This window comes from Perna viridis, chromosome 14 (assembly GCF_037379345.1).
Source record: "Perna viridis isolate PV_CMFRI_1.1 ecotype Kerala chromosome 14, ASM3737934v1, whole genome shotgun sequence".
Classification (NCBI taxonomy): Eukaryota; Metazoa; Mollusca; class Bivalvia; order Mytilida; family Mytilidae; genus Perna; species Perna viridis.
In genome coordinates, this window is record NC_142458.1 from 29,436,983 (window position 1) to 29,493,711 (window position 56,729).

Consider the following 56,729-nt stretch of genomic DNA (forward strand, 5'->3'; position numbering starts at 1 on the left):
CAGCAATCTGAATAAATTGCTTACATGTTTTTTTTCATTTAGGCTATCAATGGTCTGTTGTTGAGTGTTTACATTTCTCGTAGTGTTATCTCACTGTCTACATGTGTTTTAACACTGGATTTAGCAATTTCTGTGAGCGACTCAGTGATTTTTTCACATAAAAGTGGAACTATTGCGTTTAAAACATCCGGACTGCTTAGAGCTTTCATTACATGTTCTGTGATATGCTTAAGACTTAGATTTTAAAATTCAAGCGAATTCTATATTCAAATCAGCGCTATGCTTTCTTTTAAAATTGTTCCATTTTTTTATGGGTATGAGTCGACTTTCTTCCTAGTGATTTTGCCATAGACCCTTTTGTGGTAAGTTTACGAGGAAGCCCAATATACACTTCTGCGAGGTAGGGCTTTGGTAGAACAAAAGAATTTTCCTCACGGAAGTGTATATGGAACATGCTCCACCCATGCTCATCCACTATGCCCACAAATGGCATGAAAAGGTTTATTTGATTCTCCAAATTACACATTTATGTAATTAAACGGGCAGCATTTTGAATAACCAGCAAGCAATGAACATATATTACAGTAGTAGCCTAAAATAGATTTTGTAGTCGTTAAACTGGCAAGTGTATTTCCTATAACCTTGGTTCCCTTGATTACTCTCTCAAAGGTGTGTCTATTTTTTTTAAACAACTGATCTTAAAAAAGATTACAAATTCAATTTTGATTACTCTTTCAAATTGTGAAAAAGAATACTGAGTGGTATAATATCTTGATATTATTTATAATATTTTTATTCAATATTCTACCCTTTTTATTTAATACCTTAAGTGACACTTACGTAATATGAAAAAGAAGTGGAAACAAATCCCATGGGAAATGTAAAGATATAAGCAGGTAAAACCAAGTTATTGCAAAATCATGTTTAAAGCCTTATTTGTCCTTAATTTCTGAATTAATGTGGACAAGATAAATAAATACAATCTTTCATTTTGTGACAAGAAATCGCCTGTTTAAAGTTTGAAATTTGTTGTATTCTCTAGAGCTACAGCATGGACTGAAATTAAGTGTTTAGCAATGATAAGATGGCAACATAATATATGTACCATTCTATAACTTAAAAACTTTACAAGTGCATGTCAGTGGCAGATCCAGAGTTTTAGGTAAAGGGAGGGGACCAAAAATAATTTCTTGACAGGATCACCAGTGAGGTTGATGAAGTGATCCAGAATTGCTAGAGGGGTTTGGAGGCATGCTCCCCCCAAGAAAATTTTGAAATATTAAACCTCAAATCCTGCACTCTGAGGGTATCTTGAACAATTTTTCAACAATTTTTGAAAATTGCAATTTTTTAAAAAGAGGCCCATGCTCCCAGGGCCCTCCTGGATCCGCCATTGCATGTAATTGGAGTTATTAAATCCATTTACAGTCATGCAAGGTCAATACAAAAATACAAATACAAATTTACTAATTTTAGTATGCAGTATGCCTGTTTCAAGGAGTAACCTCTCATTAGCAGTATTAGAACCAAATACTTCAGAAATTGAAGATTCATAAATGAATTATATAGACGAAGAAACAATCTTGCTTTAAAACAAAACAAAACATTTATTTCAAACACATTTTATTTCATCTGTTTAGGTCTTTAAAGGTTAAATAGTTTTTGCATACTTCACATATTGCAGTTAGAAATAAAAGATTTCTAACAAAACAAAGACAACCAATCTAAAAGACAGTAAATGAGTAATGGTTGTATTTATATATCTAACAATTTGTTTTCTACTGTTTATAAAACACTCAAATTCACTAAACTTCACAACTACAGCAACCATCTGGAACAGAGGGAGATAATCAAGTTTAATCATCATCGATGTCTTAAGTACTATTACAGTATGATGGTAGTGAGTTTGATAAGGAATGTAGTTAACATGGACAATTCAAAATTAAAAACAACAGAACTCAATAAAATGTTCAACAAATACGAGGCAATTCATGGTAACAATTGGAAAACAATTAACAACTTCCATCCAATGATTATAATCAGATAACACTGTTTCATTAATTGCCTTAATGCTCCATAATGACTATCTCCATATTTACAATGATAAATTATCAAAATAATTTCAGGAGTACAATTACTTATGATATCAAGCAAAATCATGAGGAAGCCAAATATAGGTGCTAGGTAGAACAAGAATGCTACACGTAGCCATATGTCCCCCTCCGCTGTAGAAAGAATTGAATTACAAATGTTTGACAAATTCCATTCAGCCGTTTCTGAGGAGTTGCGTCCACAAGCTTCGGACGCATGGACGGACACCAGCATTTCTATGTCTCCGCTCCGCGTTGTGGCGGGGACAAAAATGGATATCATAATATAATCTCCAGCAGACAAGATGGAATAACAACTCAAGTATATGAACACCACAACTTAGGGGTAAAAAAAAACCTGAAGGATATTTTTTGTCATGTTTAATTTTTCTACCATGTGCAAAATGGATAAAATGTAAGGCATGAAATGATGTACTGCGTAGACAACATCACCTTGAATGACTGAAGCTTTTATACACCTACTTGTAATTATTTCAATTTTTTAATGCAAAAATATAAAAGTCTGAAACCAAGTATTTATTGTATTAAAATACTAAGTTCTGAATTAAAGTTATGGTTTAAAGATGAAAAAAACTTTCTTCAAAACATCTTTACAATTGTAATGGTGAGGTAATTTGTACAAGATAGGATCATTTTGCAGTGACATAAGTCAAAATAGACATTTTCCATGATCTTTCTTAAATGAAAAAAAAATCACATTCATCAAATTTTGAGCACACATATAAATCTCAAAATATCTTGGCTTTGTTGATACTTTTGTAATGAAACAAATGACTAAAACATTATCAAGGTCATTATACTCAGTCAAAATAAAAAGTCACAGTTCAGGATTCAAGTGTTAAATTGTTCCACTATTTCCATATGATGCAAATAGCATGTAAAAAAAATACTCAATACTTTTATACATGTTCTATAAATATAAACATAAGTTTGAAAGTAACTTTAATGTGTAAATGGTTAAAAAGAAAAATATTGAGATTTAAATACTACATGTACCTTAATAAAATACTACATGTACCTAAATAAAGATAGTCTAAACCAGATGTACACTGATTTAAAGGAAATCACAGACTAATTAATCATTTTGTGTTGAGACCTTTAATGGAGGAAATTTGCAACCTGGCAAAAAATAATATACAAGAAATTTGGAATCTGTATTTCTAAACAACACAGCTCTATTTAGATCCCATTCCTTTGATTTTTGACATAAGTCCATCTTTTTTACTATCATCTGAGCTGGCAGGAGCAAAGATTTTCTTTATTGCTGCAAAGACTTCTAAAGGAGGTTTGGCTGCATCAATGGCAGTATGGATGCCCTTCTTAGAGTAATAATCCACCAGTGGTTTAGTCTGTTTGTGATAGGATTCAAGACGTTTCTTCAAGGCCTCCTCATTGTCATCTGATCTTCTTATCAGTGGTTCTCCGGTTACCTAGAAAATAACAATAGCACATTTAAAGTATTTTGTACAGGACTTTGGAGACACAAGAATACAGTGCTTGTAATACCTGTTCAAAATTTTGCCTGTTTGTAGATACAATTTTATGAAGCCATCAAAAAAGCTATGTAGAGCTATGGATAATGAAATGATAATTTTTGCATTTTTCATAACATACAGTATAAGGAAAATAATATCTGAAAAATGACATTACTGAAAGCATCAACAGACCAGTAAAGCATCAACAGGCCAGTAAAGCATCAACAGGCCAGTAAAGCATCAACAGGCCAGTAAAGCATCAACAGACCAGTAAAGTATCAACAGACCAGTAAAGCATCAACAGGCCAGTAAAGCATCAACAGGCCAGTAAAGATCCCAAAACATGATTAGTCAAGACCTAAAATGTTTTTAGTTCATCATATACAAGAGGAAGCCATAACCTGATAACAACAGTCTGCAAAGGACGCTGTCAAATATTGTAAAATTTGTGGAAGTAAAAGTAATCAAGGGAACCAAGGTTATAGCAGTAATCAAAAGAATGTAATCCAGGGACAAAGACCAGACATGAAAAACAGACATACACAACAAAGAACATAAACTAACTAAAAACATACATACAAAGTAACAAAAGCAAATGAGCAACTAGGACTCCACTAAAAACTAGGAGCATGGACCAAGTGCACCAGTAGGGTAAGTGTCCTCTGAATTTCTAGAAACACTCATCCAGTTGCTCGTAAAAATCAAGTCCAGGTTAGACAATAGAGGAAAAGAAAACTATGCCACATTGAACAAATCAGTTTTCATGGCACAGATGGATAGACTGTAACGATCCACGAGTTCATGATGATGACCATAAAACTTTTGTAGTGATGACTTCAATCTTGTAGCAACATAACCCTGCTCCAGAAGCCTATTTGTTAGAATTCTAGTGCAATACAAAAAGTCTGGGTAGTCTCGGCTAATACTGTAAATCTAACAAAAATAAACACTTAATAGTGATGGTATTACTAAATAAAATAAATATGTGTTTACGGTACCCCGACCGACCCTAATTTCCAACACAGACCTTAAGCATTTTTTTTGGAAAAATCAGCAGAAAATTAGAAATCTGAAAATTTTGTTCCACCGGCATCCGGTTTTGTCTATTACCAATTCAAAGAAACATGGTGACCTCAGGGTGTACGCCCAGTCAAATGTCTCGTCTCATACTTCCAAAGAATGCACCCATGGAAAGGAAAAGACTAATGTAATAGCCCAGTTATGTGACAATACAAAGTTTGTGGATACATTTCATGGACACCATGATTTTAATTTGAAATTCAAGGAGTGTTCTATCAAAGCTAAGAATGAAACCATGATTACTTCGACCCTCTGGATGTAGAAGTTAAAAAGATATTTAAGACTGTTCTATCATTATGTGACACATGCAAAGCTGAAGGCAAACAAACAGTGGTGGCAAGACCATTCTAAATAAGATTTTAATTAGCATAAAACATCTGTTAAAATTTGACAGTCAAATTAAATTTTGTTTCAAGAATCACGAGACTGTATCCATCATTCTGCAAAAAGTATATATAGTTCTATTTGTTCCTTAAAATCTTCCACATGATAGTCATGATTTCTAGCTTGTCTGTAAACACCCAAAATAATTTGATTGCAGTGATATTAGACACAACAAAACAACTTGTAGATTTTATATGGACATTTGTACCTTTCTTTATATTTTCTGTTCATTGTTGAATACAATGAAGTTAATCTATAAAATTTAAATGATAAAACATCATCATGTTGACAGATATTTTTTGTTTCACTGATACAGAACAACACATGCCTCTACTAAATCTAGAACTACAGATTCACACTAGAAGTTAAAACTGAATCAATTCTAGAATAAATGAAGTCAACCTACCAACCCATTTTTTTTTCAGCAGGGTACAGTAAACACACATACATTTTTTGGCCTAAGATACAACACATCTAAAACAAAAATATCTAATAATTGTACTATGAATCCTAACAATATCTACCACATCAACTTATGACTGATTTTACTAAGTGTTGGGAGTGTTTTGACCCCTGACTTTCAAAGCAGAAACTGGATATTAGTTGTCCATATGGATCATTATACTTACATCATCTTTCATTGGAAACTTGGGAGGATTGAACTCAACATGATAAGATCTGCCACTCTTAGAATGGAACAGTCTACCAGTTATACGTCTCACTAAGAGGGAATCATCAATAGCAAATTCTACACAGGCATCCAGTTTGGTCTGCCTCTTTTCCAGCAGGCGGTCAAGCTGAAGAAAAAATTGATCAAAATAATCATGACTCAAACTAAATGTTTTTGTAAGCTGCATAAGCTTGTAAATGCTTTTTTTTTCAATTATATTCACAAAAATAAACCTTGCAGTCTTCAAATTAAAGATACAAGCCAGGCAATTAAGCCTTTCATTTGCAAAATTCACTCAAATCCAAGTTTTCTGAATAATCTGAATAAAAATTTGCTCTAAACTACAGAAAGATCCCTCCTACATTTTTCATTGTTCTAAGTCTCGTAACTCTGACATAAAAACAAAATAAGAAAACAATGAAAAAGATACAACTTACAGCTTCTGCCTGACCTACAGTCCTTGGGAAACCATCCAACAGAAAACCATTTCTACACATTGGTTTGTCTAGATTGTCATCAATCAGTTCTACAACCAGGTCATCACTAACCAACTGACCTTTGTCCATCACATCCTTACATCTTTTACCAAGTTCTGACCCAGATGCAACAACAGCTCTCAACATGTCACCTAAACAATACAACATTTTCCTATAAGAGCATGAACTCAATAACATAATAACATTATACCAAGTTTTCTCACCAAGCACAAAAATGAAACAAATTCTCTGACTTAGTACATACATTTGTATATATATTATTAACATTCGTAATTAAAGAACACTATACAATAAGGTGAAGATGAGCTTGCTATCATAACTGTATATGGTTAGTAATGTACATACAGCAGTTGGACCAGCCTGACTGAGGGTTTTATAATGTTTTTGACTACCCTTTTGGGTCTCTAAAGGACAGTAGCAGTGGTGGATCCAGAGAATCACCTAAAGTGGTGGGGCACAAAAAATCCTAGATAAACATATTTTGATGCATGCATGTACACAAAAATAAGCTATTTTCATAAATTTTGCAATTGATAAGGGGGCCCTCGGATCTGCTCTGGGTAGTGTACCAGTATTCTACATGTATCATTTATTAAAAGCTTATTTCAAAATTTTGGACCGACAAGACTTAACATGCAAGTAGATATTTTTTTTTGCTTCTTTTCACATTGTCTTGAATAAATATATTTCTTTGTACTAGTTTATAGCAAACCTTATCATACATACCTGTGGACAGATGACAAACACAATACTTCTCTGCCATCCATGGTGCCTAAAAAAAAATAAAAACATACATTGTATCTTGGCTCTCTAGACTACTCATTGATACACTGAACACACATAATCCTTACTTGCAAGGGCAGTCAGGCAAGGAATTTCATTGTAAAAGTCTCATAATGACCATTTCTGCTCAACTACCCCAGGAAGCATACCTTTAACATTAGACATTGTGGTTACGTCAGGGTAGGAAACTCTCAAAAACTAGCCAGTCCTGAATACAATTTTTTCAATATATTTACTATATGGTTAAATATTGGTATATAGATTTTTGCTAAAATTAGCCAGCCTTGCCAAAAAATAGTCTTGGGCTGGTGGGCAGGCTACTATTTCTAACTGTGGGTTACATGACATTTTATATCTGAACATTCACTTTGTATATTCTTATACAGGAAATAAACTTGTCCTAAGTGTATACTTGACAGGAGCCACCAGGAAATTTCATGTCAAGTACATTTTGTATTTCATACTCAAATTGACTATGATGTTTATAAAACTTATTACTGTACTGGTGATAAAAGAATATACAAAAACTGTACATATGTGTTAAAAAAAGTATCTAAATATTCACCTGCTACTGACTACATTAAAACATCTTAATTATTACATTACAGAAGTAGCCTTTCACTTCCAAAAAAGAAAATTTGTTAACATATGTTCATGTATGAGGAATTATTAATGTCAGTTGAGTCAATTCAATATCATGGAACATTAATATCTGAATACATGTTTGGTATCAAAACTGGCACCAAAGAAAGGATGAATAAAATCAGTGTTAATTTTTAATTTACAATACTCAAAATTAAATTCCACTTAGTGAGGACAAAAAGTAACTGTTAAAACCTGACAACCAAACTTCACTCTGCAACCTCGCTTTTGTTTCACACAATATACAGGATAATGTTTGAATCGACGTCTTTCAACTTGTCAGGTGAAATGATGCATTGATGAAGACATCCGTGATCATTCTACTTAAAATATTAATTCAATACAAGTTGGTAAAGTATAATTTAAGCTTTCAACAGTTGTACATAGATTTGTACAACAGTAATTTTAGAATAAAGCTGACCCATTTGTAAAATGACATTTGAAAATGCTAGACAAAACTGCTTCCTGTATAAGATTTGATGTGACCAAAAAGTCTTGGGTCATAGGAATATGCAAGAAGTGTTTGATGTTGATTTGCATGCCACCAAGGCAGAACTGACTGAAGTTTCTCATAATTACAGAGATCAACAATATACAGACTCATGTAATTTGCTGGCTGTAGCCTTTCCATGTCAGCTTACATGTAGCTCGAAATATTTCCTATTTTGTACAAATGCTATGCCTGATCAGAATCGTGTTTCTATTTACTATTGTTATTTCACATAGTTAAACATTACTTCATTTTGGCAGAATATACATGTACATGTATACGGATTTAGCCAAGAGTTTTTTACTATTTTTTGGACACACTATAGAACAACATCAATACATCATACAATTTTACAAGTATACTTTATGGGACAATTGGTATATGGTTGCCTTGGGTTATAATAAACATATACATATAATATTTTAAACACATATCATTTATTTCATTCTTCAGCACTACAAAGAACAATGTAAAGATAATAAAAAAATACAGAATAAACCTTCAACCTAAGAAACTGGTCTTGATCAAATTATACCTACTAAATCCTCTCTCATAATCAACAAAGAACAGAGCAGACAGAAGACAGAGGCCTGGAAACATTTGGATAGTCACAAAAAAGGAATCCTTTGAGAGTAATGAAGACAGAGAAGCATGTATCTGAACACCTTTGAACCCAATTAGGATATTCTTAAACATCAGCAAACTCCTCCCTGTTCAAAGTCTTGTGACCATGCTCATCCTGCCAGACCAAAATGCCTACATAAGAAAGTAACCTGGTCTTTACCATAGGACACAAGTTTCTCCTCCTTACTTGGGATCAACTGGGGATCAAAAATTGAAAAGCTCATAATGTAACATGATCTACACATGCACTTGTTTCTACAGTCATAGAAGATCATTGTTGGGAATTCATGGGTCCAAAAGATTATTTTCGAAGCTATTTTGTTATGTTACATGTTATAATTTCATAACATTGAATAAACTTTTGGCACAGCAAGTCATCAACTATTTGGGAATTGAATTTAGGAACTGTTGCCACTTAAGTTATATTAAGCAAGTACTAATAATTAACACTTGCTATATCTCAGTATCTTGGGTTATATTTAACCTGAACCATATACATGTACAATGTAGAATTCCACCAGCAAATTTTAGCAAACAGAAATAATTTCTACTAGCAAAATTGAATTTTACATGTACATTGTAACTTGCATTTAGCAAGTATTTATCCATAAATTTGATCTTTGCTTATACTGGACCAAATAAAGTTTTACTGGATTTTTTTTTATATGGGATGGCCTTTGGAATGACTGGTTTCTATCAATGGGCTGATACTGTATGAAGCCATCTCATTAATACTTAATAGTAAGGGCAAAAAAATAGTATGACTGTTCCCTGCTTCCCTGTCTACTTAAGTTGTTTGTGCCTACCCTTAACATTTAATGGCCATTTTGGCTCAAGCACTGTTTTAGTCTATATTGTTACCCCATTATCTCAGTGTAAAATTTAAAAAAAAAAAAAAATAATTTCTCTACCTACCTGAACTATTTTTTTCTTGCCAGTAGCAGGAAACAAGACTATTATTTTCTTTGGCCTAACTATACATAGATAGAAACAAATACCTTTCTTTTATGAACAGCTGTGATTGATAAATCTTGCTGTGGTGCATACATGTAAGTCAGAGAATTATGCCTCATGTTGTAATTCACTCAGAATTTTATGATGCATCAGTATTTTATGCAGTACACATAATTCTGTTGTCTTGTGGGGGGGGGGCTAATTTTCTCTAGCTTAGTGGCCAGTCTATATTGTACATAGACTTTAATCTATTATTGGCAGATATTTATGAAGATATAGAAAACAATGTCCCCAAGGTACATGTATCAAATAACAAAATTTGAACATTTGAACATTTTTGTGATTATTGGGTGGTACTTTAACATACCTGTTACCTTTCCCTCATTAGGAGGAGACTCAAACTAAACCAATAAAAATTTCAACCTTTCACATAAAAATATAATATTTATGTGTGGTTTTTGGTTTAATTTACTATAAATCTGTGAAAAAAAAACTTAATTTTTATATAAAAATTTGCTTTTATATAAAAATATCCCATGTGAGACAGTGTCAGTGAGAAAACCTGCTATATCAACTGTTCCAGAGGTTAACAGTAAGATTTTAACTTAAACTGAGATTGCAAGTGTATATATAGTAAAGCTACATGTACTAGAGGTCAAAATCTATGTGACACAGGTCATCCACGTGTATAATATCAAATTCAGCCTTTAAGTTCACCTGTGTTCCTTTTCCTGCACCGGGTGGGCCAAGGAGAACTGCATTTATTCCTTTTTCATTTAAATCAGATGATACTGGAGGCATAATACTTGATTTTGTTGTTGATATCACAAAACAACGGCACCAGTTGTGTTGTAAATTGATCGAAGGGACAATCCAGAAACAAACCGAAAGAAAATCAAAATATTCCGAAAGCAAAAAGAAGGTTGGGAAAGTGTTTGTATTGAAGAGCAATTTATGAAAGCGTCTGAATGATTTAAACTTCCCAGAAAAATGTCAGAGGGGAGGATTCTTATTTTTGCGAAGGATACTTTAGCTGATTTATCACACACCTAAGTACAATTCAGTTTCCAAAATGCACTTTTCAATACCTGATACATCGGCTTTGAAAGATGAAAGTGGCACTTCGTACACGGTAATGTATAGTTTTAGTTTTACAAGAAGACCAGACTGGTAGTGGTAATACTTATAGTAGTAATTTATACAGTAAAAGCTGTGTTTCCGAAACCTTCTGTAATGAATACTTACATTTTTAGATATTGATTTAGTACATGAAACACTATCTGCCTGTCAATTTCTTTAAAAAAGTTTTGTTGGATTTTCATCATACATACTATAGTAGGAACATGTGTATCTTATGAAACGGGTAAAACATCTGAAACAATATGCTTTTGAAGTTGAACTGAACTTCTGAAGAAACATAAGTTCTTACCCTTTTTAGTTTTAGAACAGCTTCAGCTTCTTTATCAAACTTCTAATATGTTTGCCATTGTGACTTAATGATATGACTGAAGTTGGAGTAAATTCACATACAGGAAACCCCTTTTCCAAGATATTTTTGGACTTTGATACACATGGTACACACAATGTACCTGCCAACTTTTGAACATTCCAATTGGGGCTTTTGCAATGTAGGTGGGATATGTCAGAACAGAAAATTTTTTACAACAAATTTGAAAAAAAATGGGTACTGTATTCATGTATGGATGATACCCCTCATGCATTTAAGAGCCTGCATTGATTTTTCAAAATGATTTTGAACATTAAAATGGCATAACATGGGCAACTGTTATTTACATTTTCTGCATACCACGAGGTACAATGTTTCAGGAAATGTAACTAATATTCAAGATTTCCAAAACCATTGCTAGTTTAATTATAGGAATGGTATTTCCTATGAATATTACAAACACAACTTTTGGCAAGTGCACTGTTGGAAATGCAGGAAACGTGAAAAGAGATTGAAACTTGTAAGAGTGATAACTGACTTTTTGAATAACTTTAGCAGTGTAATTTGATTGTAAGACTAAACTGTTTTCCAGAATTAATTGATGTGTAAAATCAAACCATTCACTCTCAAAACATGACAGGTTTGTGAGTACATTGTAAATGGTCCATTTATGTATGTTCATAAATTCTGGAAAAAAAAACGTGTTTAATCCTTATACATTATAATTAAAGTCCCAAACTATCTGAAATATATTTAAAGTCTTTTTATTTCTTGTACACTCTCATTCAGTGTCAATTACAAATATAGACTCTCGCTTAACGAAATTCACGTTGCAAACCTCAATATTCGAGCAACAACTTGACATGGTTGTCAATTTCAATATTCGATGTACAAAATGTAAATACAGGCTTAACTGATTGATACAGTGAAACGTCTCCAAACTGGCCAGCACTGGGACAAGAAAAAATGGCTGGTTTTGTGAAAAACAGCAATGCGTTCTAAGAGCTGTTTCCATTAATGTGTTCTATAACCCTACACCTTGTCAGTTTGTTGGTCAAAACATGTTTAAAGCCAATTCAAACTTTTGACCTTTTATTACATTTCAAAGCTTGCATCATTTGTAAATGATTTGACTTTACAAACGGTACTGCCGGCAAAATAATGTTCATGGTTTTGAAAGAATGAGTATTAAAGATCAAAGAGCTATTGATTGTAATTGTATTGTTTTTGTATATTACCTATCAACTAATAATTTCACCCCTATGTTGTTTTCACTTGGGTTCAGGTCACATTAATTGACAATTACAAGTTTGTAAAGATCATACTATTAAATGACCCCAGTTGTAACTAAAACTGTGAAAAACCGGCCGGTGTACGGTTTTAAGGGGTGGCCGAACTATTCAAGACAAAACACACAGGTTTTAAGGTATATTGGCTCGAAATTTTGAAAATAGACGGTTTGATGGGAAGACCGGTTTTCTGAGGGTCCGGTTTGGAGAAGTTTCACTGTATATTCTTTCAAAATTCTGTTTTAAATATAGATGATGCCAAAATTATGAATGGATTTAAGCAGATACATGTACCGGTAATGCTATTTCAAGCTTTAAATCAGTGATATATTATGTTAAAGTGATGGTAGCCATGTTGTTTACAATATCTAAATGTACATGGAATTTACACTGTTGTAAAAACTATCATTGCTGAGGTCGTAGAAGGTGATCAACCAATCCTATTGCATGAAAAAACATATGCTAATTAGATTGAAATTATAATTATATACACATGTACAAGTAGTTCTACACAATTTGGACCTACATATATTACATTTGTAAATTGGCATTGATAGTCAAATTAATTGTGCAGTAGAAATTAAATATACAACTGATTGGCTGGCCACAAGTTGGAATAGATCTAATTGGGATCCATTTTACACAAATGTACATATCAGTCATTATCAGATTACCCTGATCAGCTGATTGCTTCTGTATTCCTATAACATATGTAAGAGCTTATAACATGTAAAATGTAAGAGCTTACCAGACAACCTCTAGTATTGCTGGGGCAATTGCTTCTCGATGGCTATTTACCTGTCACAAATCTTTCCCTTACCAGTGTATAAACATGAATTTTAAGGTTTGAATTCAGGGTTTTCTAGATCACTTTTTTACCTTAAAATTCATATTAGCAGTACAAGAGGTCAAAATTATGTAATACATGCTTAAATAGTAGTATACACCTGTACTCTTGATCCTTAAATTTTAATATTTCCATTTTGCAGAATATATTTTATTCAGTTAGAATGCAGAAAAAATGGGCTGTATATCCAAACTGATTAAAATATGTTTAATCAACTTCACGTTATATAGATATATGTGTACATTATACACATGTTCTACATGTATAATGTTCAATTCTGATACTGACTTGTTATGTTGCATGTATGTACTTAGCAATCTATTTTAAAGCACATGTAATAATAATAGATATGAGAGTCACTAAAGAATTTAACATTACATTCACTTCCGTAAGATGTATGTTAAAAAATATAGTTAAATCGAAGTAGACATTTTTCATTCCTGTGTGGTTCAAGCAGTGTTCTCCTCAGGCCATTATAGTGCTGTACTTTGCAGCACCATGATTTCTTAGCACAGTGCTATTAGTAAATAATTTTTGTTATAATGCACAATGGGCATTGTGCTGTAATTTTTTAGGAAGGCCATAAGAGTTGTGCTATGCCAGTAAGCACTCTGCTATTTTAAAATTATGGGAAGAACATTGCAGTTGTCTCTTCACCATATCCATTCTCCTTATAAATATATTGCATCTGTAGTATGCTAATTTGCAGGTCTTGTAACACATACAACTTGTTAATATTTATTTCCTATCCATTGCAGAGTTTTAATGTTCACATTAATGGTGTCTTCCATTGCTCAGTGAGGTACAGTTTGTTATATTCTTTCAATGAAGAGGTAAGTAGATTTAAGTTAGTCATCTGTATTCAAGGAATAGAATAGACATGTACACATATTTAAAAACCAGTATATTGTTAGTCTATTTTGTCTCTTATCACATGTAGTAATACTTACACTGTAAAATTCGACCTCTTCGGCGGAACAATTGGAAAGGTCCATCTGTCTAATCAGCAGTTATATTTGATGACACATAAAAATAATTGGGCTGTTGCACTTGTAAAATTAAAGATAAAAAAATGTATTTTTTAGACTCTAACAACAAAATGATACTGTATAGCCTTCCAGATTATATAGGATTTGCAATAACCAGCAACACGGAGGCACTATTTAGCCTTCAACATGCAGTTGGATCACACGACTTGGCAACAATACTTGTCTAAAATTGGTACTCAATGCAATGATACATAACTTTATTCATGGTAATTTCCTTTTTCAGCTGAAGAAGGAGTTCGGGTCAACAATACTTCCCCCATTCCCACCTAAAAGGTTGTTTGGTTTGACTCCTGAGAAATTGGAGGAACGTAGGCTCATGTTGGAGCGTTTTGTACAAATAAGTAAGTACATGTACATGTATGTGTATCATACATTTGTACATCAAGTCATTAACGATTATTCCTTATTCAGCATTAGAAAGGGAACAGATATGGTAAAACATAACAAATGCATTATCACATAATCCCTCAAAAAATAGTATGCAGAGATCACTAAAAGGTCAACACACCTTCAAGTAAGCTCTGAAAGGTGCCAACTACAAAAGTAATAAAATCCGTGATAACAGAACGATGACACTCCTCCACAAAATAAACTAAAAAGTCAAATAATAGACACATTAATGACCAACATTATAGGCAAAATCATTCATTTCTAATTAAATATCATGCTCCAAGCACAGCAGAAAACTTGGAAATAGTCGACAAAACATCCGAAATTGATACAGAAAGAGCAGAAAGTCAAAATTCAAAGTAGTGAGTCCACATGCTTTCATTGTTATTTGAAAAGTAAAACCACTTACTTTCAAATTCATGTACAAATCAGTATTCTGCTTCAGTTGCATGCTTCTTTAGTTTGAAATATTCATTTTGCATACTTCTTATTATCAACGAAAGACATAAATTAAGTATATTTTTTATTTCAGTAAGCCAAGAACCAAATATAGCAAATTCTGATATCTTCAATGGCTTTCTCCTTAAAGCTCAGCAGGTAATATTTTTAATTGTAATTTATAGAATTAGCCGTCTGTCTCCACTGCGAAAGTTTTTGTTGTAAATACTATATTAACAGTAAACCTTGTTAGATAGACAATTTTTGTGCTTGAATGGTGGTACATATACACGTACATTGTATATCAAGTTCGGGGGTAAAAAACGGAGTGAAAGTGTTAAATCTATAATCAAAGTTTTTGTTGTAAATACTACATTAACAGTAAACCTTGTTAGATAGACAATTTTTGTGCTTGAATGGTGGTACATATACATGTACATTGTGTATCAAGTTCGGGGGTAAAAAACGGGGTGAAAGTGTTATATCTATGATCAATGTTAATCACATGTTGGAAAAAGAGTTATATTAAATGCATTAGGAGAATGAATATGGTAAATATGTCAGAGAGATAACAACCCTACTAGGAGGACAATTGTTTGTTCATGGCCACCTAGGCTGCAGTTGGCCCAAAAACAACATATCTTGTAAAGAAAAATGCATTGAATGTTGTGAAGGAGTTATCTGATTTTCAAAAACATTTTAATTGAATTAAATCCTCAAATTTCAGAAGGTCTTCAGTGTTTAGTAAAAGAGGAAATGTCACCTTGAACTTGAATGATCTCTGTCAGCGTTGACAAAATTGGAAATAGTTATTTGCAACTCAGGATCAACTTCTAGGTCATAAAACTAATTATATCATTAATTACACATTTGTTTTTGTTTAGCTTAACTAAAATCTAATTACTAATATATCATATTTACAGGAAACCCAGAAAGAAACGTCAGAAGCTGTTTCAATGGATGTGTTTCTGATGAATGGGTATAAAATTACTGTCAAAATCATGTCAACGGACCAAACTGAAGAGGTGTTGGAGGTGTGTAAAATCTGTAGACGTTTAATTCAAGGCATAGTCTAGACATTAATGAGAAAGAGAAGTTTTAGTAAATTTTTTTTGAAAAATTACAGTTTTGACATTTTTGTCTATGTAATCAAAAGTACTATTACCGAAATGTCTCCCTGTCAAAGAAAAATGGGAGAAGTGAGCACAAACAAGGAGAACATTTTGTTTGTTTCTTCCTGTCAATTGCTTGCTGTGAAAGTGTCAATTTTTGTTGGTTTTTTATTTTGTTTTTGTTTAGTAAACCACAATATTTGGTTTCCAACAAATGAGAAATTTCTCCTTTATTTACTTGATGGTTGTCAAATTAACAAATTCAAGAATCTACAACATGTACAAAATTGATGCCTCATCTGTAAATCACAATAATTTAGACCATAAATTCACATGTTGTACATAACGTACAAATGCTAAAAACAAGGTAGCTATTAATTCTGAATTTGTTTTTTTAGAATATGAATTTGAAAATTTTTTTAACACACAAATAACTTCATATTTTGATTTATTTTTAAACAAGGAAGTAAAAAAAACAGATTCAGAGTTATTACCCCATCAGAAATACTTCAGAACAGCTTTTAAAAATAGAAATTGACATTGCTTGAATTTTTTACTTCCAGTAAAAAAATCATTCTGGAATAAAACTGGCAACAAATAGCATTTTCTTGCGAACTGCAATTTCTTAGTGTTATTTGTTGCATATACCTGTTTTGATGAATTTCAAAACATAAAAATATCTTGATTGACGGAACATTATATTTGGACATTTCATATACCAAATGCTTGAGACAGCAACTTCAAGGTAAAGCACATTTTCTAAGGATTATCTGTTGTAGACTAGTATAAATGACAAGCATTCTGAAGCTGAAGTATATGCTTAGCATGTTAAGCCTTCTATGCTTTATTTGTTCAGGCTGTAGCTTCCCAGTTAGAATTACCAGAGGAGTATACATATTACTTTGCTCTGTTCCTGGTACGGAAAGAAGGAGATGGGGATAACTCTAGTAAGTTATATATAATGGTAGGTCAACAGGTTCTCAAAGAGTAATCAAGGGAATATGGATAACAGACACACACAACAAAGAACATGAAATAACCAAAATGACACGTGCAAAGAAACAAAATAAATGAGCAACCTAGACTCAACTAAAACTGGGAGCACAGGGTTTAATTTTCAATGGGAGAGGGCATCAGGCAAATTTCTCCACTTCAATAAAATCACTTGTTAAAATTTTAATTTCTGAAACAGAAAAAAATCTGATTCACCTGTTCAAATCATCTGAAATTTTTCCTGTTGAAATAAAAGTTGATATCCCTTGGAACATGAACAAGGTGCACTGATAGGGTAAGCATCCTAAATGTCTTAAGAAGCCTTTATTCTAGAATCACAAGCCAAGAGGTTCTTTGTATGTATTTTGTTATTAAAACACTTGTGTTACTAATTTTTTTTAATTAAGTTAGCCAGTGTGCTTATTTGTGGTTATTAATGTTTTGAGGTTTACAAAGAATTACAGATTTAATAAAAAAATGTTTTCATTGGTACAATTTTTTATTGGTTTGTAAAGTGGTAGGTAATATACTGTATGTTAATGTATTTGTCATACTTATATCTTGCATTAACTTAACATGCTTTCATTTTAATGCCTTGTCACACATACTTGAATTACTTATGTGGAAAGCAGATATACCTGTTTTAATTCAGGTACCTTTCCAATTTTTGTACTACTTATACTCAGTAACCTTGTTGGAATTTATACTTAAAGGCTGAGAAAAGGTTTATAAAAATTGTGAACTGGTCCAAAACAGGCTATTGAGTAACCAGTTCAAAACTTTATTTATTTGGGACTGTTGGAATCCCAGAATTAGGACCAATCAACATTAAGAAGGTCATAGTCCTAAGTCAGGTTACATAAAACAGCCTTGTTTGCTAAAAGTGAACCAACCAATCAGAAAGATTGTTACAAATCGAATTAGATTATTTATGTAAAATTACACATTCATAAAAAATTTATGTTTTTGAAAAGATTTGTTTCATTGGTATTCTAAAAGTTATATTTAGAATTTGTTTATTTGAGATTTGTTTGTAAATTTACAGTTGTTCGAAAACTACAAGAGTTTGAATCACCCTACATCTCACTGAAATATGCAAATAAGATTGGTTCTCACAGGATTGTACTACGCAAAGGGTAGGTACTGAAATATTATGAACGAAGATTGTCTACTTCATTTCAATAGGATACTACATAGAAACAACAATAAAAAAATTATGTGTAATTTTTTTCAAAGATGGCAGTATTTTTTGAATATACATGTACAATAAATGAAAAAAAAAGACAGAAAACTAGAAGTAAACCTTTTATAAATCAGTTCAACATGGATTAATTTGTGCTCTGTATAGGATAGCATGGAAACTGTATTAAGTGTTTATCTTGTTTAAAACTTTGTATCACTGATTGCCTGATGAATGACAGATATTATATTGCAATATCGAATTTCATTGGATAACATTGCACAGTTTTAGGGTATAGATTCTATGATTTTTTCCTCAAAATTATTAATTATAAGCACTTGCAGATCAATTGACAGTTACATTAGAAAGTACATTGTAACTTTAACTGAACTGTTTTGAAGGTTGTTATTTTCATTCTTGAATTGATGGTCACTATTTTCTGTTATCCATGAATGATATTTCAAAGTTTTAAATAAATGACAGTTATCGCCTTAATGATAAATATTCAACCCTGACATAAAAGCACAAGAATTGTGTCCAAAAATTATGGTGCGGTGAATTTAAGGAGGTAGACGTAGGGTAAGGGACTCAACTCTTACAAATCATTGGAATTTTTGTATTCATCATTTTTATATATATCTCATGTAAGCTGATAGGCTTTGGGGAAACTGAATATGATACAAACATATCACTGATTTCAAGAGTTATGTCCCTTACCCTAGATCTACCTCCATAATTGGATCAGATTTCACTCTATTTCCAATTATAATACTTTGATTACAGGTTTTGGGACCTGAGTTATGAGGATGATTTATTAGAGAATAAAGTAGCAATGAATTTACTATATGTTCAGGTTAGTTACTTTATTGACTTTCTCCCTTTAATTGATTTTAACCAGAAAAAAATCCAAATTTTAGAGGAATACTTGACGTGTGAATTAGGTGAAATTCATTGTTAAAACAAGGGAACAGTAGGCTGGGAAAAAGTCAACAGAGAGAAAAAAGACCAAAATATACACAACTCAAAAAAAGTATAAAAAAAAAAAAGTATACACAGAAAAACACACAGCATGATCCCCACTGATATTCTGTGATATTGTGTGATGAACTCGTGTTCTGGAGGTTGTGTAGTTACAACTGATATTCTGTGATATTGTGTGATGAACTCATGTGTTCTGGAGGTTGTGTAGTTACAAATGATATTCTGTGATGTTCTGTGATGAACTCGTGTGTTCTGGAGGTTGTGTAGTTACAACTTCTTTCCCAATGTGCTGCTGTTTGAAAAAAAACTGGTATAGATTTTGCCTATCAATAAAGCACATTGGAAATGGACAATTAATATGGTCATTCAGGTTATGTTGATGAACATTGAACTTTTAGAATGACAATTTAATCTGTGAGCAACCTACATGTGTACTTACTCCTATTCGTATTAGTCTAAAGGAAGCATTTTAAGATGGTAATGAATTTAAAAATAGGAGATTTGGCATGGTTGTCAATGAGGTAGTTATCCACCAAATGCCAAGCAATGAACAATTAAACTTCTAAAGGTTACAACTAGGTCTTCAATGATAGGCAAAACCCATACCATAAAGCAAGCTGAAATAAAACTATTCATCTCAGACAAAAATCAACCTAGTCTATAGAAAAAACGTAAAATGAATAACAATAAACATAAAAAACAATGGAAAGTCCCCGTCAAGAAAGTGAAAATTAGCAGTTGGAAATCTTGTGGTAATTTGCATTTTCAAGCCCTTTTATACATGAATAATTTTCATTTTTTGTAATTTTTAATTTACCTTTCAGGCTGTAAGTGATATTGAGAGACAATGGACTCTAGGAACAAAAGAACAGCTGAAACATTTAGCAACTCTACAGCAAAGAGGGTCAAAAAGGGAGGTAAGAAGTAATTGAGATATTGATAGTTTGCAATGGTTTAATTATTGCAAAAAATCCAGCAGAATTGTAATCACCAAACTTGAAACTTGCATTTTTAGAAATTTTTATATGAATGAAGAGATTTTTTCTTGGTACATGTATTGCAATAAATGATCAAAACTGTGACATTAAAATGCAATTAATAATTCTGTATTACACTAGTGTATTGTCTTTTACATTAAAACTGAAAAGACAAAAAAGACAAATTGTGCCTGCCTCATTAATAACATAGGTCAGTAAATACATGTAGTAAAAATGTTTAGGACTAACTGTGAAAAATACCAAACCATTGAAAAGTTGTTTCTTAGAAATATGCTTCAATATAATAAGAATGGATATGGTGAATATGTGACAGCGACAAGAACCCCACCAATATGAAAAATGTTAACTATTATATCATCAGTCAAAATTTTCCTCTTCAAAGACTTCAAAGTAGGAAATTCTTATTTTATATGCTGTCTTTTGGCATCCTCTCTCTAACTTTTTAAGTACAATGTTTGTACAGGAAAAAAGGGATGGCTTACCATGTACCACTGCCATTAATCAATTTGAATTTAACTCTGAGTCTCTGAAACAATAGGTCAAACAGAATGAGGTGAACATGTTTTCAATGTGAAATGAACACTGACGGAGCTCAGTTGATAAACTTACACATTTACTTCCAATATGCATTAAATATCAACTAATGGATAAAACAATAAAGTATTCAATGAAATATTTGGGTTTTTTTTCAGTACCTGAGGTTAGCCAAGACCCTTAAGTACTATGGATATATCCAGTTCAAGCCCTGTATAACAGATTATCCCCAGGGGAATTCACGGGTCCTTATCTGTACAGGAGCCAGAGAAATGAACTTCAGAATACAGACAGCAGCCGTAAGTTTGTTGTTAAGAAGTCTATAGTGAACAGGGTAGGTTTGATACTTTAAACTCTCAAGAACTGATTATCTTGGTTGGGATTTTTAAGTTCTCATACTGGTACAAGTAAAAAAAAGACATCCAAATACAAAACAGCTACTTTACATGTGGTAGTATAAGCAATCTAATTAAAGTAACACTTTTCAATTGTTCAAAGTCACTGTATGTAGGATCAGCCAGTCACATTTCATCTTTCACCATTTTGAATGCATTATTCAAAGGGAAAACCCCAGGATTCTTCAACGGTCATCTAAACAGAGAGTAGAAAGAAGTGTTCCTTCATACAGTGACGAAATGGAACAATTAATAGATCTAATTTAATTCAAATGGGTTTTAAGATTTAGTCTACATTGGACATAGTTATTTTTGAATCAGTAAATCTATAACATATATTATTTATAAATGTGTGTGTGTGTAAAACTGATATGGTATAATGAATCAAATGAGCCAGTGTATATCCTATTAAAATAGAAAATAGTAAATACTTTCAGAGATCAACAAAAAAAAAGCTTGATTTCAATTTGATTACAAACTGGGAAATGTTTGTACAGTCCTTAGAATGTTTGAGGTTTTGAATTTGATATTCTTTTTTTTTCAGTTTTTACCTTCAATGGAAATATAGACTAAACAAATTATCTGCCATACTTATTGATGATTTCTATTTCAGAATTCAGTAAAGGAAGGCAGCTTTAAAATAACGAGAATCAAATGCTGGAGAATAACAAGTTCTATGCCAAAGGTATAGTTAATATATAAACAAAGGCATAGTTATTATAAAAACATAGGTATAGTTAATATAAAAACAAAGGTATAGTTATTATAAAAACAAAGGTATAGTTAATATATAAACAAAGGTATAGTTATTATAAAAACATAGGTATAGTAAATATAAAAACAAAGGTAGAGTTAATATAATACAAAGGTATAGTTAATATAAAAACAAAGGTAGAGTTAATATAAAACAAAGGTATAGGTAACATAAAAACAGAGGTATAGTTTATATAAAAACAGAGGTATAGTTAATATTAAAACAAAGGTACAGTTAATATAAAAACATAGGTATAGTTAATATAAAATATAGGTATAGTTAACATAAAAACAAAGGTATAGTTAATATAAAAACAAAGGTATAGTTAATATAAAAACATGCATTATATCTACATTGTATATAATATACTCATTTTTACGTCACCTGCTCAGAGGCCATGTGAGCTATTGCCACCACTTGGCATTCATTGTCTTCATCTGTCGTTGTTAACAATTTTTCAACTCTTCTTCTCAGAAACGTCTGCACCAATATGAACCAAATTTGGTATGAATGTTCCTTGGGGCGTGCATGGAACTGGTGTGGGGATTTTTGATCTGTTAAAAGACTTGGTTGCAGTTACAAAAAATAGAACATAGAAAATGATGTTAGCAGTTTTCATCCAATATCTTGAAAACAATAATAGATAGAAAGAAACATTCTATTTATTTATTTTTTTTCATTTTTGAATGTTGAAAATTAATTCTTATTACTGTTGTCAGTGGCTTCATTTAGGTTCAAATCCTAAATAGGAATTGAATTTTTTTTTTAGTTTTTAGATTGAAATATACAGATTTTTAAAAATAATATTTTCCATCAGGTGATGCTTGCATGAAGCATTAACTGCCCTGAAAAAATGTTATGAAACTTGTTAAAAAATTAAAAACTATCATCAGTTAATCATGTTGATATGGATAAAAAATTAAATAGTATTTCTGATTTTTTTTTCTTTTTGTTTTTTTTTTGTTTTTTGTTGATTTCATTACAATTTTTTTTTTTATCTTTTTTTTCAGTTTGCGGAAAGAAATGGTGAGAGTAAACCAGTTCCCCAGATGGAGTTATCATTTGAATATTTAATGTCTAGAGATTGTTTACAATGGATCAATATCAAAACAGATCAGGTATTATTTTTCAGTTTTCTCTTGAAGTTAAATCCAAACCCTATATTTTATCTTGATTTACATTTTTAAGGTTTGAATTGCATCCAAGTGCTGTGCTTTTATAATTAGTAGATCAGCAATTTTTAAAACAAATAAATAAGCAATATTGTGCTCCTTTTGTAATAAAAATATTTTTTTTTTGTCTGTTGAAAGGTTTGATTCTATTAATGTCAAACAAATTTAGGTTAAAGAAAAGTTCCCTATATATGCATTAAAACTTAGCCTCTCATTTTCTTTCACTGTAGCACACACACTGCTATAGTGAAAGTAAGAGCTAATTCACTGTTAGTAATGTCACCACAATGAAATTTGAATTTTACCTGGATAAACAATAATGTAACACATTTAATCTCGTTGATTCCAAGTCTACTAGCGGCTTCACCAAGAGGATTTCACACATGCAAAACATTTCAAAATGAGTTCAGAAATAGAGGTCATTTTATGTAATTTGCTATACTGTCTAGGAAACATTATTTAAATGAATCATGGGAATCATTTTTCTTGGGAAAATACACAATGGATCAGTGTTATTCATTTCACTCAAGTTTTAAACAATACATTAAATTGGAAAGCACTAATATATTTTGCTTGATACACATATCACGGATTATATTGCTTGAAGGTGTTTTTTACTGTTTATAGAAGATGTTACTTGTATTTCAGGCCATTTTAATGAGTATGTGTTTACAGTCTATGGTTGATGAACTGATCTCTCAGAAACAGGGCAAAAAAATGAAAAGGGTGAGATTTTTTATTACTAGCTTATCAAAAATAAAGATGTAATAAAAAAGGCTGGGAAAATTTTTATACCTATGATGGAAAATGAAACATTAAAAATGTATTTGTATTTCAAACATTCACAGTGTATTTGTTTGTTCTCAGACCAATTTTATTAAAGACCAAAGACAGAGATGGGCTTTCTTTCTACATTTTGATAAAGTATTGAGAGTGCCTTTTGGAATGTACATAACACAGAAATAATTGATAAAGAGGTGCTTTCTGGTTTTTTTTGTGTGTATTTTATTGAAGATTGTGATCAAATTTAGCAATGCGGTACCTTCAAAAGAGACCAGAAAGTGCTTTGGAGAAATCTGGCTTGCCGCAAAAGTTATGGAAGGCGAAAGTTAGATATTAGTTATAATGAGAATAGGTATGGTGAATATGTCAGACAACTGCCCCACCTTGATGAAAATGTCAGCACAAGACCTCCCATATTAAGATTTAAATGTCAAGGTTACTGATAACATCATTTTAATATGATTCACTTATACAAGGTCAATTATATTTGGTATGCGGATGCATTAGCATCACTACGTCACAATTCCGTATTCTTTTCATACTTATGCCCCTGTAGTCATGGTCTGTTGACTTAGAAATTTGATGTTTATATTTTACTTAAACATCACTTCATCACATTTCCACCAGTAATGCATAAAATTACATGAACTAAAAATTTCTCTATCAAATTTTGACCCTATATTTTTCATACAATGTTAAAGGTTCATTTTAAAGATGAATACAATAATATTTTTTTTATATTTAATGATCTTCTTTATTTTTTGCAGCCTCAAGACCGAATTAAAGGTACATCCAAGAAAGTACAGCTGAAAAGAGACAGTAGTTATACCACTGGTTTAGTATCTTCTCCATTATCTAGTCCAGACGAGGTTAGTTGTTAACAAAATTAAAATAGAGCTTGTTAGTCTTATCAAGTGGCCCTGTGGACACATAAGAAATGGTACCAACTCCCATTCAAAAGCATGGGGAGTAGTTTTGTTATGTGTTTGTTAGTAAACATAGCAATTTTTCTAATTACAAAACTTGATGAAAAAAAGTTTACCATATCTATACTGTAAAACATGTTTATCTGGGGAAATAAAATCTGATAGCACAAAATAGTATAACATGTATTATGGTACCCAGAAGTAGGAAACTAAATGCAAATGTGTCTTTGGTTTGAATGCAATCAATTCTATAATTTCCAGATAATATTCATAATGAGACTTACAAGCTCCTTAGTAGTAAAGCAAACATTTGACAAAAAATTCTCCAAGAGAGATAACTCTTATGAACATGCAAGAAAAGAACAAGATCTAGATTTCTCCATGGAAACAGACTCACAATTGGAGCTTCCCCTTACTACTGGATAATTTGTACAAGTCATTAATCATAAAATTCTTGCAAACAATAAATGCAAAACACTCACCAAACAAATTCTTAATTTTTGGCAAGAATATTAAGTACAGTACTTTATGAGTCAGTGCCATCGGCAATTTTCTTAAACCAGAGTAATCATACAGAATTTACAATCGCAGGATGTAAATGATAAAATCTTTAAAAAAATCTTGGCATATTTTGGTAACCAGTTGTTATTTTTCTATACAGGAAGTGATGAATAGTGGGAAAAATGACAAGAAAGGTGTAGTAACAAACGATGCATTTAGTACGATCGGTGATGATGATTTGTAAACAACAAGCTTCCTCTGTAAAGTCTGTAAGTGCTTGGTGTCCTCAAGACTGGATTCATTATTTTACTGACCAGGTTACCTAGTTGCAACTCTTCTTTCATTAGGATACCAATAGAGAGGAAGATAAATAAGTGGTCCCATCAGTGGTATAACCTTAGTATTGAATTTCATTGATACATGTACTAATAGGGCTATATCCATTAAGCTGGTAAAGTATATGATAAACTATGTTAAAAACATTTAGAAGTGTTCCCATGTATATTTAATTTGTGTTCTCATATCTTTCATTCCATATCTCGATTAGTTGGGGTATATAGTGATATCCTGGTTTGTTCATCTGTCCATCACAATTTTGGTTTCTGCCTGGTATTCCGAACTCTGCCTGATCAAATCTTTTTTGCTCTATGTTCTTGACCTTGAAAGCCAGGTCATGAGTGCTTGCCCTTTTTGCTTAAACATTTTGGAAAGTAAGGGGATCTGTGATCAGCCTTTCAAATGTTCAGGTTTTTTTACATAGGTAAATAAATCCTATTCTTGATTGTTACTTATTTTTAAGATTATTTTTATAGATTTTTATGAACAATCAGTTTTCAATTGATGATAGGATATTGTTTACTGTTTCATTAAATCATTTTTTCCTAAAGAATTATAAGAAATTAAAATGTATTCATTAATTTTACTAAAAGTTTTCTTAGATTAAAATAATAAATATGTATATCTTTAAATATGTTAGGGTATTGTTTCCATTGAGCGAAAAAGTTATAAAAACATTTCGAAATTTCCTTTTCAACATTCTTTTTACATTTTTCAAATATTTTCCTTTATGGAGAAAACATTAGCAAGCTGAGAAATAATATAAGGCTTTATATCTGAATTATTGAATTACAAGTATTTGACAAGCCAAACAAGCTTATGTTACTGCCACCCGATTTTCTGGGTGTTATTTCTAATAGATATCTTTCATGAATTATGACCATACACTTAATAAACAGAATATAGTATAAATAATGTATAAATAAGTTGTGATTTTATTTCTGTGTTGATTAATTATATGCAAGCTGTGTTCATTTGCAATACACAATGTATATATTATATGACAATATCATTTGTACATGTGTTATTGTAAAGTTGTTGGAGAGTTTCAACAAAATTGTTGTTAGTAATAATTTTAAACATTAATTATTGTTATTTCTACAATATTTCTGTTCAGACAGATCAAAATATATTAAACAGAACTTACAAGACTGCCAAAACATTTAGTTCATTTAGGCATTTTGTGGAGTCATTTATTAAATGAAAGACATTTCCAGCATTATTTGGTATTATTGACACAAAGGCCAAGTAAATTATGTATTTATTGTTTTATCCTACAAATATGTAAAGATCAATGAATTAAGGTCACTAGTATTTGAAGACTGATTTAACTAACAAAATATTTAGAAAAGTTGCATTTTTTTAGCTGCATATACATCATTGTACATGTACATCTAAGTAATGAATTATGAGAATTGCTGGTTACTTAATTACTTCAGTATCATGAGAAGCTATCATTCAAGTAACTTGATAAATATCATTTTAGGCAAAAAAGTTGTTGTGTTTTTTTTGGTTTTGTTTCTAGTTTTTTAAATTTTGCCAAGTTGGTACAAGGTAAATTATAAATATTGATATTTTTCTCCAACTTAGTGTTCATGCAAAATGGAAATGTATAAAAGAATCTTAGTTTATACCACTAGGGATAAAATAAATTATTTTACATAGCTTTTCAAGTTCAAGCTTTGTCAGGTATCTTTTAAAACTTGGGGAGAATCTCTTGGTGATTGTTTTTTTCTATGTTTTACTCCTCAATATTATGTAAAACTAAAAATATAATAACTATGGCCTGATAGTTGACATAATAGTGACAAGGTAAATATAGTATAGTATGTTTTTTGTTCAATAAAACGATGAAAACATAATGACAAATAATAGCATATTAAGCCTTACTGCCCGATACATGATATTTAGGGTTCTTTCTTTCTGGAATTTCCATTCTGGCTAAAAATACAATACATGTCGAGCTTTTAACAACTTTTTCCCCTTCTGTTATATATCATAGTTTCCCAGTGATAGCATGAATTGTATTTTACTGAATAAAAACGTAAGAAATTTTCAATCTGGTTAGAAAATTATGTGTAAAGCTACATATACTGTTATTTCCTGAGTTGATATTATTGTTATATGCTTTTGTTTGATGTATAGTAGAAAATATAAGATGATAGAAATTGTCCTCAAACCAAAGAAAAAATGATGTTTAGATTCATGGTACTATATATTTTATGAACCCTAGGTGTTGTGTTGAAGAAAATTTTAGATATATTATTGTAATTGTTAAAAGTCACTACATTAAATAGACAAATCGTTAATTGATTTTTTAGTGCATTAAATGTTCATTTGGTTGAATAATATACATTACTGCCATTTTTCCAAGAATCTTCCCAGAATTTTTTTTAAAATTTGATAATTTTATTGGGTCAAACTTCTGTTTCATGTTTTTCTTTCATCTGTAAACAAAGGTTAGAATGGAATTCAATTGTTCTCATTTAACTCACCTCACATGATTAGTCAGAGTAAAATATCCTTTGACCTCATCTCTGACCTCTGTACCATTAATCTACTTACACATTCCTAGTATGTTTACTGGTAAACATTTTTTGGTTTTTTTTTTTATATCTGTGATATTCAAGATTTTGAAAATCAAAAATAATCTTTGTAGTTTACACCTTCCATTTCTTATTTAACATTCACCAGTGAAAAATACCACCATTCAAGTTGTTTTATTTTTTATGATATTTTGTTAGCTTTTGATTTTGCAGCTTGCATTAAGGATGTAGACCTAGGATAAGGGACACACCTCTTAAAAATCTTTGGAATGTTTGTATGTAGCATTTTACATCAATCTTATGTAAGCATCTTATTAATTTGGATTCATTTTATTCTGCTTCAAATGAATGCTTGAGAGCCTTTGGTGATATTGAATATAATACAAATATATCACTGATTCCATGAGTTATGTCCCTTACCCTTGGTCTACCTCCTGTGTTTTTTTCACATAAATGTTTCCTCAGAAAATCAAATAATTCTTTGTTAAATCTGGTAAAATCTAAAACCAAACACTTCATTTAGAAAAATAAGTCACACATGCAAATCTATTTAAACAGTAAAATGTCATAAAACTAGGTCATCTTAATATCAAAGATCTTCTTGTAGAGAAATAGGTCCTTGACCATTGACCTTTATCAATTTTTGGCATTCTTGCTCCTTTTATAGTTATTTTCGTATTCCATTTTAACTATTATATAATGGCATCAACATAGAATCTATGTTTTAATTTACATGTAAGTTACATGTCCTCTTCTTTTTCATTTACAATTACATATTATCATAAGATCTATAGAATTTAAATATAAGGTACATTGGTTTTCTTTCCTTTCCATTTTAGTTTTTAGTTGAAAATTACATGTTTATATTTTGTTTTTCGTGCCATACATGTATATATTACTGTTAAAATACATCTATTTATTTTGTGTGAAATCCTGTTTTTCACCAACCATCTGACCATATGAGAAACGACAGGCATTTATTTCTATTACAGTGTAATCAGATACCCAATTACTCTTGATAATGTTATGGTATATACTTTTTACAGAAACTAATGCCTGTATAAGAAACATAAGAGAGAGGGATTTTATTTTTAGCAAATGCTATGAAAGTACTTTTAACAGTGGGTACCAATTTGTTCATGGTTTGGAAAATGTCAGGTCCTAGTTTCTTGATATTTTGGATTTTACTACCTGCATCATATGAATAAATGGGAAGTGATTTGCCTAACAGAAGAAAACCACATTCATACAATGGTACTTTCACAGTATTGGTACATATAAATATATTGACATGCATGAATAAATTATTGACAAAATGGACTTTCTTCCATTCCATATAAGTAAAATGTTCTATTATATGTGTGAAAACGGAGTTCAAAATGATACGCTTGTTTATTTGACAGCAATTTTTTAATTGAACTTTTCCCGCGTTCACAATTTCAAGTAATTGGATTGTAATATTGACAATTGCTATGCCAGCATGCTTTGTTTGTTACATGAAACATTTGTATCAATACTCCCCATTTCTGATACAACAGGTTATAGTAGGACCCAAATGTAAACATAATGGTTCACCTCTAGGTAATATTTTACACCTGCCAACTCTTTATTTTTATTACCTTCTGTTAAGCTTTCTGGTGGTATTTTCAGGAATTTAGGCAACTATCAGTGTGTGAAATATGAAACCAGACCCTAATATGTTTATGTTAAGAGGCTGTCCATGTAAAAATCAGGCAGATCCTATTATCGGCATGGCACAGGGTAAAGTTTATCCCACTAAATTTGTTTTCCAATATTTTGTATGTACCATATGTATGTCAAAAAGTGTATAGTTCATTTTGAATCAACATTGGATGGCTCAGATAATGATTTTAAAGTTCCCTAACAACGCAATTAAATTTTGCTCAAATTATAGAGTTATCTCCCCTTTTTTCAGTGAATATCGTTGCAGTTAATCCATAACAATCATTAAACTTTGAGAAAGAATGCATTTGTGAAATGAAATGGGTGAACATTTTTGAAACAAATTTGTCATGTGCCACTTAATGCCTAGTTTTTGCATGGACACCCTTTTAAAATATGATCAAATATAGTAACTGGTTGTTTTAAATAGATTGCAGAATGTTTTTTTATTGTTAAGTTTAGTCATTGTTAAGATTGTATCCATTCCAGATATGATTACCCACCAATGTTTTATTTAACCTATATGTAAGCCATTATGTACAGTGTATTCAAAACTTTATATTATATTATAGTACTTTCAGATATTACTGTATATGGTTGGGGGACATCCTATATACATTGTAAAAATTTTGTCCATCCACAGGGGCTTTTTACCACTTCCAAATGTGCATTCCAACTAATATATATTTGCTAGTGGGAGCAAGTTCCTGAATCTATCTAAGCAATTTTTTTCTTACAGAATGTATATAGAGTGGGCAATAGACAGTCAGAAAGTTCAGATTCCTGTGTCTGAAAAGGGCTTCCTCTTTTTCTTTGAACAAATAATTTAAAGTATGTCCAACTTGCTCAGCTGCTCATGGCTAGTAAACTCGATTGGCAGTTGATGGTTGGACATATTCAGTAGTAAGAATATAATTACCATCCAAATCTGTTAAACTGATGTACTATTTATAATTTCCACTTCCAGTTTATTTTAGTACCAGTAGATAGTATCCCGACAGTGCTGCCCCCTATGGATTCTTGATATTTAAATATTTTCTGTGTTGCATGTTTCTATAGCAACAATTTGTTAAATATTGATAGAGGTTTATTGTTGTTTTTTCATTGTTGTATTTCAATTTGTTTTGTTATAGTTAGTTGCTAGCTGAGTGTATGTCCATGAATTTAATACATGAATTGGGAACATGAACAAATTTCTTTGTAACTTGCAACTTTATTGTTTACCCATGGATCGTTCTATTTCAGGCTACAGCTGTCAGAGCAGAAAATAATCATCAAATTTTGGTGACAACAATTCCTTAAATCAGCTGTGGTATTGCCAATGAGCAGAATAACATCAGTTTTGAACACCTCAGTAAAATATCATGTTCCACTGGCTGCACTGTGATATTTTCTTTCTCTAATTCTAAACTGCTGTTATTCTGTATATCTCTTTAGACTTGTGATTATTTTGACATTTATCTTCTGGGAGGCCTATATCTGTTTAAAATATGGAAAGATATGGTTAATTAGACATTTGTAAAGGATATGGTAATAGTTGTAAAAAGAGATATCAAACTTGTTCATACTTGGAATAATAATTTTGAAAATAAATACTTAGATTTTGTGTTCCTTAATAGACATTTTATAAGTGCAATAACTCATTATTAATTGGGGAAAGAGAGAAAAAAATCATCAAAAATTGATTTTGTTTAAAAACTCTCATTTTAGGGTTGATATTCACTAGGTCAACTGAAATTTTATTTCATTTATTAAACTTTGAGGACCATTTTTTTTTATCAAGGTATTAAGAAGTAACTAAGATTTTCGAATTTTACTAAATAGTGTTATCAGACCTCAGTACAACAAAAGTAATAACTATGAGTGACATGGGAGAACCATGAACATTGAGACTATTTTTAAGTTGTGACAACAAGGCCTGATAATTTTGTGTACTTTTTTTTCACAAGTTTGTACTGTAATATTTTTACTTTAGTTACTTGTATCAGCTTTTTTATTAATGGACATTTTTGTATTGAATAATATGAGAATCTGCAGAATGTTTATAACTAACCAGTACATGTATGTGTTATAACTTGTGACTTTGACATGTATTGCTACATTGTATGAAATACTTCAAAGTGAATTTAAGAAGTGAATATAACTGAACTGGTATTCAACCCAAATGATTTATATGTTAGAGCAGAACAAGTATTGATTAAATAAACTTCTCATTGAACTTTTTTTCTGTATCTACAATGTAAGTATAAAATGTGCAATAAAAATCAGCACATCTAATGGATCTAGTTAGTCTTTTACTCACTTATTATATATACAGTCAAAATTTGTTCTTGCTACAGTGTTAGAAATACATATGTAAGTGCATGTTAAAATCCTAGCCTATAATATTTTTGATTTGTCATTTACTGTTCTCGTTTGGAAGGCTAGAAATCACGTTTTACAGTAAACCACATAATTTATAATTTGTGTTCCTGAAACAATACTTTTTTTTTCAATTTGGACACCTCGGGTTACTTTCTAGAAAAGCAGAGGACACTTACCCTACCAGTGCACCTGGTCCATGCTCCTAGGTTTTAGTGGAGTCCGAGTTGCTCATTTACTTTTGTTACTATGTATGTATTATTTTGGTTGCTCTATGTTCTTTGTTGTGTGTGTCTGTTTTCCATGTCTGGTCTTTGTCCCTGGAATGCATTCTTTTGATTGCAGCTATAACCTTGGTTCCCTTGATAACTCTTTCTGGATTTCTAGATTGTTTGCATCAGCATAATTCAGACTGGTAATGAACTAAAACATTTCACTGAAACTCAATCAGCAGGGAATGAAATATCTACAGTAAAACTGGATTTTAGACATCTGTTGCATGATATTTTTTTTCTTGCATGTTATGATGACGGTGAGGACAAGCACATACCTTTTCATTTGCATTGGTTTGACGTTCATACGAAATTTCACAACACTACGATACGGAATAGGTGTTGTGTTTGTGTAAATTGGAAACTGGTGTAATGTTGATCCTTGTGTGAAGTGATTCAAATTGATGAGTGTTTCTTTAAATTTGTTTTTATTTATTCGAAAAACTAATATTTCCACTCGGTTCTGTCTTTGGCACATTTTTTTACATTTGTATTTAATTAGTGTTAGTAGTATTTTATACATATACAAACTTGACATCGGAAGAATAATTTTTCGTTACACTCAGTATCAATTTGTACTTTGGGAAAAGGGGGCGGGTCAACTCTAGCCTTCTATAAGAAACTAATTTTCTCGTTTTATCAAATTTTGTAAGAGGGTGTTTGTCTTGTGTAAATAATCCATGCACTTTTGGAGCATTGAACTAGAATATTCTACAAAATGTTTTAATTTGACGCCATAATGGCTTATCCGATGATCCATCTGGTACATCTGCATGTACCGTCGATACAGTGTCTTCGGTTATCGGGGCAGTCCCAGCCGTTCATGTTGAGACAATCTTGGAGTGTTGTGCAGGCTACAAACAAAGTAAAATATACTTTGAATCATTGTTATAATAAAGTATATTCAAAGAATATACACACGAATACACATTTATTGATAATATTCACCATCGATAGATACATTTTTATATGGCTGTATACATTTTGTTTTCGTATAATGTTTGTGGATACTTTGTTTCCGATCGATAACTTAAGTAGTGGTTGACCAATTGTTGTAAAATTTTGATTTTTATGACCCTTACCGTTTTAGAAAAGGGGTCAAAAAGCTTAATTAAAAATAGGTGTGTTATTAAAACCTATGTAGAAGGTCTGTTTTTCTTCCGATTTTGATTAATATTCCTTTTTATTGTGTTCCTTATTTAATTCTGATTTACAAATACTACATCAGCAGATTTTATTCGTTTTTTAAACAATGTCCACTGAATGTTTTATCATATGCACATACCAAAATAAGAGTCGTAGAATCTTTAGAGGTTCCTGTGGGATGACCCTTCACACAAAAATAATGTTAATTTAGTGCAATTAAATAAACTTTAAGGCTAATGTTAGTCAAAATCCCCTGTTTTCTTGGCCCTTTTATCAAAATATCTGGACCCAAACCTGACAAAGTACTGTACAGTCAGACTTCAGTGAAGAAAACATCTACACTAGTTATAGTAAAACTTTCCTCCATTGTACAAGTAACACATAGGATAACCTCTGATCTTTGCTAACACTTACTCATCCCAGAATCCTGTTCACATGTACACTGTCCGGAAACACAGGCCAAGTGCCAGCCCTGGTCACAGTTCAAGTGAGAACATTGTTGGTCCAGATTGGTATTTCCGGTACATGTCTCACTTCTGATGACGCCTGGAACCACAATTATAGATGATGCAAAATGTAACATTGAATATACTTTTAAGTTTTAAAGCTTTTAAAGCTTTAAGACTAGTTTTCATTTATCGTAATTTTTATGGGGCAGCAAAAAATGTGCATTCATATAATGGTACTATGTTATCGCTGTCGGCGCTGGTATTCGTAGATCATTTGTATGGTTTCCTAAAAAGGACCATCAACAAGCATTTTCATGATGTCAATATAGAAATTGACTATAAATGAATGGATCTCTCTTAGAAATTGTACTACGAAGTGCCAAGTGACAATGAGCATTTCGAAGCTGGGGTCAAGTTAAGGTTTTGTTAGGCATAAGGGCCAGAAATGGACCGGAAACAAGTATTTTCATGATGTCCAGACAATAATTTTGAATTTAGTGAATGGATCTCTTTAAAATTGTACAATAAAAAGCTATAACCCAACGAAAGGCTGGGGTTGATTGTTTTTTATTTGGGGGGGGGAGGGAGATTTTTTTTATGCATTTTTTTTATCAAGGTTGAATAATGTGTCCATGCATGGGAAAACTGTTTACTCAAACATCGTATTCAAAAATTTCCAAAGAAGTAGATACATTTTAGTGACAGCATATTACCCTTGCTATGTTTTATAAGTGATTTAAACGTCCGATTTTCACGATTTTCATTGCTACTTAAAATTTAAAGTAAACATACCTCCCAATGCGACTAGAGACTAGAGACTATAAAATACCAGTACTAGTTATATAAAGTCCCTGGTGGCACTTGTTTATGTGTTTTAAAAGTCAACCTTTTAAAAATGACATCATAGATAGGAGAAGTAGTCAGGGGCTAATTGACAACTTGAGGACAGTCACATTGTGGCTTTTAACAATGGGTAGAACTTATAAATATATTAGAAGCTTTTTTTTGGCACACCACCAAGACTCCGAAAATCAATTCATTTCAAAAAGAACAAACAAATCTTGTGGACAGTATAGTCTTTTTCATGCAGACGAACCAAGTGAATTCCATATCTACGTTTAGAAAACTTCATTTTTTGTATGAAATTGAAAATTAAGCTAAATCTAATGTCCTTACTGTTCATTTTCATTACTTATTGCATTTATGCTTACCAATGAGGCAAAGTCCAACCAAAACTGCTATCGCTTTCATAGTTAATTCCCACTGACGAGTATATAGACTACTACCAAATTGAAACGATGACGTGCTTATATTCAGGTTTTATATCGTGACTTGTCGTGGCTAAATGTGGAACAGAAATACATTATCTTATAATCTCTACGTTTATTGAAGCCAACTTCGAATAGACGTGATGGACTTTTATCTTTCATGTGAAGAGTTACACAAGAAATGTGAGAGCAACTTCGTCATTAGTCAAACTTATTTTTATATGGGTGACAATATGGTCTTATTTACTCTTATAATTAGTGGAAGAAGTACAAGTCATAATACAACTGGTATTTGTGTACCACATTCACATCAACTTTCATGAACTTAAAGTTGCACGCGTTGTCATCTTAACAAAACTCGTATGACAATCCCACATGATGTTGATATCGGATAGAAACCAAAATGCCTTTTTCATGTAAAGCCACTTACCAAGGAAGAATTCAATCATTCAATGAGAGTTTAGATATTTTCAAGAAAATTCAAAATGACGGTATGACGGATGGTCGGACAAGGCGATTTCAATTTACTATGCATGCCCTCGTTGAATGGGAGAATTAATTACGAAAGCGCACTGTGTTAGAACTTAATTCGTAATATTTCCCATTAGATAAACACATATATTTCCCATTCTGAAGTACTCTACCATCAGCTTAGATAAGAAATACAAGCAGGATCCGGTACCTAGACCACTACACATTGAAATTTTGGTTTTGTCCTTGTCCGAATTCCAATCTGTTCCTTGGTTTAAATCAATGCAGAACTAAAGTACAAAGACTATCAGTCTTCTCAGGGTTCTGACTGCATGTACATGTAGTGGCAAATTCACAGTCTGTTTAAAGTCAAATTTTGCATTACAATATTGTTCTTAATCCTCACTATTCAAATGCCTGCTACAATAGGTTTAGATGTATTGTTATTGCTGGGATCATGGTCACTACTGAGTTTCTTGCAAGTAGTTTTTAGCCAAAAAAATATAGTGGTGAAGAAAAAAATCAGTAATGAAATGCCACGAATTCCAAATAAACTAGTAACTCGTGGATACACAACCTCGTACAAGGATCAATGTGTAAAAAATAAAATACTTATTATTATGTACTTAAATATTAATCAAAAGACAATAATACCAATTATCTTAGTATCCGCATAGCGAGAGTGGATATGGTGAATAAGTTTGTTGGGGTTCAACGTCCGAGCAGCAAAATTTCAGCTATATTCAGACGATGGTGAATCAGTAAAAGAGACGAAAATCCCAACGGAATGATAAATGTCAGCTCAAGTTTACCCATGAATGAGTCCCTCACACCATACGATAGGCTGCAGCTGGCCCAAAAACAACATTATACACAGGTACAGAGAAACACTGCAGCGCGAGAACTAAATTTATAGGTAGATCGAGATCCAAAAATGAACTGTATTCAACAACTTCTGAAAACCCAAAACATCGAAATAGGAAGCCAAAAACAACCAATTGATTTTTAGGGGTGTGGGGGCTAGGATTGAATTTTCTATCCTGTCTTTTTATTTTCAGAAAATTTAGGTCCTGCCTTTTTATCTCCTCCGCTAACCCCGATAGCATGCCTGCGTTGGGCCAATATTGATTGGTGGTTGCACATGGTTCGTTGGCGTTGGCCCAATGTGGTAGGCTGTGGTTATTGATATATTTCTTTTTGATTTATTTTTACCAGAATGGTTTCTACTAGACATGTCGATTGTTAAACACGACATGTTTAAATTTTCATTACTTTAATATCATAATACGTTTTCCCAATGTTGGCCCTATACGTACTATATTCAGAACAACCATTGTATTTTATGTTTCTCTATAATAACTTCTTTTAGAAGCTATTTGTAATTGAGAGTATTGTTAAATTTCAATTTTTAAATCAAAAACATGATTACATAATTTGCATTATTCTACATATGTCCAACCAAGAGCCAACAGTGAGCCAACATAGAACTAACGTCGAAACAACTTTGGTAACAAACATCTGAAAACAGACTTAATATTATTCTTGACGCAAAAATGTCGATCTCGAGAAAAGTAAAACAAGGAAACAAATCCTGGGATATGAAAGCAAATACATGTATTGTGTTGCATCTAAACTGCGATACTAAGTTGGCCCAACGTTGGAACTCCAAAAAAATAGGTATATTTATTAATGTAATTTTACTTCTGTCAAAAAGTTTTGTTGGCTCTTTTCGCAAATTTGTTAACTGCATGTGTAATATTTATGCAACATTCGCGTTTGATATTCAGAACTTTAATATAACACAAAAATATTATAAATCTTGTGAACTACAATCAGCTTGTCATTGGTATGTTCTAACTATAAATAATTTATATGATAAAATCTGAAGGAGTGCTTAGCATCATAGCTAGGAAACACGTTAAATTCTTAAGGAAATAAATTGTCGGACCACATGGTTGAGTTAACTTTGGACTTTTGTTGGGCCAACATTAGGCATTCATTGAGTCAATGTTGGCATTACGTACGTTGAAACTGTTTGCTCTTACAACGTTGGACCAACACTGGGTACCCAACGTTGGCCCAACGTAGGAATGCTGTTTCGGAAGAGCCGAAAATTAGGACAATAATAGATTCTGCATTTTTACTTTTTTTTTTCATAGGGCCTGTCCTTGCTTTTTATTTCTTGACAATTTCATTCCTGCCTTTTTATTTAAAATTTGATCCTAGCCTCCTAAAAATGAAATGATAGTTTTCTAAGAAGTTCTACAATGAAAAACTTTAAATTTTGTTATCATGTATTACTGATAGGACTACTGGGCTTAGGAGTGCCTTCGGAGGCCCCGAGCCTTGACATCCTGTGTGCCTCGGCTACCCTGAGGCTGGACATCTTGTGTGCTACCCTGAAGCTTGACATCCTGTGTATCCCGGCATCACCGAGGCTTGACATCCTGTGTGCCCCGGCTACCCCGAGGCTTGACATCCTGTGTGCCCCGGCCATCCCGAGGCTTGACATCCTGCGTGTCCCGACTACCCCGATGCTTGACATCCTGTGTGCCCCGGCTACCCCGAGGCTTGATATCGTGTGCCCTGGCTACCCTAACGTTTCCCTATAGCTATACGACGGACGAAAAACGAAACAAAAACAACTTCATGTTTGACGCGTTGTGGTATTACTAGCGACAAAACGTAGCTTATCTGTAACTTCAAACATTAAGATTTTTTCCGACGCAGTCAGTATAGCTTCGCTTCTTACCCTTTGACCTTAAGGACGCTCTTCTATGGCAACGCAAGTCACCTGATCGCAGTTCCTTTTCCCGATTAGCCAAATACAGATAATTTAGTGGCGTTCGAAGAATAGGTATCGAAATTTTTGAATTGCGTTCGAAAAAAAACTTTATCGGAACCTTAAAAATTGCGTGCCATGTGTTATTTTCTTGAAAGAAATGTAGAATCTTAAAAGTAAAACAGAACAAAATTTTACGGCGTCGGCTATCTTTTTTTTTTAAGATAGTACTTGTTTAAATTAAGGTCAGCAGTTAAGGTCATATTAGTAGTACACAATATACAGTTAAGGAGATCCGATAACATTAAACGACTCGTACTTTGTCCTGCTGATTCTAGCATAGACCTTGATTTAATTCGTAGTCTATGGATCTAGACAATTTTAAAAAGTGGGCTCTAGGCTATCATTTGCAAAGTTTTCCTACGAAAGCTGGGTTTTTATATCCCGAAAACCGTAAGAGATTTTGAAATCTGATTGAAAATGTAAACAGGAATATTCATGAGGAATCTGATTTTATTTTATATGGCATCAAAAATAAAACATGATTTTTTAGGGCGTGACCCCTTGTAATTCGAAAACTAAAGTATTTTGAATTTGATAGCAAATCACAGGCAAGGACTTTTATGAGGAATTTTATATGAAATAATTCTCAGACTAGAAATAAACAAGCCATCGTCAAGAAATCAGAAAAAATACTTGTCACTGCCCTTTTGAGGCACCCTAATTCTCAGTTGGCTCAAGTCATATTACCAATCAACCCCAATCTTCCTTTTGTGGTACAACACCTTTTAATACAATTTCAAAAAGATGTATTCACTAATTATCAAGTTACTGTCTGGACTTTGGGAAAATGCATGTATTTGGACCCTAATTTCTGAAAAGTTCAAGTGTTTACTGCAAAAAAAAAAAACCCCAATCAGTCTGATAATTGTGGTATTGAATATTATGAAACAATACCACAGCCATTCTTATACTTTTATTGGAGTAATATAATTAATTTCCATGAAACGACCATTTTGGGCTCCAACTTTTGAAACGAATGGGGCCATAACCACCAAAATTAATATCAACCTTACTTTTGTCTGTTTGGAACTTTGTTGTAAAATTTTATAATAATCGAATAACTAATACTCAAGTTATTTCACAAAAACGATGACCACAGTGCCATACCAATAAAATAATTGTGCAGCATAAAAACCAAAAATATATACAAAGAGTAACGAACTAAAGTACTTTAAGCCTTCATGTGAAATATGTGCAATTTTAAAAGCAAAACATAATGCAAAGTATTTGAATTATCTACAGAGACATTTAAATTGAGAGCATAAATATGAAACAAGTATTGGGTATGATCTGAACATATAAATAGATATGAAGCAACTTTTTGAAAATTTGTTGGATTATCTTATCTTAGGTAATATCAGTATATATTGTGGTCTGAAAGTCAGTTCACTTTTTGATTATGGTGTTCCATAAATTATTTATCTGAGTTTTATGACTTCAACACTAAACTCTTACTGATGACCCAAGACAAAAAGGGGGGGCTCCTTCTAATGCTTCATCAAAATTAAGACAAGTGTTTACTATCATGATCTTAAGGTATGTATAATTAGAAGTTGATGATGACATTAATAATATTCTTGTTCCAGAGTTACTGAACTTTTCTTTAGAAAAGCAGGGTGTTCTTGCATATCTCTGTATCACAAAACTGTTTTGAACTCTATACAGCTGTTTACCAAAAAATAAATGGTATCAAGATTTGCATACTTTTTCATAAATGTTTTTTGTTGAACATTAAAACTCTAAAATGAAGGGAGGGGGTTGGATACCACATATTACACAATCCGTTGAAACAGGCATATAATGCAAGCCAGTTGATGATTTCAACATCTAGATACCCTCTTTATGAAAGTCCATTTTTTCATTAAAGTGCACGGGCATTCATGGTACAGATACTTATTTTGCCTGTTATTAAATTAAATTTGTATATTTCTTTCAGTAGACGTATATTGAAATGTACACAGTTACATCTTTATTGAAAATTTCAAAAGATACTGCTTCAAAATCTGATGTTGTCAACTGTTTTATTACAAGTTTTCTTTTCATGGTGTCGTCAAGTTTGTATACAGATTTCATGAGATGGATAATTTTTTAAATGTCAGTTTTTATAGTTTTTTTTTCGCTGCAACTGTTATCAATCTAGTTTAAAATTGTCTTAACATATCCATGAGACAACCAAGCAAGCAGTCATATACACCAAAAGAAATGGCATCATCTTGCTTTCACCAGAGGGTACTATTTATGAGTTGACAAATATCAGTATGAGCCCATTCTTCCTGTAGTATTTTTTTTATTGCAGTTCTATATATAACCAACAAATCAAGTCTCTGCTGTTTCCACTTGTTTCATTCTAAGCACTACAGGAACAGATGTACAGGGAATCAGTCCTAATTCGGTTATCACCACGGAGATGTACTCTGGCGGTGTCACATCATAAACAAGGTTTAACAATGTTAATGAGCTATAATCTCTCCAATCAGATAAATAAGGGGCTTTGTTTCCAATGTTCACAAGGTCATCAGGGTCACCTAAAAATAGAACATTGAAAAATAAGTATAATATAGTTAAGTATTATACATCTGAAGAATTGACTGTGAGCCTAGTACTTTCCCTAGAGTACTAGTTTTGGAAATTTTCAAGACAAAAAAAATTGGCCAAAAGAGTCATCAATGAAATACTCATAATGGTAATCAGAAATTGTGTTACTTCCGAAATTAAATTATTTATCAATGAAATATTCATTAATGTAATCAGAAATTGTGTTACTTCTGAAATCAAATTATTCATCAATGAAATATTCATTAATGTGTTGTTATTTACTTTTTGTTTGATTTTGAAGAATTTTTATTGTTCTGTTACCATGGATTTTATGACTTTCATTGTTGTGGCCTTTCTGAGCTTACATAAAGGTGTGTTTACACTTGTAGAAGTCTTTTTGGTGATCTCTGTAATTTCTTACTATTTTAAATTAAGGTTGAATGCTAGAGCATTGGTTACTTTTCATCATATCACTTCTATTTTCCATTTTTTAATTTGATAAACTGACAAATCCATGAAATCAGTAACAGCCAAATAAGCATTTAACAAGAAAAAATTATAAACAGTAACTTTAACTCAATACATGTACTTACCAAGTTCATTAAGAACAAAACTGTCTGTTTGACCACGCTCACAGAACTTGTAGGTTTCACAACAGACTAGTACAGACACATTGAAAGATTTGGCTACTAATGCGAGCTGGGAGCTACCAACTCGTGACATGACACATCCATTAGCCAGTAGGGCATGAGCTCCTAGTACTACTTTGGTTGCCTAGAATACATTTTTACAGTAATGAGTATTGATTATGTAGTATAAAAATACTTAAGTTTGCGAAAGCAGAAAATTGATGGTGAATACATTCATTATTATATAAGAGATGAAAAAAAAAAATAAAATAAAACAAATTTCTTTCCAAAAAATGCCACAAATTAACGTTATCAAACACATTATTCATTTGTATCTGAAATCAACATTGTGCCATCCAATTCTTAATCATGTCTATTCAAATTCAAATGACTCATTGGTTTAGGTGAGTTAATATCAGGACAGGATTGAGTGAATAACCAAAATATGATCACAAGTGCTGAAGAACGCTTAGATTTAATAAGCGTGCAAGTTTTTTCAAGCATCCGTGGTAACAGAAACAGTATATCAGTCATTCACAAGATTGATGATCCTGTTTATCACATAGATATCCTCCATAATTTATTGCCTTTGTGATTGGATTAATAATATTTTGGCGGGAAAAAGACTGAGAATGAAATTACTGAATTTACTTCATAGTGTGAAATTTTTACATTTGGAACATTTGGTAAAACACAGCTATCTATATAATATACATGTAATATTATCTAATTCTTTGATAAAAACATACCTCTTGCATGGCATATGACAAAGCATTGATTAACATGTATGAACATTTTATTCCAGCTCTGACAAGCCTTCTCAACATTTCTTTGCCTGAAATGGACAAGACATAAAAAGAAAAACTACATTTTGTTGTGATTTAATCCTATGTTTTCCACTTTAGCCTCTACAGTTCATTCAGTGACATTTTGTTTTCTTACTCCTGTAGACTGGTCATTAAAGTTCTTACAATACACAAAAGACATGTACACATACATGATGTAAAATCATATGTAGTTTGATAATACATAATATGGGGTAGGCATTGCCTAAATCAGTGAGCACCATGAGCTTTATCATACATGTACCATCTGTGTAAGACTGGTAAAAAATAATAAAGGACATTAAAAAAAGGGGGCGACCCGGTTAAAAATAATTGCTTCGCAAGTGCAATATTTTCATTTATATTTAAGCAGGAAGTAAAATCAATATTTCTATTTGAAAATCTGTCTTTTTAATTAATGGGGGAGTTTATTTTCAATAAATGAATAATTTGAACAATTCCCCCCCCCAAAATTCCAACCCCATATCCCCCTTTCCCCTCGCTCTCAAAATGGTCAATAACTTTACAGCACCTCACAATACTTTACATTTTTTATCCCTTAAGGTAAAACCGTACTATTTCTCATTATTTTAGGTTGGCCTTTTGTGTACCCTACTTAAGTAAATACTACTGGACACTGTGATTGGACAAATTGTGCTGATAACCAAAATGTTTTATTAATTCCAGGCTCTAACATTATTATACTTTTAAAAAATTGCATTATACTTTTTGAAAACCATTTTATTTAAATATTATGAGTTTTTAAAATTTATGCACCATTCACAGAAAAAGGGGGGAAATTTGACCCCAAACATCATCTGCTTAAAATACCAAAAAATCGAGAAAGTTTTGCTATGACTTTGATTGCAATTTTAGTTAGAGAAATGAAGATATTACTGGAAAAAAGTCAGTTGATAGCTCCGTCATTGTTTTAAGGATGTGATTTTTTCAAAAGTTTCACTATTGTCCCTATGGGAAATAAATAGTACCGTTCCACCATAACGGCATCTCTAGCAACATTCATTTCAGTTTTGGCCTGTCAGATCAATCTGTACATGTACCGATACCAGAAATATTACAGTTCTCCACGGATGCAGGGAATATTTTTACACATATCATGTGACGTAAACAAAATTCAAGCCACAGCTGCAAATTCCAAACGAGAAAATGATTGCCTTTCCTATCTTAGAAAAGCTATGCTTCGATTTTGATAATATAATTGGAGTTATATTTTTTTCCAAGGCGGTTAGGTTCTTAACAACAGCAACAGTGAAACAGCGGAGATACACGTACGTACATCCACGTGTTTCCCAAAGTTTTTAAAAAACACAACATTCACTTCTTAAATAAGTAAAACAAATTAGAAAAAGACCTGAAAACTATCACATAAGATTAATTTATTTTTACTGAAACGTAATCTTAAATATATTTTTTTATTTATTTGATTGAAGGAAATGATGATACATTAATATCTTCCTAGCAAGCCAGTTAGTTGTCACTCAATCCCCTTAAATACAGCATGCATGGGAGAGGGAGCAGTGACTACTAATTCTAATGTCATTAGTGTGGTCACTCAGTCAGGGATCAAACTCACATCCTTCAGCATTCAGGGTAAGTATGCTAGCCTTAGATCATCCTCTTAAATACAGCATGCATGGGAGAGGGAGCAGTGACTACTAATTCTAATGTCGTTAGTGTGGTCACAGTCAGGGATCAAACTCACATCCTTCAGCATTCAGGGTAAGTATGCTAGCCTTAGATCATCCCCTTAAATACAGCATGCATGGGGAGAGGGAGCAGTGACTACTAATTCTAATGTCGTTAGTGTGGTCACTCAGTCAGGAATCAAACCCACATCCTCCAGCATTCAGGGTAAGTATGCTAGCCTTAGATCATCCCCTTAAATACAGCATGCATGGGAGAGGGAGCAGTGACTACTAATTCTAATGTCGTTAGTGTGGTCACTCAGTCAGGGATCAAACCCACATCCTTCAGCATTCAGGGTAAGTATGCTAGCCTTAGATCATCCCCTTAAATACAGCATGCATGGGAGAGGGAGCAGTGACTACTAATTCTAATGTCGTTAGTGTGGTCACTCAGTCAGGGATCAAACACACATCCTCCAGCATTCAGGGTAAGTATGCTAGCCTTAGATCATATAGCCATGACAGGGACAGGTTTTATACAAATACATTATTTCAACAGAATAACATACCTTTGCTTTTGATGACATGACAACCATAAAATAAAGGATGACTTACCTTCCATTCTTGGCCTGCTATCAATAACAATTACTCTAAACTTAATACCCTGTTTATGTGCTGTGAGTAGTACATTCAAAACTAAAGATGAACTTGAGGAAAAAAATACAAATATTATATTTTTATCTTTCATGTAAAATGCAATTAAAATATTACAGGTATCTTATAAATTTTCAGCAACATTTCTTTCTCATATTTATTGATAAATGGAAAATTTCTTAATTATAATGGCCTTTTTCAACTTTCAAGTAAGCTGTTAATAAACTTTTCAAAAAGATAACAAAAAGTCTTTAACATTTTTCAGAGAATTCAAGATTCGTTCAATTTTACAGAGGGTTGTCAACAACATTAAAAGATACATTACAAACACCAGATACTGTTTGAAGCTTGACACCTACCAAGCATAAACTACAATCACATCTTTGTCAACAATTTTCTTATTATCACTAATGCTTTCACAAATTGCTTTCCCAGCCAATTTAATCTTCAGATCTATGTAGCTGTTAATATCATCTATCAGTTTTCTCTTTGCCTGTAATATACATTAGGAATTAAATAATAAGCTGCAATACAAAATTACAACACTACTTCTGTCACTGTACCCTACGGTGCACCTGGTCCATACTCCCAGTTTTTACTGAAGTCTGAGTTGCTCATTTACTTTTGTTGCTTTGTTCGTACCATTTTGGTTATTTTATGTTATTTGTTGTGTTTTTCTGTTTTCACTGTCTGGTCTTTGAATTCTTCCATTATTCGTTGCTATTTTCAACATAAATTTAAAATTTTGTGAACAGCGGATTAATATACGTGATGTGATGTTTTGGCAGAGAAAGTGTGAGAGTGAAATTACCAAATTTATTTCAGAGTGAATTATTTATTATTTTTACACTGGGAACATTGGGTAAATCACTGCTGTCTATATAATAATAGATGTGCATGTTTCTTCATAACTATTATTTATGATAACTTACTTCAGCCTCTGAAAGGTCTCTAGTTCCATGAGATATGTTATACTTCAGATACTTTATAGCGTTTCCCATACTCACCGACATCAGTCGACATTGGTTCAGAAAACTGAAATTGATGTGACATCATTAAGTACAACAGAAATTCTCCAAACAAAACCCAAAATAAATGATAAACCAGACTTCCTATGAAATAAGTTGTTTCAGTTCATTTGTCCTAACATTAAAGGGGGGATGGTTAAGGCCCTATATCACTAGCTTAACCCTTCCATACACTTCATGCCCCTGTCTAGTCTGGAATGTTGGACATTAATGTGTCTTTGTGCCATTATTTTACTTTTTAGTTTGATTTTGAAGAATTATCATTGTTCTGTTTCCATGGATTTAGTTACTTTTGTTGTACAGGGATTTCAGAATGTGTGTTTATACTTGTTGAAGACTTTTTGGTAATCTTTGAAAGTATTAACTATTTCATAATTAGATTATACTCTGGTACATTTGTAGCGTTCCACCATATCTGTCCTTATTTCTTTTTAAGTCTCTTTATTTCAATTTCGAATCATTTTGAATCTGAGAAAACTTTACAAATTCCTCGGTCCATAACAGGTTCAGATTAGACAGGTTTTCTGGTACTGCAATGGTATTAACTTACCTTTATGGTTTTTGATGGGTAAAAAAATGACCAATGTGTGTTTTTAATTTTGTAAATTTTAATAAATTAATTTCATCAGAAGCATGTCCTCTGAATGAATAAAGAAAGTGTCTATCATCTGTGTGATAGTGGCATCATCAATCATTTCTTAAATGATTTATTTGTTATACATGTGTTTGGATGTTACAATTGTATCCATCTATTGGGAGTTAAGATAATTGTGACGAAATTTAAACTGACAGACAAACATGATAATTCCAATACACATGTACCATCCATTGAGTTGAGTAGGAATAAAATTCTAATTAAATTACCTGATGTAGGGTTTGATTTTAGCTTCTAAATCTCTGGATAATTCTTTATGTGCTGGTGTAGTATAGTCTGCTATTACCTGTAATACATCAATGGCTAAATATAGAATATGATGCAATACGAATTCATTTCATGTTCCATGGCTACTGGGATGATACATTAAAAAAATCTTTGTTTATTTCTTTCAATCTTCAGTCAGATTATACTAACATGTTTTATTGTTGTCAAACATGTGACTTGGTTATACTGGTAATGATTAAACTGCTATTAAGTTATAATGTAAAAACATAACAAGAGGCTCCTAGGAATCTGAATCACTCATCTGGTACCTTTTTTACCATTCAAGGGCAATAACTCCAATAAGGGGACATCATACAAGTTCTATTTTAGGCCTTATTGTAAAGATCCTTTCATCAATTGGACATTTTTTTTTCTATCTACTATGATTCTAATTTGTAATGTAGTAACATAACAGAAAAGAGGTTATGCTCAATTTCACCACTAGGTCATTAAGATCATGCTGTGTTAAGAGTAACCTCCAACCCTCCGTTAAAGCCAGCACTACCCTCTCATTGAGTTTTATCAGGTACACTGTATTAACAAATATGGAAAAAAAATTATTCACCGCACTGTACCAATTATTTACATGGTGTTTGCAGTTCTGTTACAAAATTACTTCAAAATCCCAAATAAATGTAGAAAATTCATCATAAATGTGGATTTAATAATGAAATCAATCAAATGTAAATAATCCATTAACCTAATAGTGCTGTATTACTGTAGCATACCTTTTTAAATGCAGCTAACATTGCCAGGCATCTAGCATTAGATCCACAGATAACACCCTCAGCATACTGGACTCCTAACCTCACAATTACTGGATGGATACTGGTGTTCTTAAATCTGACAAGAGAAATAAACGACTGTGCTAAACCCAATCCCAATTTTTTGTTTGTTTACATGCTATAACTTGAAACAGAATATGGCAATGATGAGAACACTGACTACCAATTTATAAGTCTGTGGTATGACAGGACTAGGGTTTGAACCAATCACATCCCACACTCAAGGAAAACACCAAACCACAAGACCACCAAACTGGTCTTAAATAGAGTAGAAATTAAAAATTTGTGATTACTTGCAACAAAGCTGTTATACACGTACACCCCCCATCACTGATAACACCTATACTAACATAACATAAACTCCAGTATAATTATCTTTACAAATAAAAGTTCAAGTTTTTACATCATACTAAACACTTCTTGTGCATTGAAAATACAGATTGTCCCATTATTTATCTGCAGTAATTAAAGGTACACCGACAGAAACGCAGATCAGTTTGCCCGTCTGTTTGAGGCTTGCTTGGATACTGACTCTGTTCCTCCACATCTTTCAAGCATAGAACAAAAACAGACCATCAATTTTACTTACTTTAAGCTCTGTGTTAATGAGAATTCTCTTTCATACTGATGTAAATGATCAAACAGCTTGACCTGTCGTTGAACTTTCGTCCTTTGGGGTATTTGTTGCTTTTCTAATTTCTTTGCCATTTTCTTCTGAGCCTGCGCATCATCTGCCATCAGATGATCTGGTACCCTCTTAGGCTCTGCCTTAGCCACTAAAATGATTTTAGCTTCAATCAAAATTCTTAACTTACATATAAAAAAGTTTACCTCTATTTAAACGCTGTTCAGCATACACGTCACATAACAAGAGGCTCCAAGGAGCCCAAATCAGTCACATACATTTTGTACTTAATTTTTTTTTACTTTTAAAGGCAATAACTCTATCAAGGAGTTGTCTGAAAATTTAGACTTAAAGAAGAATTTGGTGGAACTCATCATAAGGATCATTTCATTAATTGAAAGTTACTTTTTATTTATTATAAATTAGAAGATATTGTCTGAAAACTACTAAAAAATCATTTTCCACCTTTCAAGGTCAATAACTCTAACAAGGAGTCATCAGACAACTTTGACCCAATGCAGATTTCATAAGCCTTAAAATGACTATCATTTCAGGAATTGATATCTATACCTATCGGTACTGGAGATATATGCGAAAAACTTCTGTCTGGCCATTATGTTCCATTTTTTGCAATGGCAGCTACGTTTTTTGAAGGATCAAAAATACCTACATCAGCCTATGCATAACTCACTAAGGAACATTCTACCAAGTTTGGTTCTGATTGATCCAGTAGTTTAAAAGAGTCAAGAAGAATGTTTTAAAGAAATAACATTAAAAATTGCAATAAAACTTCGAAAAAGGGCAATAACTCCAACATGGCTTAACAGATCAAAAAGAAAATTTGATAAGTTGGTTCGGTTTGGTCTTGTAATTTCAGAGGAGAAGAGTTTTGAAAAATTGTTAACGGAGGATATCAATACAAAGAACATGTATGGTACTGTAATATGAGAGATATGTACCTAAAATGCCAACAAAGAACTTGCATAAGATTTAATGAAATCAATATTGGCATTTTGCCAAGTTGACCTGTGTTTTGATCATACACCTAATTAGAATTCTTCCGATTTTGTTTCTAAATGAACCAAGTATACAAACTTTCATATTTCTACTTTTGGTCAGCTTTGCCTAGAATATCAAAATTGTCAGATATTGTATGCCTTTATAGTCCAACAAGTTCAAAGAAATGTTTTAATTATGGATTTAACCATAATCATTTCAACCTGAGATAGTATAATGGTTAGGTTAGCCTTACCTGAAGCAGATCCAGTATCTTTACTTGAACCAGCTGCCCCAGGGCCATCTTTCTTTTGTGCCTTTGCAGCTCTCTGTTGCTCCTATAAATAGAAAATCAAAATGACATAGAAATGTCATAAGAAACTATGGAAACAGAAATGACTTCCATCAAACCCTTTGTTCCTTGTTAGCATGATTTAAATTGAGTTTATGTCTGCTGCTTAACTGTATTCACTTTATGTTGAATAAAATATTGTTTAAATTAAAGTTTTTAAAATGTAATTTTGAACTTTGTATTAATTAGTTTCGTTTATTATGAGTTTCAAATGACTCAAATTTGTGATCTCATTATAATAAGAAAATTATTCACAATGGACTGGTGAATTATTGTATAATCTATATCCAATACATGTTAATGTACATGTACATGATATAAACTTTACATCTATAATAACCAAGGTGGATATTTGATTCTTTATAAAATCAGTGACTAAAATTACTGAATTTTTTTTATGATTTTTGATGTGTATATGGACCTGGGACCTGCACACAATACACTTTTTCATGAAGACAAGTTCTACTTCGACTCCTAATCCTTTACTGTAAAACTAAATCATAGCTAGACCTGACATGTTTAAGACTGAAGGTTATTTTCATCTCCCTAAGAAATATATGGTGTCTCGAGAGCCTGCTATTACTTCAGTAATTATATAACCCAGAGAGTAATAGACTACAAAGTCCCCCATAGGTTTCCAAGGATGGGATTTTTTAAAGAAATGATATTTTTTAATTGAGTGGCTTGGCTCATGTGTCTTCCTCATAAAAAAATATTTGTAACCTGTAATGCTCTCCTTTCAGCCTTTAGTTCAGCTTTACTTTTCTGTGGTTTGTTGGGATCAGTCGGATTTACATCAGGAGGTTTGGGTTGTCCTTTCTGTTTCTGTTTTTCACCTGCATCTGTTTGTTTTTTCTCTTCATTCTTCCCCTTTGGTGAAACACCATCTTTAGGTGGTTGTCCCCCTTGACTACTGTCACCAGATGGATTACCTCCCTTTTGCCCCTTCTGTTTCTTCTCTTTCTTTTTACCTGGGGTTCCATCTTGACCTTGGCCCTTTTCCTGACTCCCTGAAGCTGTTCTGTCTGACATGATTATTCTGAAGAAATAAAAAATATGTTAATTACATAAAATATACAACTACTCCATTTAGTGGCTATGATTACAGAAGAACATGAAACAATGACAGTAAAATAAAAATATTTAACTCTAACATGTCTACGGGGTATGATCCATAGCTGTACACATAGTTAAACTGTCAAGTACAAAGTAATAATAATAGATGTAAATTTCTTACTCCAACCTGGTATTGATCATTCATTAATAAGGGTTATCAAAAAACTAATCAAAACTGATTTTTGTTAAATTTTAAAAATATTTTGAAAAATAGATATTAATTCAAATTTCAGACAATAATTGATATTTAATTTAAATTTCTGACTAATACAGTTCTTGAATGATCAGCACAACTATTTGGAAGGTTGATAACCACTGACTGATTGATAGCTGAGGGATCATTAATCGAAGACCGGTGACCGATCTGATCCCAGTTTTGTTATGTAAAGGGGGATGTAAAATGACATATGACTGATTCATGTAGATTTGAGAATTTTCACTGCAACAAATCCAATATAATTCCATATTAAATTCATCTTAAATTTGCGAAAAATCCTCCCATCAAAATTCAGTCCTCATTTGTGAAAAAATGGTAAAATTACTAGGAATAGAGTCTGACTATCAGTTAAAATTTTGATGATCATATCACTGTGATCTGCAGGAAGGCATTAACTAAACGTATTAAAAGATTAGGCTCTTATTTGGATCACTTAAGTAAACAAACTATATTTCATACTTTTATTATGAGTAATTTCAATTTTTGCCCTTTGGCTTGGCACTTTAGTGCAGAAAAGAATTTAAAAAAAAAATTAAAAAGTGCAAGAAACAGCACTTTGTTTCATATATGAGAACTATAATAGCTAATACCAGGGACTCCTCATCAATGCTAGGGTGCCTTCACTGCAGATCAGATGAATAAGAACTATGGCTTTAGAAACTTTTAAAATTGTTCATAATATTGCTCATATAAGTAAAAAAAATCTGAGAAATGTACAAAATTCTAAATATTCTTTTAGGTATGTGATCTTATTGGATGTGCCTCAGGTGAAGTTCAGCAGATATAGCAAAAAATCTTTTAAATTTGCTGTGGCAACACTCAGAAACAGCCTTCCCAACCATTTCAGGACAGAAAACAGCTTTTCTCATTTCAAAAGGATAATTCAGTCCTGGAATGGTTCAGAATGTTGCTGTTCAGCATGCCGGTAACTTTTTGTTCTATATCATGCTTATCTTAGCTATACGTTTTGTTCGCTTCTACTTGAATTATAGTACTTCTGCTGATTTAGTTTCATGCTTAGTTCTCTGCTATCATACATGTATGTTTTAATACTTGCAATGTTTTATGTTATTTTTTTTTATTCAGTCAAAAGCTCCTCAGAGCTTGTGTTTGTATTTATGACATATCGAATCAAAATAAAGTTTTCTTATCTTATAAATATTAAATCCACATATTATATAATTTTGTTAAAAATATTTTTAAAAAATTCATATCGGGTCATCACAGTTATGAAAGAGTACACAATCATATCATCAGAACCAAGATTTCAGCAGAAGTCGCCTTTTTTTAAGAGCATATTGCATTCGCACCATTTAGTTTTTTCAGTTGGCCTCTTGGGTGCCAAAAGTAATAGGAGAGCATGATTTGACTTACAAAAATATATGCCTGCCAATGGGGATTAAAGCCTAGATGGCTCGGTGTCAAGCCAGTAACAAACTGCTTCAGCTAAAAAAATAATCCTTAACTTAAGGCTAAGCCATTAGCAACATTTGAACATGTTATGTGTAACACAGGAAGGCTATCTTGCCACAGCCTGGCACAGGTTTCACATGTACAACGAATAATCTACATTCTAGTACTAGCTACAATGTGCCTTTCTGACATATATTTGTTTCAGGTGCACAAATACAAATTGTATAAATTACATGTACAAGCATTTGTAGTTTTACAGAATGTACAAACATATGATCACCCTTCTTTTTCTTTCATAATTTACACAGTATAACATAACGTTACCTCGAATAAGAAAAAAACGCAAATAATTGATTCCAGATTATGCAGTTTACGCACTTAAACATTAAAAACAAACATTATCGGTTTATTTACCCCTAGTCTAAATATAATTTCTGAACATCATTTTTCTAGCTGATGAAATAATAACATTGAAGAGTTCTTACATAAAGTCTAGCTACATGTAATAACCGACAACGAAGCTTTTCAGCAGACTACCATAACGTACCCCCAAAATGTGACAATTCAATCAATCAACAAAACTTTAAATCAATAAACAACAAATTTATTGATAAATCTCAGTAGGTTATAAATAGCTAGACAATACACAGAAATGATTGATTAGAATGAACATGGGTGCATATCATAGAGAAATAACAGCTGCAGCGATCTGTAATATTGAAAGTTATCTGAAATACCAATAAAGTACTCGGAAAATTCGGAGCACTATGCAAGGATTTTTATAGTAGACTACTATAAAAAAACATTGATTATAGTCCATTGATTAGAGTCCATTTTACATCTATAGGATTGTGAAAAAAATCTTTATAAATCAGATTTCCATCAGAGTTTATTAAAATTTTGGCCAACACATTTCTAACATCATATACTATTCCTGAAATCATTTACCACTTTTTCATCATGGGATAAAAAAAGTTTCCCATTACCCTTAATGCAAAATTTAAAAAGAAATTTGAATTATTTTTTTGAATAATTCATACGTCCTCAATCCTTTGAGCCATCGTTTTTGGATTAATTAATTTATCTTGAATATTATATAATTAGCCAACATCTTTGATGCTTTTTCTTGATTTTTTTCATCATAAAATATATTCGATTACACATTAAAAAAACTCTCTTTTGAACACGGTTCAGCCAGTATCGCTGGTTGTTATTTACTTATATTATCATTTAAAGCATCAACGTGCATGTTGTCTTTATGATTATCATCATACAATGATCATTGACATCAAATACAAAAAAATACCAGTTATATAGATTGTAAATTTCGATATGCTGTACACGTGTTTCAAGGAGTAACCTCTAATCATCAGCATTACAATCAATTATGTAGGAAGATCATAATCAAAATATTAGCTATATAGCAGAACTCAAAACCAAAACTGCCGAAAGAGGAAGCCAAATCCATCACCAAGAGGTTCTACCATATGCCATGCAAGGAATGAAGTCTCAGTGTTTTACGTATTTTTGAATTTCGAATACTGCAATATTTCATAAATAGGGTAGACACAACATGATATAATAGGGATTTATATAATAGAGATTATAATAAAGATTCAATAAATAAGAGGTAGTGACTTAGAACACCATCCAAGGCTGTTTTATAAGTTTTCTTGTTAACATTGAGGATGTATATACAGATCTTTAAATTGACATTTTCCACCGGAAAGGTTTTTTTTCTTCAAATAGATGTTTGTTGTCATCATCATCCAATGTGGAATGATTATGATAAATATATAAACAATGAAAATATATGTTACTATTATAACATGATATATGTGAAGAGGTGATTAAGTTTCCTGTACATGTGTTTACAGGGAAATGATACAAGTACATGTACTTAAGCCCTGAATGTAAATATGCAAACAAGTCAGATAATTTTCCAATATCCTGCCTTGTTCTAATTGTCGTCGAAGGACTTGATCAGAACGCACGATCGAAAATAACAAACTATTTAACTTACGGAGCACCAATATCGACAAAAGAACACGTGCACTGACAATTGAGTATTATATGTACATACAGTGCGTTTATAAACGGAATTCACGCATTAGTTAAAAAAATATTCCAGCAAGAACTAGTCAAAACAAAATGAACAAGGACTATTTGGAAGCGTTAATGGATATTACGAAGAAACTCAAGCTGCGTCCTCAACTTGATGTCAGACGGTACGTCATTAACCCAGCAGGACGGATCAGAAAAGCGTCCACTCACACTCTTTTGGACGCCGTGTCTAACCAATCGGATCGCAGGAAATCTTCAGAAAGTGGTAGACTACGCAGTGGCTCCAATGACAGCCCACTCATGAACAATGCTATACATGTAGATAGTACAAGTCCCATCAGAATGAGGAAAGTCTCAAGTCACTCCTTTCTAGCCGCAGTTCAAGAGAACGACTCTTGCTTTAGTAGCAGTGACTTAGAAAAATGTCAGAATATGTCACTCTCCGAGAAACTCGACTACATCAAGAAGCTGCAGGTAACAATTAATAAGCCGTTGTTACATGATTATACACCAGAAACAGTTCGAAGTGTAATAATTTGTATTAATTAAGAATATGAAATTCAAATATTGTTATTTTTTTTTGGTCGGTGTTCATATTGCATGTGCTTGTTTTTTTAGTGGGCCATCTTGTTTCCCTTATTTTCGGTTTTATATATGTAATCGTATTTTATTCTGTTGTCTACTTAGTGTATACAATGTATATGTAGATTGTCTTTACTTCCCATTTTCACATACAGGTCATGTACAGGTGTTGTATCTGGATTTTGATGTATCTGAAATTTTGGTCTGTTTGTTGCTTATATCTATTTGCGTAAAATATCTATGAGCTTACTTGAAAAAGAATGTATTCGATCGGAGAGCTCTGAAGAATTTGTTGACTAGAATTAATGTTAGACAATAAAAGTCATATTTACTTTTGACTGAAACCGAAACAAGACATAAACTGTTTTTAAAGAGATGAACGCGGATATTAAAACAAACCATATTTCAACGACAAAAAATCACAATGTAATTATTATCAGCGGTAATACAGTTATTTCTGCATATTCTGCTGTATGAACCTTACTGATTCAGAATTCTTGACTGTATATTCATATATGACCCCGATATATTTTTGTATACTACACTCGTCAGTCGCCGTCTCGTTGATTTAAAAAAGTATACGATTTGGATGGTTTTAAATATATTTTAAGTACAATATTCATATAAAGTACATGTAATTGTTATACATATTACAGGCAGAAGTTCGAGAACAAGACCAAGCTTTAGCTAAACAATTCCTCCAGATTTACAAAGACATTCAAAAAACAAAAGTCCACAAGTCGTGCATCCAACACCAAGATCATTTAGACGCTCTGTTTGATGATTCAGAGATGGAGAAGGAAACCCCTGTAATTGTAGACAAACCCGTAAAGAGAAGGTCAAAAACTTTAACGTGTGGCGTAACGAGGATGAATATTAGATCTCAAAGGTTTTCATGTTCTTGAAATATGAATATACGGAGTGTAAACATTATGAATACATATACACGCATTAACAAGATGTTATGGTAAAAGCGAGACCTGCATACTACACTAGTCATAGCTTAACTTTACATTGCTTTGCATTTTCTTTTCATAAAAAAGTTAAAAACGATAATAATCTTTTACCAAACAAGTCAATAAGTAAAAAAAAAATAAATAAAAATAAACAAAACCAACAGCAAAAACAAAACAAAGCAAATAAAAAACCCAAACATAAAACCTAAGACAAAACAAAAGCAAGATACCATAAAAAAGTGTAATCAAAGGAATTCAGCGGACATCAAAAGAATGTAATCCAGGGACACAGACTGGACATGTAAAACAGACACACACTCAAAGAACATAAAATAATAAAAATCATGCATACAAAGTTACAAAAGTAAATGAACAACACGGACTCTACTAAAAACTGTGAGCATATATCAAGCGCACCGGTAGGGTAAGCGTCCTCTGCTTTTCTAGAAACACGCGGCACGGGGATATATCTGTCATTCAACGGTAACCAGAGATCCCCGCCTTATCAT

The 56,729-nt window shown here is 32.2% G+C and overlaps 5 protein-coding genes across 7 annotated transcripts; 2 read left to right on the forward strand and 3 right to left on the reverse strand.

Moving 5' to 3' along the window:
- Window positions 1-1,606: 1,606 nt before the first annotated feature.
- LOC148598921 (adenylate kinase-like) lies at window positions 1,607-10,578 on the reverse strand. Its single transcript, XM_088561137.1, has 5 exons — window positions 10,428-10,578; window positions 6,944-6,989; window positions 6,158-6,348; window positions 5,680-5,847; window positions 1,607-3,541 (listed from the first exon to the last, which is right to left on the reverse strand). The coding sequence occupies exons 1-5, from the start codon at window positions 10,509-10,511 to the stop codon at window positions 3,287-3,289; spliced, it is 744 nt and encodes a 247-aa protein (XP_088417263.1). The 5' UTR covers window positions 10,512-10,578; the 3' UTR covers window positions 1,607-3,286.
- A 94-nt stretch (window positions 10,579-10,672) lies between these two features.
- LOC148598922 (sorting nexin-17-like) lies at window positions 10,673-28,026 on the forward strand. The gene is made up of 15 exons (XM_088560462.1): window positions 10,673-10,842; window positions 14,052-14,126; window positions 14,566-14,683; window positions 15,265-15,329; window positions 16,094-16,204; window positions 17,139-17,229; window positions 18,321-18,411; window positions 19,239-19,308; window positions 20,261-20,353; window positions 21,127-21,267; window positions 21,977-22,048; window positions 23,128-23,235; window positions 23,938-24,015; window positions 24,840-24,941; window positions 25,660-28,026. Exons 1-15 carry the CDS (start codon window positions 10,783-10,785, stop codon window positions 25,741-25,743), a joined length of 1,359 nt encoding a protein of 452 aa, XP_088416588.1. The 5' UTR covers window positions 10,673-10,782; the 3' UTR covers window positions 25,744-28,026.
- Window positions 28,027-33,406: 5,380 nt separating this feature from the next.
- Window positions 33,407-35,662, reverse strand: LOC148598923 (serine protease inhibitor Cvsi-1-like). Its single transcript, XM_088560463.1, has 3 exons — window positions 35,504-35,662; window positions 34,258-34,389; window positions 33,407-33,551 (listed from the first exon to the last, which is right to left on the reverse strand). The coding sequence occupies exons 1-3, from the start codon at window positions 35,541-35,543 to the stop codon at window positions 33,442-33,444; spliced, it is 282 nt and encodes a 93-aa protein (XP_088416589.1). The 5' UTR covers window positions 35,544-35,662; the 3' UTR covers window positions 33,407-33,441.
- A 5,170-nt stretch (window positions 35,663-40,832) lies between these two features.
- Window positions 40,833-53,157, reverse strand: LOC148598924 (translation initiation factor eIF2B subunit delta-like). 3 transcript variants are annotated; one of them, XM_088561513.1, is made up of 12 exons: window positions 53,033-53,157; window positions 50,596-50,911; window positions 49,777-49,858; window positions 48,489-48,675; window positions 47,843-47,957; window positions 47,057-47,133; window positions 46,097-46,199; window positions 45,524-45,657; window positions 45,126-45,217; window positions 42,790-42,875; window positions 42,005-42,185; window positions 40,833-41,401 (listed from the first exon to the last, which is right to left on the reverse strand). In XM_088561513.1, the coding sequence occupies exons 2-12, from the start codon at window positions 50,902-50,904 to the stop codon at window positions 41,193-41,195; spliced, it is 1,575 nt and encodes a 524-aa protein (XP_088417639.1). In that variant the 5' UTR covers window positions 50,905-50,911; window positions 53,033-53,157; the 3' UTR covers window positions 40,833-41,192. The 3 variants fall into 3 exon arrangements, with proteins under 3 accessions (XP_088417639.1, XP_088417640.1, XP_088417638.1); XM_088561514.1 differs by having other exon boundaries at window positions 53,104-53,128; XM_088561512.1 differs by having other exon boundaries at window positions 52,943-53,069.
- A 1,341-nt stretch (window positions 53,158-54,498) lies between these two features.
- On the forward strand, window positions 54,499-56,323 carry LOC148598925 (uncharacterized). The gene is made up of 2 exons (XM_088561531.1): window positions 54,499-55,156; window positions 55,921-56,323. The coding sequence occupies exons 1-2, from the start codon at window positions 54,770-54,772 to the stop codon at window positions 56,167-56,169; spliced, it is 636 nt and encodes a 211-aa protein (XP_088417657.1). The 5' UTR covers window positions 54,499-54,769; the 3' UTR covers window positions 56,170-56,323.
- Window positions 56,324-56,729: the final 406 nt, after the last annotated feature.

Excerpts from the sequence above, each read along its gene's own strand:
- LOC148598925 (XM_088561531.1), top strand. The coding sequence starts at position 54,770 with ATGAACAAGGACTATTTGGAAGCGTTAATGGATATTACGAAGAAACTC. Across the intron at positions 55,157-55,920 it reads ACTACATCAAGAAGCTGCAG|GCAGAAGTTCGAGAACAAGA; the intron begins GTAACAATTAAT and ends TACATATTACAG.
- LOC148598924 (XM_088561512.1), bottom strand. The coding sequence starts at position 53,004 with ATGTTTAAGTGCGTAAACTGCATAATCTGGAATCAATTATTTGCGTTT. Across the intron at positions 45,658-46,096 it reads GAGACCTTTCAGAGGCTGAA|GCAAAGAGAAAACTGATAGA; the intron begins GTAAGTTATCAT and ends TGTATATTACAG. Across the intron at positions 42,876-45,125 it reads TAGCAGGCCAAGAATGGAAG|GCAAAGAAATGTTGAGAAGG; the intron begins GTAAGTCATCCT and ends TGTCCATTTCAG.
- LOC148598922 (XM_088560462.1), top strand. The coding sequence starts at position 10,783 with ATGCACTTTTCAATACCTGATACATCGGCTTTGAAAGATGAAAGTGGC. Across the intron at positions 16,205-17,138 it reads AAACTGAAGAGGTGTTGGAG|GCTGTAGCTTCCCAGTTAGA; the intron begins GTGTGTAAAATC and ends TTATTTGTTCAG. Across the intron at positions 20,354-21,126 it reads AAAGAGGGTCAAAAAGGGAG|TACCTGAGGTTAGCCAAGAC; the intron begins GTAAGAAGTAAT and ends GTTTTTTTTCAG.
- LOC148598923 (XM_088560463.1), bottom strand. The coding sequence starts at position 35,543 with ATGAAAGCGATAGCAGTTTTGGTTGGACTTTGCCTCATTG. Across the intron at positions 34,390-35,503 it reads GGTTGGACTTTGCCTCATTG|GCGTCATCAGAAGTGAGACA; the intron begins GTAAGCATAAAT and ends TTGTGGTTCCAG. Across the intron at positions 33,552-34,257 it reads TGAACAGGATTCTGGGATGA|CCTGCACAACACTCCAAGAT; the intron begins GTAAGTGTTAGC and ends CTTTGTTTGTAG.
- LOC148598921 (XM_088561137.1), bottom strand. The coding sequence starts at position 10,511 with ATGCCTCCAGTATCATCTGATTTAAATGAAAAAGGAATAAATGCAGTT. Across the intron at positions 6,990-10,427 it reads GTGCAGGAAAAGGAACACAG|GCACCATGGATGGCAGAGAA; the intron begins GTGAACTTAAAG and ends ATTTTTTTTTAG. Across the intron at positions 6,349-6,943 it reads TGTTTGTCATCTGTCCACAG|GTGACATGTTGAGAGCTGTT; the intron begins GTATGTATGATA and ends TGTATTGTTTAG.